Source organism: Chionomys nivalis, chromosome 3, assembly GCF_950005125.1.
Source record: "Chionomys nivalis chromosome 3, mChiNiv1.1, whole genome shotgun sequence".
In the NCBI taxonomy this organism is placed as follows: domain Eukaryota; kingdom Metazoa; phylum Chordata; class Mammalia; order Rodentia; family Cricetidae; genus Chionomys; species Chionomys nivalis.
Genome location: NC_080088.1, coordinates 79,788,491 through 79,860,579, shown reverse-complemented (window position 1 = coordinate 79,860,579; position 72,089 = coordinate 79,788,491). Strand labels below are relative to the sequence as shown.

The following is a 72,089-nucleotide window of genomic DNA, read 5'->3' as shown; positions in this document are numbered from 1 at the left end:
TTGTGGAAGAATACCCTTGCACACTGTAAAGATTTGTCACTCATATTGGTTTAATAAAATGCTGATTGGTCAGTAGCCAGGCAGGAAGTATAGGTAGGGCAACCAGACTAGGAGAATTCTGGAAAGAGAAAAGGCAGAGTCAGTCACCAACCAGATGCAAAGGAAGCAAGATGCGAATGTCTAACTGAGAAAGGTAGAAAGCCATGTGACTAAAGAAAGACAATAATTATAGGTTAATTTAAGTTGTAGGAGCTAGTTAATAATAAGCCTGAGTTAATAGATGGTTTATAATCAATATAAGCCTCTGTGTATTTCTTTGGAACCGAACAGTTGTGGGAGTAGGTGGGACAGAAACTTCCATCTACATTATAAAATTAACAAATGCTTTTCATTTCATCAGATATAACTTACCAAAAGGAAACCTTCCCAAAATTAGGGTTAGGGAAGGGTTTTGTTACTGTCTTTTCAGAAGAATTAAGGCATCCAGCTAAGGAATCCAAAGACCACTGGGCAAATGAGACAGCTGAAGATAAAATACAAATCATCCAGAAAAAATGTCCCAAGAAGAAGAATAAAGAAATTGTATTGGTATATTACATTACATAAAATTTCATAAGTCTTCCCAAATATTTGTTTCTGTTGTTCTCTACACACATATAATGCAAATGTTTTTTGTAGTCCCACTTCAATTGAAAATTTAAACTGGCTTTGGAGTTGGAGTATGACTTTCTCCTTCTCTAAACCCAAGCATGCTTATTTAAGTAAAATCCAAAATCTTTGTCTCATGTCAGAAAAGCCACCTGATATGGGACAGAAGAAAAACCAAAATTAAGGGACTATCTTATTGCCACTAATTTCACAATCCTTTGGTTTTATTTAGGTTCTTTAACAGCTTTTCATAAAGTAAAATATTATCTCAAAATTTATAAGATTAATACATACATATCTTTTAAAGTTTTTGTCATATTAATAGTCATATAGAGTAGTAACTAATTCTAGAAAAAGGCTTCATTTACCTTCCTGTACATGATTTCAGGCTTGAGTCTCTATCAGTTTCTGTAGTGAACCATGACCATGCCTAACAGTGACCTATAAAGTCTCCAAAGGGAGGATGGGACCCCACAATGACAATTCCTCTGGGCCTATAATAACACCACTAAGCTGAAAAACACCACCTGAAGATTGGCTTTGGAATACAAACTGCTCCAGAAAATTTTGAAGTGGTTAGCTGAAATGAGTCATGTTGAAGGAGCTGCGGGCCGCGTTCCTGCCACATGGCTCCTGCCCACCAGCTAGTTTATGCCCCGAAATAATTACACAGAAACTGTATTCTTTTGAACACTGCCTGGCCCATTAGTTGCAGCCTCTTATTGGCTAGCTCTTACATATTGATCTAACCCATTTCTAATATTCTGTGTAGCACCATGAGCTGGCTTACCAGGAAAGATCTTAACCTGCGTCTGTCTAGAGTGGGAGAATCATGGCAACTCACTGACTTGGCTTCTTTCTCCCAGCATTCTGTCTGTCTACTCCACCTACCTAATTTTCTGCCCTATTAAAGGGCCAAGGTAGTTTCTTTATTTAACCAATGAAATCAACACAAAACAGAAGACTCCCCCCATGAGAGTCAGCCTTACAGATTATTCTAGCCAGGACTTGAGACAAGTCCTGCATTTTCCCATTATGAAAAGACTGGAGAACAAATAAGACTATCTCTCCCAGGACTTGACAATTAAACCATTTTTTTTTCTTTTCAGGATCCCTTAAAGGTGCCCTCATACTCAGACAGCAGGGAAGTAAATTTAAGAATATGATGGCTACATTCCCAAAAGGTGAGTTGGGTGGTTTTTGGGTTATTCAATGGATTATGGATATTTGTCATTGATTTTGGAGATTGGTTACAAGTTGTTATAAACAATGGTCAAAAAAAAAAAAGCTAAACAAAGGGAATTAGATTCAGGGTTCTTTTTTTTTTTACTGTGCTCTTCATTTAATATGCACACATTTCATTTTATATCTATGGATTTCTGGATAAATATTTTCATCAAAAATTTACAAATCATTCTAAATTTGGGTTATAGACATCAATCAGGTGAAGTCTTTATCTTTTGAGAAAACTTTGATTTTCTTGGTACATAAAGATGTTCTGGACTCATTGAACGGTTTTCAGTCCATCCCTGGAATTCTCCCACTCACCCAGAATTCTTCATCCTTGTTTTGGAGGTGATGTTTGGAAACTAAGGCCTAGGTGTCAGGGGTGGTTCTTACTTCTTCCATAGACTGAAGTTATGCAAGCACTTGTTTTTCAAGTGGTTGGTCATTAAAGCATTCTTTAATCAGCAACAGCCTACTTTCTTTCTTCCATTGTATAATTTTAGCTCCTTTGTTGAAAATCAGATATTCATAGGTTTGTGGATTAATATCCGGTTCTTCGATTTGATTCCATTGGTCAGTGTCTCTATTTTTATGCCAATACCAAGCTGTTTTCATTACTGTAGCTCTGTAATAGAGTTCAAAGTCAGGGATGGTAATACCTCCAGAAGTACTTTTATTGTATAGGATTGTTTTGGCTATTCTGGGTTTTTTGTTTTTCCGTATAAAGTTGATTATTGTTCTCTCAGGTCTGTGAAGAATTTTGTTGGGATTCTGATGGGGATTGCATTGAATCTATAGATTGCATTTGATAGAACTGCCATTTTTACTATGTTGATCCTACCAATTCAAGAGCATGGGATATATTTCCAATTTCTGGTATCCTCTTCAATTTCTTTCTTCAAAGACTTAAAGTTTTTGTCAAATCGGTCTTTCACTTCTTTGGTTAGTGTAACCCCAAGATACTTCAGCTATTTGTGGCTATCATGAAAGGTGATGTTTCTCTGATTTCCCTCTCAGCTTCTTTATCCTTTGTGTATAGGAGGGCAACTGATTTTTTTGAGTTGATCTTGTATCCTGCCACTTCACTGAAGGTATTTATCAGCTGTAGAATTTCTCTGGTAAAGTTTTTGGGGTCACTTATGTACACTATCATCATCTGCAAATAACGAAAGTTTGACTTCTTCCTTTCCAATTTGAATCCCCTTGATCTTCTTGTGTTGTCTTATTGCTATTGTTAGAACTTCAAGCACTATGTTGAAGAGATACAGAGAGAGTGGACAGCCTTGTCTTGTTCCTGATTTTAGTGGAATCGCTTTGAGTTTCTCTCCATTTAATTTGATGTTGGCTGTCAGCTTGCTGTATATTGCTTTTATTATATTTAAATATGATTCTTGTATGCCCAATCTCTCCAATACCTTTATCATAAAGGGGTGTTGAATTTTGTCAAATGCTTTTTCAGCATCTAATGAAATGATCATACGGTTTTTTCTTTCAGTTTATTTATATGATGGATTACATTGATACATTTTTGTATGTTGAACTAGCCATGCATCTCTGGGAAGAAGCCTACTTGATCATAATGGATGATTTTTTTTCTCATTTTTTTATTCTTTTTTAATTAAAATTTCCAACTGCTCCCCGTTTCCCATTTCCCTCCCCCTCCTCCCACATATTGCCCCCTCCCCCCGCTCCCCTCCCCCTATCCCCACTCCTCTTCTCCTTCCCCCAGTCCATTCCCCCTCCCTCTCGATACTGAAGAGCAGTCCAAATTCCCTGCCCTACAGGAAGACCAAGGTCCTCCCACTTCTATCTAGGTCCAGGAAGGTGAGCATCCAAACAGGCTAAGCTCCCACAAAGCCAGTTCATGTATTAGGATCGAAACCTAGTGCCATTGTCCTTGGCTTCTCATCAGCCTTCATTGTCCGCCATGTTCAGAGAGTCCAGTTTCAACCCATGCTTATTCAGTCCCAGTCCAGCTGGCCTTGGAGAGCTCCCAATAGATCAGTTCCACTGTCACAGTGGGTGGGTGCACGCCTCGTGGTCCTGATTTCCTTGCTCATGTTCTCCCTCCTTCTGCTCCTCATTTGGACCTTAAGAGCTCAGACGGTTGCTCCAAATTGGGTCTCTGTCTCTCTCTCGATCCATCGCCAGATGAAAGTTCCTGCGCCATTCTCCTTGGCCTCTCGTCAGCTCTCATTGTCCGCCACATTCAGAGAGTCCGGTTTTATCCCATGTTTTTTCCAGTAGCAGTCCAGCTGGCCTTGGTGAGCTCCCAATAGATCGGTCCCCCTGTCTCAGTGGTTGGGTGCACCCCTCATGGTCCTGACTTCCTTGTTCATGTTCTCTCTCCTTCTGCTCCTCATTATACCTTGGGAGCTCAGTCCGGTGCTCCAGTGTGGGTCTCTGTCTCTATCTCTATCCATCGCTAGATGAAGGTTCTATGGCGATATGCAAGATATTCATCAGTATGATTATAGGAAAGGTTCATTTCAGGTTCCCTATCCTCAGGGGCCCCAATGAACTAACTGGGGACATTGCCCTGGGCATCTGGTAGCCATTCCAGGTTCAAGTCTCTTGCCAACCCTTAGGTGGCTCCCTTAACTAAGGTATGAGTTTCCCTGCTCCCCAATCCAACCTTCCTTTGACCCCAATCACCCCGATTCCCCCAGTTCCCCTCATCCTCTCCTTCACACTTTTCTCTCCCCATCACTCCTCATCCCCATCCCACCCCACCCCCCAAGATTCCAATTTTTTGCCCATCAAACTTGTCTATTTCCCATAGCTGGGAGGATATCTATATGTTTTTCCTTGGGTTTACCCTCTTGTTTAGCTTCTTTAGGATCACAAATTATAGACTCAGTGGCCCCTATCCATGTCTAGAAACCAATTATGAGTGAGTACATCCCATGATCTTCTTTTTGGGTCTGGGTTACCTCACTCAGGATCGTATTTTCTATTTCCATCCATTTGCATGCAAAATTCGAGAAGTCATTGTTTTTTACCGCAGAGTAGTACTCTAATGTGTATATATTCCACAGTTTCTTCATCCATTCTTCCATTGAAGGGCATCTAGGTTGCTTCCAAGTTCTGGCTATTACAAATAATGCTGCTATGAACATAGTTGGACAAATGCTTTTGTCATATGATAGGGCATCTCTTGGGTATATTCCCAAGAGTGGTATTGCTGGGTCCAGGGGTAGGTTGATCCCAATTTTTCTGAGAAACCGCCACACTGATTTCCAAAGTGGTTGCACAAGTTTGCAGTCCCACCAGCAATGGATGAGGGTACCCCTTTCTCCACAACCTCTCCAGCAAAGGCTATCCTTGGTGTTTTTGATTTTAGCCATTCTGACAGGTGTAAGATGATATCTCAAAGTTGTTTTGATTTGCATTTCTCTGATCGCTAAGGAGGTTGAGCATGACCTTAAGTATCTTTTGGCCATTTTAACTTCTTCTGATGAGAATTCTCTGTTCAGTTCAGTGCCCCATTTTTTAATTGGGTTAATTATCCTTTTAAAGTCTAGTTTCTTGAGTTCTTTATATATTTTGGAGATCAGACCTTTGTCTGTAGCGGGGTTGGTGAAGATCTTCTCCCAGTCAGTAGGCTGCCTTTTTGTCTTAATGACAGTGTCCTTTGCTTTACAGAAGCTTCTCAGTTTCAGGAGGTCCCATTTATTCAATGTTGCCCTTAATGTCTGTGCTGCTGGGGTTATACATAGGAAGCGATCTCCTGTGCCCATATGTTGTAGGGTACTTCCCATTTTCTCTTCTATCAGGTTCAGTGTGTTCAGATTGATATTGAGGTCTTTGATCCATTTGGACTTGAGTTTTGTGCATGGTGATAGATATGGGTCTATTTTCATTCTTCTACAGGTTGACATCCAATTGTGCCAGCACCATTTGTTGAAGATGCTTTCTTTCTTCCATTGTATACTTTTAGCTCCTTTATCGAAAATTAGTTGTTCATAGGTTTGTGGGTTAAAATCTGGGTCTTCTATACGATTCCATTGGTCGACTGCTCTGTTTTTATGCCAGTACCACGCTGTTTTCATTACTGTAGCTCTGTAATAGAGTTTGAAGTCAGGGATGGTAATGCCTCCAGAAGTTCCTTTATTGTATAAGATTGTTTTGGCTATCCTGGGTTTTTTGTTTCTCCGTATAAAGTTGATTATTGTCCTTTCAAGATCTGTGAAGAATTTTGATGGGACCTTGATGGGGATTGCATTGAATCTATAAATTGCCCTTGGTAGAATTGCCATTTTTACTATGTTGATCCTCCCAATCCAGGAGCAAGGGAGATCCTTCCATTTTCTGGTATCCTCTTCAATGCCTTAAAGTTCTTGCCAAATAGTTCTTTCACTTCCTTGGTTAGAGTTACCCCAAGATATTTTATGCTTTTTGTGGCTATCGTGAAAGGTGATGATTCTCTTATTTCCCTCTCTGCTTCCATATCCTTTGTGTATAAGAGGGCGACTGATTTTTTGGAGTTGATCTTGTATCCTGCCACATTACTAAAGGCGTTTGTCAGCTGTAGGAGTTCTTTGGTGGAGTTTTTGGGGTCGCTCATGTACACTATCATATCATCTGCAAATAATGCAAGTTTAACTTCTTCCTTTCCAATTTGAATCCCTTTTATCCCCTTATGTTGTCTTATTGCTATTGTTAAAACTTCGAGAACTGTATTGAAGAGGTATGGAGAGTGGACAGCCTTGGCGTGTTCCTGATTTTAGTGGAATAGCTTTGAGTTTCTCTCCATTTAAATTGATGTTAGCTGACGGCTTGCTGTAGATAGCTTTAATTAAATTTAGGTATGACCCTTGTATCCCTAATCTCTCCAAGACTTTTATCATAAAGGGATGTTGAATTTTGTCAAATGCTTTTTCAGCGTCTAATGAAACGATCATATGGTTTTTTTCTTTCAGTTTATTTATATGATGGATTACATTGATAGATTTGCGTATGTTAAACCAGCCCTGCATCTCTGGTATGAAGCCTACTTGATCATAATGGATAATTTTTCTAATGTGTTCTTGGATTCGGTTTGCCAGAATTTTGTTGAGGATTTTTGTGTCGATGTTCATGAGTGAGATTGGCCTGTAATTTTCTTTCTTGGTTGGGTCTTTGTGTGGATTTGGTATCAGAGTTATTGTAGCTTCATAAAAGGAATTTGGCAATGACTCTTCTGTTTCTATATTGTGAAATACCTTAAGGAGTATAGGTATTAGGTCTTCTTGGAAGTTCTGGTAGAATTCCGCATTGAAACCATCTGGTCCTGGACTTTTTTTGGTGGGGAGGTTTTTGATAACTGCTTCTAATTCTTCACGACTAACAGGTCTATTTAGGTTGTTCACCTGGTCCTTGTTTAACTTTGGTATATGGTATTTATCTAAAAAAGTGTCCATTTCTTTTACATTTTCCAGTTTTGTGGCATACAGGCTTTTGTAGTAAGATCTAATGATTCTCTGAATTTCCTCTGTATCTGTGGTTATGTCTCCCTTTTCATTTCTGATCTTATTAATTTGCAACTTCTCTCTCTGCCGTTTGATTAGTTTGGATAGGGGTTTATCAATCTTGTTGGTTTTCTCCAGGAACCAGCTTTTTGATTTATTGATTCTTTCAATTGTTTTCTGTGTTTCTATTTTGTTGATTTCAGCCCTCAGTTTGATTATTTCCAGTCTTCTACCCCTTCTAGGTGAGTCTGCTTCTTTTTTTTCTAGAGCTTTCAGGTGGGCTGTTAAGTCTCCAATGTGTGCTTTCTCTGTTTTCTTTAAGTGGGCAGTTAGTGCTATGAACTTTCCTCTCAGGACTGCTTTCATAGTGTCCCATAGGTTTGAGTATGTTGTTTCTTTATTTTCATTGTCTTCAAGGAAGACTTTAATTTCTTCCTTTATTTCTTCCTTAATCCAGGTATGGTTCAGTAGTTGACTATTCAGTTTCCATGAGTTTGTAGGCTTTCTGGGGGTAGCATTGTTGCTGAATTCTAGCTTTAATCCATGGTGATCTGATAAGATACAGGTGGTTATTAATATTTTTTTGTAACTGTGAATGTTTGCTTTGTTACCGAGTATGTGGTTGATTTTTGAGAAGGTTCCATGAGCTGCAGAGAAGAAGGTATATTCTTTCCTATTTGGGTGGAATATTCTATAGATGTCTGTTAAGTCCATTTGATTCATTACCTCCATTAATTCTCTTATTTCTCTGTTAGGTTTCTGTCTAATTGACCTGTCCATTGGTGAGAGAGGAGTATTAAAGTCTCCTACTATTAATGTGTGCGGTTTGATGGCTGCCTTGAGTTTTAACAATGTTTCTTTTACGTACGTGGGTGCTTTTATATTAGGGGCATAGATATTCAGGATTGAGATTTCATCCTGATGAATTATTCCTGTTATGAGTAGAAAATGTCCCTCTCCATCTCTTCTGATTGATTTAAGTTTGAAGTCAACTTTGTTAGAAATTAGTATGGCCACACCTGCTTGTTTCCTAGGTCCATTTACTTGATAAGCCTTATCCCAGCCCTTTACTCTGAGTAGGTGCCTGTCTTTGTGGTTGAGGTGTGTTTCTTGTAAATAGCAGAATGTTGGATCCTGTTTTCGTATCCAATCTCTTAGTCTGTGCCTTTTTATAGGTGAGTTGAGTCCATTGACATTAAGTGATATTAATGACCAGTGGTTGTTAACTCTGGTCACTTTTTTAGTAGTAGATTTTGTATGTTTCCCTCTTTGAGTTGCACTGGTAAAGGGTCTCTAGATGTCTGAGTTATTGTGGTCATTGTTGGACTCCTTGATTAGTGATTTTCCTTCTATTATTTTCTGTAAGGCTGGATTTGTGGCTACGTATTGTTTAAATTTGTTTTTATCCTGGAAAATTTTGTTTTCTCCATTTATAGTGAACGAAAGCTTGGCTGGGTATAGTAGTCTGGGCTTGCATCCATGGTCTCTTAGTTTCTGCAGTACATCTATCCAGGACCTTCTGGATTTCATGGTTTCCATAGAGAAGTCAGGTGTAAGTCTGATAGGTTTACCTTTATAAGTAACTTGGCATTTTTCCTTTGCTGCTCTTAGTATTCTTTCTTTATTCTGTATGCTTTGTGTTTTGATTATTATATGGCGAGAGAATGTTTTTTTTTTTTTTTGATCCAGCCTATTCGGTGTTCTGTATGCTTCTTGAACCTTCATAGGTATATCTTTCTTTAGGTTGGGAAAGTTTTCTTCCTTAATTTTATTAAATATATTTTCTGGACCGTTGAGCTGCGCTTCTTCTCCTTCTTCTATTCCTATTATTCTTAGGTTTGGTCTTTTTATTGTGTCCCATATTTCCTGAATGTTTTGTGATGAGAATTTGTTGGCCTTGCTGTTTTCTTTGATCAGCGTGTTTATTTTCTCTATGGTATCTTCAGAATCTGAGATTCTTTCTTCTATCTCTTGTATTCTGTTGGTTATGCTTGCTTCTGTAGTCTCTATTCGTTTACCTAGATTTTCCCTGTCCAGCTGGCCTTCTGTTTGTGTTTTCTTCTTTGCCTCCATTTCAGTTTTTAAGTCTTGAACTGTTTCCATTATCTGTTTGATTGTTTTTCCTTGGTTTCCTAGGGTATCATTCACTGATTTACTCAATTCTTCAAACTTTCTGTTATACTTCTCATCCATTTCTATAAGGGCATTTTTTACATGCTGTTTAAGGGTGTCCATCACTTTCATAAAGTCAATTTTATCTACTTCTTCATGATTAAGGTGTTCATGTCCTCCTGTTGTGAGGTCGCTGGGTTCTGGTGGTTTCATATAGTTTTTCAGATTGTTGGGTGAATTCTTGCATTGGCGCCTGCCCATCTCTTTCTCCGAATGCTCCCCTATGGATCTTCTTTTACCGGATCAGGTCTCCTTGCCTACTGATGTACCTTCCCAGTGATGGCACTCTGCAGTGATAGCTCTCCTGGTGCTCCAGAGATGTCTCTCCTGGTACCAATATCAGATCTCCGTGCCCAAAGACGGCTCTCCTGGTACCGAGATTCGCTCTCCCACTGATGGCTCTCCTGGTGCCAAGATCAAATCTCCCTGCAGGTTGGGTAGTTCATAAACAAAGCCCCTACCTTGCTTGTTGCAGGCAGGCCAGTGAAACAAAGGAAGTCTCGTCTGCCTACTTGCCCTGAGGATTTGCCCCCAGCACCAGACAGACTGAGCTGGATGGTGTTATGTGCCCAAAGAGGAAAGGGGGCAGAAGGAAGAAGGGTTCTGGATGCAAGCTGGGTGGGACAAGAGGAGAGAGGCAGTATGCGGGGTGTAGAGCCCCTGTAGGGAGCCCAGGGAGTATAGGGTGGGGGATGAGGAACTTCAGAATTCCCCGTCCAGGGCTGCTTCCGCCGCCGGTCACAAACTCACCCCACTGCTGTCTCTCCTGGTGCCGAGATCAGATCTCCGTGCAGGTTGGGTAGTTCGTAAACAAAGCACCTACCTTGCTTGGTGCAGGCAGGACAGTGAAACAAAGGAAGTCTCGCCTGCCTAATTGCCCTGAGGATTTGCCCCCAGCACCAGACAGACTGAGCTGGATGGTGTTATGTGCCCAAAGAGGAAAGGGGGCAGAAGGAAGAAGGGTTCTGGATGCAAGCTGGGTGGGACAAGAAGAGAGAGGCAGTATGCGGGGTATAGAGCCCCTGTAGGGAGCCCAGGGAGTATAGGGTGGGGATGATGAACTTCAGAGTTCCCTGTCCAGGGCTGCTTCCGCCGCTGGTCACAAACTCACCCCACTGCTGTCTCTCCTGTTGCCGAGATCAGATCTCCGTGCAGGTTGGGTAGTTCGTAAACAAAGCGCCTACCTTGCTTGGTGCAGGCAGGCCAGTGAAACAAAGGAAGTCTCGCCTGCCTACTTGCCCTGAGGATTTGCCCCCAGCACCAGACAGACTGAGCTGGATGGTGTTATGTGCCCAAAGAGGAAAGGGGGCAGAAAGGAGAAGGGTTCTGGATGCAAGCTGGGTGGGACAAGAAGAGAGAGGCAGTATGCGGGGTGTAGAGCCCCTGCAGGGAGCCCAGGGAGTATAGGGTGGGGGATGATGAACTTCAGAGTTCCCTGTCCAGGGCTGCTTCCGCCGCAGGTCACAAACTCACCCCACTGCTCTGGATGATTTTTTTTTTTTGATGTGTTCTTGGATTCGGTTTGCCAGTGTTTTATTGAGAATTTTTGCATCCATATTCATGGGTGAGATTGGTGTATAATTGTCTTTCTTGGTTGAGTGTTTGTGTGATTTTGGTAACAGGGTAACTGTAGCTTCATAAAAAGAATTTGGCAATGATTCTCCTGTTTCTATTATGTGAAACACATTAAGGAGTATAGGTATTAGCTCTTCTTGGAAGCTCTGGTAGAATTCTGCACTAAAACCATCTGGTCCTGGGCCTTATTTGGTTGTAAGGTTTTTTACAACAGCTTCTATTTCCTCATGACTTATAGGTCTATTTAAATTGTTCACCTGGTCTTGGTTTAATTTTGGTATATGGTATTTATCTTTAAAAAAAAGTCCATTTCTTTTATATTTTCCAATTTTGTGGCTCACAGCCTTTTGTAGTAAGTCCTAATGATTCTCTGAATTTCCTCAGTGTGTGTTGTTATGTCCCTCTTTTCATTTCTGACCTTGTTAATTTGAGTGTTCTCTCTCTGCCTTTTGATTAGTTTGGATAGGGGTTTATCAATCTTGTTGATTTTCTCAAAGAACAAGCTCTTTGTTTCATTGAATCTTTGAATTGTTTTCTGTGTTTCTATTTGTTAATTTCAGCCCTCAGTTTTGTTGATGGGAGCTGCGGGCTGCGTTCCTGCCACCCAGCTCCCAGTTGCCTGGCTAGCTTATGCCCTGCAATAACAACACACAAACTGTATTCTTTTAAGCACTGCCTGGCCCCTTTCTATTAATGTGTGTAGCACCTTGAGGTGTGCTTACCAGGAAGATTCTAGCCTACATCCATCCTGGGTTGGAGCTTTACCCTCTGCTCTGGAGAGGAGAGCGGCCTGGCATCTGTCTGAGGCGTCTTACCTCACTTCCTCTTTCTCCCAGCATTCTGTTCTGTTTACTCCATCCACCTATGTTCTAACCTATCAGGGCCAAGCAGTTTCTTTATTAATTAACCAATGATCTTCCTCCATCACAGTTTGATTATTTCCAGTGTTCTACTCCTTCTGGGTGAGTCTGTTTCTTTTTTTCTAGAGCTTTCAGGTGTGCTGTTAAGTCTCTAATGTGAGCTTTCTCTGTTTTCTTTATGTGGGCACTTAGTGCTAAGAATTTTTCTCTTAGCACTGCTTTCATAGTGTCCCATAGGTTTGGGTATGTTGTGTCTTTATTTTTGTTGAATTCAAGGAAGGCTTTAATTTCTTTCTTTATTTCTTCCTTGACCCAGGGGACATTCAGTAGTTGACTGTTCAGTTTCTATGAGTTTGTAGGCTTTCTGGGGGTAGAATTGTTGTTAAATTCTAGCTTTACTCCATGGTGATCCGATAAGACACAGGTAGTTGGTTATTCCAATTTCTTTTTGTATCTGTGGATGTTTGCTTTGTAACCAAGTATGTGATCAATTTTTGAGAAGGTTCCACGAGGTGCTGAGAAGAAGGTATATTCTTGCCTGTTTGGGTGGAATGTTCTATAGATGTCTGTTAAGTCAATCTGATTCATTACATCTGTTAGTTCTCTTATTTCTCTGTTAAGTTTCTGTCTGGTTGACCTGTCCATTGGTGAGAGAGGAGTGTTGAAGTCTCCTACTATTAGCATGTGGGGTTTGATGTGTGCTTTGAGTTCTAGTAATGTTTCTTTTACATATGTGTTTGCTTTTATTTTAATGGCATAGATATTCATGATTGAGATTTCATCCTGATGAATTATTCCTGTTATGAGTATAAAGTGTCCTTCTCTGTGTCTTCTGATTGATTTTTTTAAATTAATTTTGTTAGAAATTAGTATAACCACACCTGCTTGTTTCTTAGGTCCATTTGTTTGAAAAACCTTTTCCCAATTCTTTACTCTGAGGTAGTGTCTGTCTTTGAGGTTGAGGTGTGTTTCTTATAAACAGCAGAATGTTGAATCCTGTTTTTGTATCCATTCTCTCTTTTTTTTATCTTTATTTATTGCATATACAGTGTTCTGCTTGCATGTATACTTGCAGGCCAGAAGAGGGCACTAGATCTCATTACAGATGGTTGTGAGCCACCATGTGGTTGCTTGGAATTGAACTCAGGACCTCTGGAAGAGCAGCCAGTGCTCTCAACCTCTGAGCCATCTCTCCAGCTCTGTATCTGTTCTCTTAACCTGTGACTTTTGTATAGGTAAATTGAGTCCATTGATATTAAGTGATAATAATGACCAGTGGTTGTTGACTCTGGTTATTATTTTTGCTGGTAGTATTTGTGTGTTTCCCTTCTTTGAGTTGTGCTGGTGTAGGGTTGTCAGATGTTTGTGTTATTATGGGTGTTGTTGGATTTCTTGTGTTGTGGTTTTCCTTCTAGTACTTTCTGTAAGCCTGGGTTTGTGGATACGTATTGTTTAAATCTGTTTTTGTCCTGGAATATCTTGTTTTCTCCATCAATGGTGAAAGAAAGCTTTGCTGGGCTTCATCCATGGTCTCTTAGTGTCTGTAGCATATCTATCCAAGACCTTCTGGCTTTTATGGTTTCCACTGAGAAGTCAGTTGTGATTCTGATAGGTTTACCTTTATGTTACTTGACCTTCTTCCTTTGCTGCTCTTAATATTCTTTCTTTATTCTGTATGTTTTGTGTTTTGATTATTATATGGCGAGGGGATGTTTTGGTTTTTTTTGATCCAATCTATTTTGTGTTCTGTATACTTCTTGTACCTTCATAATAATATCCTTCTTTAGATTGGGGAAGTTTTTTTTCTATAATTGTTGAATTTTCTTGGCCTTTGAGCTGGAATTCTTCTCTTTCTTCTATCCCTATTCTTCTTAGGTTTGGTCTTTACATGGTGTCCCAGATTTCCTGGATGTTTTATGTCAAGAATTTGTTGGATTTTATGTTTTCTTTGATCAATAAGTTTATTTCCTCTATAGTATCTTCAGCACCTGAGATTCTTTCTTCTATGTCTTGTATTCTGTTGGTTATACTTGTCTGTAGTTCCTGTTCATTTACCCAGATTTTCCATATCCAGCCATCCTTTGGTTTGTGTTTTCTTTATTACCTCCATTTCAGTCTTCAAGTCTTGAACATTTCCTTTACCTGTTTGCTTGCTTTTTCTTAGTTTTCTTGGGTATCTTTGAGGGATTTATTAATTTCTTCTAACTTTTTGTTTGTCTTCTTTTCCATTTCTTTTTTTAATTTATTTATTAAAGATTTCTGCCTCCTCCCCACCACCGCCTCCCATTTCCCTCCCCATCCACCAATCAAGTCCCCCTCCCTCATCAGCCCAAAGAGCAGTCAGGGTTCCCTGCCCTGTGGGAAGTCCAAGGACCTCCCACCTCCTTCCAGGTCTAGTAAGGTGAGCATCCAAACTGCCTAGGCTCCCACAAAGCCAGTACGTGCAGTAGGATCAAAACCCAGTGCCATTGTTCTTGACTTCTCAGCAGTCCTCATTGTCTGCTATGTTCAGCGAGTCTGGTTTTATCCCATGCTTATTCAGACCCAGGCCAACTGGCCTTGGTAAGTTCCTGATAGATCATCCACATTGTCTCAGTTTGTGGGTGCACCCCTCACGGTCCTGAGTTCCTTGCTCGTGCTCTCTCTCCTTCTGCTCCTGATTTGGACCTTGAGATTTCAGTCTGGTGCTCCAATGTGGGTCTCTGTCTCTGTCTCCTTTTCCTTTCATTGCCTGATGAAGATAATATCCAGGAGGATGACTATATGTTTTTCTTTGGGTTCACCTTCTTATTTAGGTTCTCTAGGATCACGAATTATAGGTTCGGTGTCCTTTATTTATGGCTAGAAACCAATTATGAGTGAGTACATCCCATGTTCCTCTTTTGGGGTCTGGCTTACCTCACTCAGGATAGTGTTTTCTATTTCAGTCCATTTGCATGCAAAATCCAAGAAGTCATTGTTTTTTACTGCTGAGTAGTACTCTAATATGTATATATTCCATACTTTCTTCATCCATTCTTTCATTGAAGGGCATCTAGGTTGTTTCCAGGTTCTGGCTATTACAAACAATGCTGCTATGAACATAGTTGAGCATATACTTTTGTTGTATGATAGGGCATCTCTTGGGTATATTCCCAAGAGTGGTACTGCTGGGTCCAGGGGTAGATTGATCCTGAATTTCCTGAGAAACCATCTTTTCCAATTCTTTTTTTTTCTTATGCACATAAATAATTCTTTATTTTCAGTTGTGAATGAAATGTGATCATGGTAAAAAGAGGATTGTCATCAGATATCCACTTGAGGAGACATAATTTTGCTTCATTGTTGTTGTTTTGTTTGCTTGCTTTCCTGCCAGCTCCTTATTAGATTTTCCAATCTGGCAGTATTTCTTCATTATTATTGTTTTCTTATTTTTTTGCTGCCATTGCTGTTTTTGTTAGGCATGCTCATCTTGTAATAGCTCTGCTTAAAGGAATCAAAATTGGGAATGAGAAAACACGTCACCATAGCAAGAGAAGCCACTGCCCCTGGTGGAGGGTGTGGCCATCTTGAACTATCATGGGGACCTTGGTTCTACTATGAACACAGCACTCTTAAGACTGGTAGCATTGAAGGTGAAATTGGACAGCAATTCCTCCAGAAGGAGACTAGCTGCAAAGCCCAAAGCAACAGTTGTTGATTATTAGGATACTTAGAACCATTGGTATATTTGAAACAACTGAATTTCTTTTTTTTAACATTTTTTTATTGAAAACAAATTTCCGCTTCCTCCCCGCCTCCCATTTCCCTCCCCCTCCTCCCGCCCCTCTCCCCCTCCCCCCCACTCCTCTTCTCCTCCCTCTCCAGTCCCAAGGGCAGTCAGGGTTCCCTGCCCTGTGGAAAGTCCAAGGTCCTCCCCCCTCCATCCAGGTCTAGGAAGGTGAACATCCAAACTGTCTAGGCTCCCACAAAGCCAGAACATGAAGTAGGATCAAAACCCTGTGCCATTGTCCTTGGCCTCTCGTCAGCTCTCATTGTCCGCCATGTTCAGAGAGTCCGGTTTTATCCCATGCTTTTTCAGTCCCAGTCCAGCTGGCCTTGGTGAGCTCCCAATAGATCGGCTCCACTGTCTCAGTGGGTGGGTGCACCCCTCGTGGTCCTGACTTCCTTGTTCATGTTCTCTCTCCTTCTGCTCCTCATTACAACCTTGGGAGCTCAGTCTGGTGCTCCAGTGTGGGTCTCTGTCTCTATCTCCATCCATTGCTAGATGAAGGTTCTATGGTGATATGCAAGATATTCATCAGTATGGCTATAGGATAGGTTCATTTCAGGTTCCCTATCTTCAGGTGCCCAAGGAACTAACTGGGAACATTGCCCTTGGCACCTGGTAGCCACTCCAAGTTCAAGTCTCTTGCCAACCCTTAGGTGGCTCCCTTAACTAAGATATGAGTTTCCCTGCTCCCCTATCCAACCTTCCTTTATCCCCAATCATCCCATTTTCCCCAGTTCCCCTCATCCTCTCCTTCACACTTTTCTCTCCCCATCTCCCCTCATCCCCATCCCACCCCACCCCCAAGATTCCAATTTTTTGCCCATCAATCTTGTCTATTTCCCATAGCCAGGAGGATAACTATATGTTTTTCCTTGGGTTTACCCTCTTGTTTAGCTTCTTTAGGATCACAAATTATAGACTCAGTGGCCCCTATCCATGGCTAGAAACCAATTATGAGTGAGTACATTCCATGATCTTCTTTTTGGGTCTGGGTTACCTCACTCAGGATAGTATTTTCTATTTCCATCCATTTGCATGCAAAATTCGAGAAGTCATTGTCTTTACCGCAGAGTAGTACTCTAATGTGTATATATTCCACACTTTCTTCATCCATTCTTCCATTGAAGGACATCTAGGTTGCTTCCAAGTTCTGGCTATTACAAATAATGCTGCTATGAACATAGTTGAACAAATGCTTTTGTCATATGATAGGGCATCTCTTGGGTATATTCCCAAGAGTGGTATTGCTGGGTCCAGGGGTAGATTGATCCTGAATTTCCTGAGAAACCATCTTTTCCAATTCTTTAAGGGAGTTTTCACTTCCTATTTAAGGGTCTCAGTCATTTTCATAAGGTTACGTTTAAAGTTCATTTCTTCTACTTCTTCTGGATCAGGGTATTCAAGTCTTCCTATTGCATGTTCTCTGGATTCTGGTGTTATCATGTTGTTTTTCAGGTTGTTGTTGTAATTCTTGCATTGGCGCCTGCCCATCTCTTCCTTCAATGAGGCCAGCAGAGTCTTGGCGTCTTGGTCCAATCTTTGTTGTGGCTGAATGTGTACTTTTTAGTTTTTCTTGTTCTTCCCTCTTCTAGGTCCCCTCATCACTGGAGCTGGCTCTCCAGACCCCTCAGCCCTCAAGCAGGCTGTGTTGGGGGATCCAAGTGCCTTACAGATGAAAAGGCTGGCTTGGGGGTAGGGTGGAATAAGGTAAAAAAAAAAAAAAGCCAGCAGCAGGGAATACACCTGGCTGGATGGCCAGAAAAGCTAAGGGAATTGGAGGGGGCCTGGATTCAGTCTCCTGGAACTGTCCAGCCATGTGGCCACTTACTCACCTCTCTGGATCCTCTCAGCATGAGAGAGTTCTTGTTTTGAAAAGAAAAAAAGGGATGCATATATGATAAATAAAAGGGTAGATTATTGAATCTGCTCTGAAATGAAAAAAGGGTGATATAGATATGATATAAAAAGGTAGATTATTGAATATACTTTTAAAAAGCAACTACTACTTTTAAATATTTTACATAGGATTGGGTTTTTGTATATTGTACACACATTTTATTTATTGAAACAAATTTGAGATTAATTTTGTTAGAACATACTGTATATACATTTCTACTCTTGTTCAAGGTATTATGCCTATATGGCTCAATTAACAATGTAACACAAATTTCTAGTCCTTGACAGTTATTGTTAATACTCTTTAGGATAATAAGAAAATATAGTTTAGTAATTAGTCACCTATTATAATTAAACTTATAGTCATATTAGGTATGTTATCAAAGTCAAACAGAGATGTATTTTATATAGACAGGTCATCTTCAAGCACCTCAAAGATCTGCAGAATATGGCATTTAAGATGTTTTAACAGCATAGTTTTTTTTTATGGCAATGAGACATGTTTACTCCCGGCATCATCAATCTATTTCAGAGATGATGGGCATTTAAGAAACTCCTCATGGAGTCGACTTTCTTTCTTTCTTTCTTTCTTTCTTTCTTTCTTTCTTTCTTTCAAAATAAATATATTTATGTATTTATTATGTATACAATATTCTGTCTGTGTGTATGCTTGCAGGCCAGGAGAGGGCACCAGACCCCATTACAGATGGTTGTGAGCCACCATGTGGTTGCTGGGAATTGAACTCAGGACCTTTGGAAGAGCAGGCAATGCTCTTAACCTCTGAGCCATCTCTCCAGCCCCCTGGAGTCGACTTTCTTTGTGACGAAAGTAAGTCACTGGGCAAGAAATCACACTTTCTTCAACTCCTGACTGTATGCTGTTCTAATTGGACAAGCAGGACAGAAATAAAAGTGACTGCAGCACTTTGTCAAGACAAGGTGGGAAAGTACTTCAAATATCCTGCTTCACAGATAAGTCTGTTGAATATTCTATGCCTGTAGGCAGAAGATGGATGTCCCAATGTTGGAGAGGAACCTTGGTTGACTGTCCAGACAGACAGCTGTTTCTATCATTTCTCACATTTTTTTGAAGTTGCTTACTTGCATTTCCTGCTTACTCAGTTAATATTCTCTCCTTCTTGGGTCTCTGAGGGATTAAAAAACTAGATAGTTATATAGTTATAGTTGCAGTTTTCCTTTTTTATCAGACTCAGGACAGACACTTATTAAAGAGGTATAAAGAATAAAAGGCTAAGAGATAGTTTTTGAATTAGGTGCAAGACTTTGTACTCACCAAGATGAAACAGATAGTGGAATATTTTCTTTGAATTTGTAAATGCAAATGGACTTAGACATTGTTGATATATTTATTGCTTTATATACTGTATATTGCTATTGTACTTATTTTATATGTTTTTCTTATATTAGTTATAGCCTTCTTTTTTATTTTGGACAAAAAAGGGAAAATGCAGCGATATTTTGTTTGTAATCTAACAAATAAAGCTTGCCTGAAAACCAGAGTGCAGAGTTAAACCACTAGTTAGCAATAGAGGCCAGGCAGTGGTGGCACACATCTTTAATTCCAGCACTCAGGACACAGAGGCAGATGGATCTCTGTGAGTTCAAGGTCACCTTGGGCTACACAAAACTGATCCAGTTTAAAAGAGAAACAGAGCCAGGTGGTGGTGGCTCACACCTTTAATCCCAGTACTTGGGAGTCACATGCCTTTAATTGCAGCACTAGGGAGGTAAGAGATGGGAAGGGATATTGCTGGGCAGAAAGAAGAACATAAGGTGGGAAGAGACAGGAGCTCAGACACAGTCTGAGGATTCAGTCAGAGATACAGATTGAGGTTTTGTAGAGATAGTATTCAGTCTGAGGACTTGTAGAGACAGGATACTCCAATCCATCTATGGATTTTGTAGAGGAAAGAACTAGTGGCTGACCGTTCTGCTTCTCTGATTTTTTTCAGCTTTCATCCCTTAATATCTGACATAGTGTTTAACATAGTGATCAGGTGAGAAATGTGTGCAGAGCTCAGCCCTCTAGTTTCACTTCTATTACTATGATAAAACATCTCAACCAGAAACAAAACAGGGAGGAAAGGACTTATTTGTCTTATAATTCCAGGGTGTGGTTCATCATTGCAGGAGAGTCACAGAGACAGGAACCTAAGGCAACTTATCACTTTATATCCTTAGCCAAGGGTAGGGAGGAATGAATCCACCTATGGTATCCAACTGCTATCACCTACCTTCTTTCATTCTCTCTAGTAGGCTAATTTGCATTATTTCTATAGATTATGGGATCTATTGCTCTACACAATGAACTGGGTCTTCCTATTTCAATTAATAACCACAAAGATATGTTATGTTCATAGGCCAACCTGATTTAGACAATTCTCTAATTTAAACTTTTTCCCCAAGTGATTCTAAGTTGTGTCAAGCTGACCACTAAAACTAACTAGCAGATTGTTTGTATTCCATCAAATTACATAATTATGTTTTTGTTGCCCAGATTATGCTTTTATTGACAAAGGTAACTGCTGTCAAACACCTTCTCTCTATGACTGTTTCTCATTATTTCTTACATTTCTTTTGATGGATTACCTGTGTTATCATTGGTTGTCTTGCCTCCTCCAAGCAGAAGAAATGAACTTTTTAAAATTTTATTTATTTAAAATTTCCACCTCCTCCCATTTCTCTCCCACTCCCCACTCCCCCTCTTTCTCAAGACATAAGAGAAGTCAGGGTGCCCTGCCTTTTGGGAAGTCCAAGCCCCACCTCCATCCAGGTGGTGTCCCATATTTTCAGGGTGTTTTGTGTTAAGAATTTGTTGTATTAATGTTTTCTTTGACCAATGAATCTATTTTCTCTATAGTATCTTTAACACCCGAGATTCTCTCTTCTACCTCTTGTATTCTGTTGGTTATGCTTGCCTCTGTAGTTCCCATTCATTTACCCAGATTTTCCTTATCCAGAATTCCCTCAGTTCGTGTATTCTTTATTGCCTCTATTTCAGTCTTCAAGTCTGAGCTGTTTGCTTCACCAACTTGATGGGTTTTACTTGTTTTTGGGGGGGCGGTTTCTTTGAGAAATTTATTGATTTTTTTCCAATTTTTTTTGTTTGTCATTTTCTTGATTTCTTTTTTTATTATTTTTTAAAAGAAAACAAACTATCTTTTTTTTAAAAATTTTACATACCAATCCCAGTTCACACTTCCTTCCCTCCTCCTGTCTGATCCACCTAGCCCTACCCCATCCACTCCTCAGAGAGGTTGAGAGGCACATTGCTTTTGGGAAGGTCCAAGGCCTTCCCTACTATATCTAGGCTGAGCAAGGTATCCATCCAAAGCAGTAAGGATAAATCCTGGTGCCACTGCCAGTGGCTCTGCAGTCTACCCCAGCCATACAACTGTTACCTATATTCAGAGGGACTAGTTTGGACCTATATATGCTGTTTCCTACCCTGTCTGACTGGAGTTGGTGAGTTCCCATTAGCTCAGGTAAACTGTTTCAGTGGATGAACCCTTCATGGTCATGAACTCTTTGCTCATATTCTCACTCCTCTCACTCTTCAGCTGGACTTTGGGAGCTCAGTCCAGTGCTCCATTGTAGGTCTCTGCCTCTGTTTCCAGCAGTTGCTGGATGAAAGTTCTATGGTGATATTTTAGATATTCCTCAGTATGACTACAAGGCAAGGCAAGTTTTGGAACTCTCTCCTCTATTGTTTAGGGTCTTAACTGGGGTCATCCTTGTAGATTCCTGGGAATTTCTCTAGAGTCAGGTTTCTTGCTAGCCCCTTAAGGGCTCCCTCAATCAAAATATCTCTTTCCTTGCTCTCATCTCTATCCTTTCTCCATCTCAACTATTTCATTCCCTCAAGTTCTCCTTTCCCTCCCCTTCTCCCTTTGTCTTCTCCTTCAGCCCTCCCTACTCCTCCCACCCCTGTGCTCCCAATTTTGTCAGGTGATCTTATCTATTTTCCCTTTCCAGGTGGATCTATGTATGTTTTTCTTATGGTTCACCTTGTTACTTAGCTTCTCTATAATCATGAACTATGGGCTCAATATCCTTTGCTTTGCAGCTAATATCCACTCACAAGTGAGTACATACTATGTTAATCTTTCTGGGTCTGGGTTACATCACTCAGGATGTTTTTTTTTCTAGTTCCATCCATTTGCATGAATTTAAAGATGTCATTGGTTTTTGCCACTGAGTAGTATTCTAATGTGTAAACGTGCCACATTTTCTTCATCTGTTCTTCGGTTAAGGGACATCTAGGTTGTTTCCAAGTTCTGGCTATTACAAATAATGCTGCTATGAACATAGTTGAACAAATGTCCTTGCGACATGATTGAACATCTTTTGGGTATATGCCCAGGAGAGGTATTGCTAGGTCCTGCAGTAGGTTGATTCCCAATTTTCTGAGAAACTGGTAAGTGATCTCCAAAGTGGTTGTACAAATTTGCATTCCCATCAGCAATGGTTTTCTCCATTTCTTTAAGGGAATTTTTTATTTCTTCTTTAAAGGTCTCCATCGTCCTCATAAAGTTACGAGTTACGTTTAAAATCACTTTCTTCTTCTTCTTCTTCTTCTTCTTCTTCTTCTTCTTCTTCTTCTTCTTCTTCTTCTTCTTCTTCTTCTCCTCCTCCTCCTCCTCCTCCTCCTCCTCCTCCTCCTCCTCCTCCTCCTCCTCCTCCTCCTCCTCCTCCTCTTCTTCTTCTTCTTCTTCTTCTTCTTCTTCTTCTTCTTCTTCTTCTTCTTCTTCTTCTTCTGTTTCTGGATGATCAAGTCTTCCTATTGTATGACCAATGGGTTTTGGTGTTACCATGTTGCTCTTTAGGTAGTTGGATGAATTCTTGCATTGATGCCTACCCATCTCTTTCTTCAATTGCTGCAGGCAATGTTTGCCTCTTGATCCAATCCTTTTCTGTTGCTGTCTGTGTCTTTGGGAACTGTTCTTGGTCTGCTCTGTACTGTCACTGTCTATGTCTCAGGGAGCCACTGAGGTCTCTCCTGGCCTGCTCTCTTGGTCCTCTTTCTTTGTTCTCTCTGTGTAGTTGCAGCTTGTGTTTCAGTATTCCTCTTTTTGTCCTCTCTCTTGATCTTCTCTGTGTAGTAGCCAGCTGTGTTTCAGAGTTCCACTGAGGTTATGTGTGTGTGTGTGTGTGTGTGTGTGTGTGTGTGTGTGTGAATATGAGGGTTTAGGGGCAGAGTGGGACTTGTAACTTTCAGGGTCTAATGGATGGGATGAGGGTGTTGATGTTTTTCAAAACAACGAAATCCACATAGGGTGTTCTATTGAATATCTGGTTTAATGTTACCCTCTTCATAGTCAACATAGAACACATAGTGTCAACATAGAACACTGAGTTACTTTAGTTGATTTTTTTTAAATTTAACTTCTAAAAAATTTTACATACTATCCCCAGTTCCTCATTCCTCCCTTTCTTTAGCCTCCCCAATTCCCCCATCTACAACTTAGAGGAGGTAAGGCCTCCCTTGTAGAATCAACAAAATCTAGTTTACCAAGTTGGAGCAGGACAAAGCCCCTTCTCCACATCAAGGCTGAGCAAGGTATACTACCATAAGCAATGGGCTCCAAAAAGCCAGTTCATGAACCCAGGATAAGTCCTGGTCCCACTGCAAGCTCCCCCAACAGTTCAAACCATATAACTGTCACCCAAATTCAGAGGGCTTAATTTGGTTCCATGCAGGATTCCCAGTCCAGGGTCTGTGGACTCCCACTAGCTCAGGTTAGCTGTCACTGTCATTTTCCCAATCATAGTCTGGATCCCCCTTGCTCATATGATCCCTCCTCCCTCTGTTCAGCTTATCTCCAGGAGCTCAGCCCAGTGCTTGGCTGTGAATCACTGCATCTATTTTCCATCAGTTACTGGATGTAGGTTCTATGATGACAGTCTGCCCCAACTGTCAACCCTCTTCAAAGGGGCTTGGTTATTCCCATGCTCATTCACTCCCATTCCAGTTGGAGTTGGTGAGCTACCATTAGCTCAAGCAAATTGTCTCAGTGGATGAACCCCTCATGGTCATGAATACCTTGCTCATACTCTCACTCCTTCCACTCTTCAACTGGATCTTGCGAGATCAGCCCAGTGCCATGATGTGGTCTGAACTGGTTTGAATCGGTCTGAACCAGTTTGAGCCAGTCTCAACCGGCTCGAACTGGTCTGGACTGGCTTGAGCTGGTCGGAACCGGTTTGAGCCACTCTGGATTGGTCTGAACCAGTTTGAACTGGTCTGGACCGGTCTGAACTGGTCTGAAACGGCTTGATCCGGTCTGAACCGGTTTGAACCGGCTGGCCAGTTCAGACCGGTTCAAGCGGGTTCTGACCCGTCAAGACCGGTTCAGACCAGTTCAAGCCATGAGAGGTCATCAATGATGCAGACACAAAGCCAGGAAGCAACAGAAACACCAGGTGATTCCCACACTCATTTGATTGTCATTCCCTGGCCACTTCTCATGTCCCAGCTCAGAAGCCATGATTCACTCCTCCCACCCAGCCTCAACCTCTCATGGTAAGGATCTGATCCCAACAGCAAAACAAACTTTACTTCCTCCTGGGCCACCAATGGGCTCATCAAGCTCACTCACAAAGCACAGGTGTGATGGAGGTGGGTCATCTTTCTATCTGTTGTTTCATTGGTTAAGTAATAAAGAAACTGCCTTGGCCCCTTTAATAGGACAGAAAATTAGGTAGGCGGAGTAGACAGACAGGATGCTGGGAGAAAGAAGCCGAGTCAGGAGTCGCCATGATTCTCCCACTCCAGATAGACGCAGGTTAAGATCTTTCCTGGTAAGCCAGCTCGTGGTACTACACAGAATATTAGAAATGGGTTAGATCAATATGTAGGAGCTAGCCAATAAGAGGCTGTAGCTAATGGGCCTGGCAGTGTTCAAAAGAATACAGTTTCCGTGTAATTATTTCAGGGCATAAGCTAGCCATGCGGGCGGCCGGGTGCCGGAGACGCAGCCCTGCCGCTCTTATTACAACACAGGTGGACCAGGGTTTGCAAGTAAGAACGTGGCTGACCCCAAAGAAGCTACACTAGACGGTTGGCACCCAGCATGGGGAAGGCTTCCCTTAACCACATAGATGGAGCCTCTTTCCCATAGTCTTCCAATACGACCATATACACTGCCCCTTCCTGAGATGAGACCCACGCAGCTAGGGCAGAATTCATACAACTGGCTGGGAGCAATGGCTGGATACTAAGAGAAGGATCCAGTGACCCTCCCTGCCCCTCCTTGTAGGAGGGGATGCCAACAGTCAACAGCCCTATGTGATGCTCTTTGGCAAGTAGCCCCAGTTGCTTTTGGGATGAGCATGGATGCTGTGCTCGGAGGATAGTGCTAAACCTTCCCCATCCCACGTCCCTGGGACCCATGAGCCTCCAGAGCAAGCGAGGTGAAGGACGGAAAATTGTGAGCCCACAGATGGGGATAATGGCTAAGCGTTGCTGTGGTCCACGTCTCGAGAGTCCAGGGCAAGTGACTGGAAACCTCATCTCTCTTACTGCATGGCATTCTCCCGTCTTATCACCAAGCCGAGAAATCAAACCCACCCCACAGTTAGGTACTTGAGATAATGAACTTTTCTGAGATGCAGTGATAATGAAAGAAGAATAGACCGGCTGGTTCTAGATAACATCCTGACAAGAAGCCACAAGTCCCCACGCAGGTGATCTATCAGTCACATTGCTGGCCCCATTCCGAAGCCCCTGCACTAACCACATCTCCCCCGTCACTCAACACAGCACTCTTCTGATTTTTGTCAAGATTACAGTGCTTCTCTGTCCCCCTGCATGGGGTGGTGCGTCCCATCCCATGTAGTCACCGAATAGTGATGTGTGGTGCCGACTAGAAGAGAAATGCCCCAGGTGAACAAGCTGCTTTCCGACTTCCAGGATTCCTCACATCCCAAAGTCAGCGTGGTCACTGGTGTTGTACCAGGAAAACAGAAAGCTTACCTGCCAATCACTTCGTCGCTTACAGCCTCCCTTTCACTGCGCTGAAGTCAGGCATAGCCCTGAGCAAAGTAGGCAGCAGGCCCTCAGAAAACGGCCACTGCAGTTACCTAACCCAGTGCTTAGTTCCGTCTGAACCTTTTTCTGTTCTCCATCCCACTGCCTCCCCTCCCGGTCAGCCTCTGTGCCTGGCACACGGTGGATGCTTGAGGGTGCGCTGGTTGGAGAAACACTCTCCCTGCTGGGCTCAGGCTGTGCTATCTCAAACACCACCCTACTCCACAGCCAACCCCTCCTCTGCCCAGAGTGCAGAAGTCACATTCTGACCTCTGAGTCTCAGTCTGACTCCTCTGCATCCTGCAGAGGGCCCTGCTGTGCTGCTGACTGCCACCTAGGCTTCTACCCATGACTTAGCTCCTTCTCCCCTCTGACTTCCCTGATCTGACTGCCTTGTCTATTTATCTGGATATGCCAGGCTAACTGGGCAAGGGGCTCCAACCAACACACATCTGGACTTTACCCGGGGCTCTAACTGCAGTTGGGCCTCTCATCTGCCTCCACCTTACCTCTATGCCCCAGGTTCTTTCCTCCCAAGAGAAGGCAAAGGAGGAAGAGAGACAGGCTCAGGACTCGCCAGCACTTGAGCCTCCTGACTCCCTAGGTTTTCTGGTCTGCTTCCACAGCACTAGCACTTGTAGCACGTCTGTCTTGTCTCTTGAGAAGGCTTCTCTTGTGCCTGGATCTTTCTTTGACAGATTTCTAAAATTCCTGTCATTGCCAATATCCTGAACTGCCCATTATGAATAAATTCTGACCTGAAGTTTGTTCGAAGACTCTGGGTAGACGTTCTCGCTCTGCCATACACTGTCTGGCCTCAGATGCTTTTGTACACACACTTGGTGTAAGTCTCCATTGTTGCATAACTACGGCATTCTACATGACCTTAAAAACAGCACCATGTAGATGATTCTGTGTCCCCTCAATCTGGGGGTGAGAGGGTAGTAGAAAGGAGGAGATAGGAGTGAGAACATGGAGAAATGGGATAGTTAAGGGAGGAGAGGGATGAAGTGGGAGAGCAATGAAAGGGAGATCTTGATAGAGCCACTATGGGGTTAGAAAGAAACCTGGTGCTAGGGAAATTCCCCAAATTCCACAACAATGACCCCAAATAAGAGTCCTATCTATAGTGGGCTGGGTGCCTGAACTGAACTTCCCCTCTAATCAGATTAGTGAATATCACAACTAACATAGAGCCTTCACCCAGCAACTAACAGAACGAGGTGCAGAGATCCACAACCAACCACCACGCCAAGCTCCAGAAATCCCATTGAAGAGAGGGAGGAGGTAATACATGAGCAAGGGAGGTAAAGATCATGAGGAAGTGTTGGGAGTTGTGAACCCCCAGATCCTGAAACAACTTGTTTTCCCCTGATCTGAGTGCCTACAGCTGCTCTGAGCAGGAGACCTCAGGAGTTCCTGATTGCAGGAGAGTGGTTTCTGGTGGGTTTGGCTGGGGCGTGGCTGTCCCTATATAAGCTGCCCCTGAACACAATAAAGGGGGCATTCTTGGGGCATTCCAGCATCAAGGATGACCTGTCTCTCTCTGTCTGTGCGTCTTTGTGTGTTTCAATCTCCAGCCCCTTGCCCAGTTCATGAACTGTACAGTGGTGCCTAGAGCACAGACGGGTGTGGTACGCCACAAGGGAGAAATCTACAGAGACAGCTGAACCAAGCTCACAGGAACTCACAAACCCTAGACTGACAGCTGTGCAAACTGCATGGGATCGGACCTGGTCCTCAATATGTGGGAGAGAGTGGTGAAACTTGCACTATGTGCTTATTGGAACCCATTCCCTATGGTGGCAGGCCGTGCTCAGCCTTAATGTGGGGGATGGGGGTTGGTCCTGCCACAACTTAACGAGTCAGACTTTGTTGACTTCACATGGGAGCCCTTACCAATTGAGAGAAGTGGATGGGGGTGGGCTGGAGGGGAGGCAGAAGTGGGCAGGAGGAGGAGGAGCAGAGAACCGTGATGAAAAGTAAAAATAAAATTAAAATATAAATTAAAATATAAAGATAAAGTGGTGCCTGTGGCAGATTGGCCTATGCCCACCCTGGTGCAAGCATTTCCCATGGGCAACTGAATCTCATGGACCTGCTCATGGGAGTGCTTCCAGGTCGCTCTGCGTGCCTGACTGTTTTTGCTCAGCTTGCTCCCCAGTCAGGTTCTGCTCTACCCCCACACTGGCTCTAACTAATCAGATTTGTTAGGTCTAGTTACTTTCAGATCTGCTAGGTCTCATAGTCATTCAGGTCCTGCACCTGACATCAAGCTCTATTACAGAGCTACAATAATGAAAACAGCTTGGTATTGTCATAAAAACAGAGATGTTGACCAATGGAATTGAATTGAAGAACCAGATATTAATCCACACACTTATGAACACATGATTTTTGACACAGAAGCAAAAAAGAAACAATGGAAAAAAGAAAGCATCTTCAACAAATGGTGCTGGCATAACTGGATGTCAACCTGTAGAAGAATGAAAATAGATCCATGTCTGTTGCCGGCAGAATAGTGGAAGGTTGGAATTTTAAACAGAGATAGAGGAGAAAAGAAGGTGGAATCAGAGAGGTGCCATGTAGCTGCCACAGGAGACAGATGCCGGAAACTTGTCAGTAGGCCACGATCTTCTGGTGATGCACAGATTATTAAAGATTGGTTGATTTAATATGTAAGAGTTAGCTAGAAATATGCACAAGCTAATATACCAAGCAGTACTGTAATTAATATATTTTCTGAGTTATTATTTCAGGTTTGGGTGGCTGAGAAATGAACAAGCAGCCTCCGCCTACAATGATCCCCAAGAAAATCTTGCAGGTTCTTTTATACACAACTAAGGAATTCTAAAAGCACTTGATCATTCTATCTAGGATTACTTTATGCAAGTGACAATCATATTTGTACCTTTCATATTGGATATGGCTAGCATGAGTGGGCTCAGGCCTTTCCATTCATGGCCAAGTATGGGCAAGTTCCAGGTTTTGTCCTTATCTGGTTATTGCCTTGAGGTACCTGTGGGGGAGAAAAGTTGGCCCTGACCTAGTACTGCAATTGCTCTTTTCCTTATTGTTGAGGGTATTGGTAACTGATTGCCCTTTGTTTGTGATTTTCTTGGAAACTGACTTGTTTAGTTTCTGGAGGCTGGAGCAGAGATGCAGTTCTTTTTTCTTTTTTATTTAGCTATAATTTTTTTCTCTTCTGCTTCCTTTCTCCCCTTTCCTCTTCCACTCTCCCCACTGCTCCCACATGCTCACATTTACTGAGAAAATCTTCTTTTCTCCTCCTAGGTGGATCCATGTACATATTTTTTTGTGTCCTCTTTGCTGTCTAGGTTCTCTGGGGTTGTGGAGTGTAGACTAGTTATCCTTTATGTCTATTATCCAATTATGATTGAGTATGTATGATATTGGTCTTTCTGGGTCTAGGTTATCTCACTCAGTATGTTTTTTTTCAGTTCCATTCATTCGCCTACAAATTTCAAGATGTCATCATTTTTCACTGCTGAGTAGTACTCCATTGTGTAAATGCACCATATGTTTCTTATCCATTCTTCAGTTGATGGGCATCTAGGTTGTTTCCAGGCTGTAGCTCTTATGAATGATGCTGCTATGAATATAGTTGAGCAAATGTCCTTGCAGTATGATTGAGAATCCTTTACGTATATGCCCAAGTGGTATTGCTGGGTGAAGGTTTTTGCCAACTGTAGGCATTTCCTGGTGAGGTTTTTGGGTTCACTTATACATACTATCTTATGATCCACAAATATGAAAGCTTTACTTCTCGTTTTTGTTGTCTTGTTGCTCTAGTGAGATCTTCTAGTACTATATTGAATAGATATAGAGAGATTGGACAGCCTTGTCTTGTTCCTGATTTGTGAAATCACTTTGAGCTTCTTGCCATTAGCTTGATGTTGGCTGTTGGCCTGCTGTATATTGCAGGTATGTTCCTTGTATACCTGATCTCCCCAAGACTTTTTTTTTCATGAAGAAAGGTGTGTTGAATTTTGTCAAAGGTTTTTTTCAGCATCTAATGAGATGATCATGTGGGTTTTTTCTTCAGTTCATTTACATGGTGGATTACATTGACAGATTTGTGTATGTTGAATCATCCCTGGCATCTCTGGAATAAAACCAACTTGATCATGGTGGATGTCTTTTTTTTTTTTTTTTTTTGATGTTTTCTTGGATTTGGTTTGCCAGTATTTTATTGAGTATTTTTGCATCTATGTTCACGAGGGAGATTGTAATTCTCTTTCTTAGTTGTGTCTTTGTGCAGATTGGGTATCTGGGTAATTGTAATCTCATAAAAAGAGTTTGGCAATGTTCCTTCTGTTTCTATTGTGTGGAACAATTTGAGAAGTATTGGTATTACCTCTTCTTTGAAATTCTTGTAGAATTCTGTACTGAAACCATCTGGCCCTGGGCTTTTTTGGTTTGGAGATTTTTGATGACTATTTCCTTAGGGGTTATAGGTCTTTTTAAATTGTTTATCTTGTCTTGATTTAATTTTTGGTATGTGGTGTCTATTCAGGAAGTTGTCCATTTCTTTTAGATTTTCCATTTTTGTGGAGTACAGGTTTTCAAAGTATGACCTAATGATTCTCTGGATTTCCTCAGTGTCTGTTGTTATATCCCCCTTTTTATTTCTGATTTTATTAATTTTGGATAATCTTTCTTTCTGCCTTTTGGTTAACTTGGATAAAGGTTTGCCTATCTTTTTGATTTTCTCAAAGAACCAAATCTTTGTTTTCTTTTCTCTTTGTTTCTGTGTTATTAATTTCAGCCCTCAGATTATTTCCTGTCATCTACTCCTCCTGAGTGAGTTTGCTTTTCTTCCAGTACTTTCAGGTGTGCTGTTAACTCACTAGTATGAGATTTCTCCAACTTCTGTATGTAAACATTTAGGGCTATGAACTTTCTTCTTAGCACTGATTTCATAGTGTCCTCTAAGTTTGGGTGTTGTGCTTTCATTTTCATTGAATTTTATGAAGTCTTGAATTTTTTTCTTTATTTCTCTTTGACCAAGTGAGGATTCAGTTGAACATTGTTCATTTTGCATGAATTTATAGGCTTTCTGCAATTAATGTTTTGTTGAATTCTAACTTTTAGCCAGGGTGATCTAATAAGATATAGGGGGTTATTCCAATTTTTTGTATCTGTTGAGGTTTTCTTTATGACCAAATATGTGGTCAATTTTAGAGACAGTTCCAAGAGGTGCTGAGAAGGTATACTCTTTTGTGTTTGGGTGGAGTGTTATCTGTTAAATCCATTTGAGTCATAACATATCTTTGTTCCCTTATTTCTCTGCTAAGTTTTGTCTGACTGACTGTCCATTGGTGAGAGTGGGGTATTGAAGTCTCCCTCTACTAATATGGGGGGTTTGATGTGTGATTTAAGCTTCAGCAATGTTTCTTTTATAAATGTGGGTGCTTTTGTATTTGGGACATAGATGTTCAGAATTGACACTCCATCTTCATTGATTTTTCCTGTGATGAATATGTAAGGCCCATCTCTTTTGATTAATTTTAGTTTGAAGTTTTTTTTGTTTGATATTAGGATAACTATACCAGTTTGTTTCTTAGGTCATTTGCTTGGAAAATATTTGAAAATATTTTCCCAACCCCTTTCTCTGAGGTAATGTCTGTCTTTGAGGTTGAGGTATGTTTCTTGTATGCAGCAGAAGGATAGGTCCTATTTTTGTACCTGACAAGCCCCTCTTCCTCCATGATGGAACATTAATGGACCCAATCTTGTATAGATAGTCACATGCTGGCTGATCAGATTTCAAGGGGGAAAAGGCTGTTATGGGCAGAGAACAACATCCCACAATAGAAGCTAGAAGTCCAATTAGAGTGTCTGATGAGGGTCTTGCAAGGCTCTATAACATTAAAGAAAAGCAGATGTGTTTAAAGACATAACACAAGTTTTTTTTTAAATGGTAGTTGCCCCATAATGAGTTCAGTCTCTCAAAACAGAGAACTTATACCCAAGAAAATCAACTCATTTCTTCAATGGTGCCATTTATCCAAGCAAAGAGAAGCTTAAATAACTCCTCTGGATTCAACTCACTTCACCTGATTGTACTTCATTTCATTTCAATAATTTTTATTGTGTTTTTCTGTGTGTATGCATGCATGTTCGCACATGTGCCACAGAAGATGTGTGTAGGTCAGAGGACAGCTTTAAGGAGTTCGCTCTTTCCTTCTCTCATGTGGCTCCTCCAAGAGACCAAACTTAGACAGTCAGGTTTAGCTGCAGGCTCCTTTAACTGCTGAACTCCCCCACATCTCTGTCTCTTCCTCCCTCCCTTTCTCTCCATATATATATACATATATAGATATGTATCAGTCTATATAGAAATGTATGCTTATATACAACATATATTTAGTATATAGAAAATTATAGGTATATTTATTATATTAATATATAGAGAAACATGTTTATTGTGTATATACACATGTGTGCAGGTGTGTGTATACACATGTTCCTATGGAGGCCAGAGATGGGTTTGAGGTATGTAGCTCAGTAATTTTCTACCTTATGCTTTTGGAACAGGATCTTTCGCTAGACCTGGTGCTCTGCAGTCCAGCTAGACTGATTAGCTCCAGAGCTGTCCATCTCCCTCAGTCCTATAATTTGGATTTTAGATTGTACTGTCATGCCCAGCTTTTATGTGGGTGCTGATGGTGTAAACACAGATACACGGGCTCTTTCAACAAGCACTTTATTAAGTGAGACAGCTCCCCTGGCACACTTCACCTTATGCTAGCTACTTGTTTCTTCTTGACTTTGAAAACCACTGCTTTTAGAGCTAGAGGTAATACTTTTGTCTCTTGGATCAGGATGACAAACATTGATAAAAGTTGGTTATACTTTTACTGGATACTATTACTTCTCAACCTCTAATCATATTGCTCTACATCTCAGAATACAAGCACCAAAAAGTCCATCTTCAGGGCAGTAGATTGGAGATAGGAGATTTTCACATTTCCATACCTGGATATTTTATGAATAAGCTCTTTGACTTTTTATTGCTTGAAAATTTCATATAATTTTAAAAATTAAGTCTACCACACTTTCTTCTCTTCAATTCCTTTCCTGTTTTCCAAACATTTCCCTCTCAAGTTCATGTGCTCTTCATTTAAACCCACTGAGCACAGTTAGTGCTATCAGTACATGCACAGTTATAGGACTATCTACTTGAGTTGGAGATTATCAGGGATCTCATCTGAAAACAAAGGGATGTAATTTTATTTTTAACACACACATATATGTTAAAAATAAAATATATAATATACATATATTAAATGGGAAGAATGAGAGATGGCATCCATCAATTGCTAACAGTTCCTCAGCTATAGTGGAACTTCATGAGCCCCTCCCTAGTCTGTGGTGAGATTTTGTCTGGTTTGATCTTGTGTGGGTCTTATGCAGGTAGTCACAACCATTATGATTACTTATGTGTAACAGTCCTATAATGTCTAGAAAATATTCTGGTTGTTTTAATATTTCTGTCCCCTCTTGTATGTCTCCTCTTCCATGAGAATCCCTGAGTCTTGGGGGGAGGGGATGCGATATAGATGTCCCCTTTAGAATTGATCAGTTTGCAGTCTCTTATTCTGTGCACATTTACCAGTTGTGTAAACTCTTCATATATGTATATACTTACATATATATGTTAAAATAAAATTACTTTCCTTCCACACTTTACTCCCTTCAGTCCTTCCTGAGTACCCTTCCTCCAACTCCTCCCATGCTCCCCTACTCTCAAATAAATCCATAGCCTCTTTTTCTTTGATTATTATTGTTACATACATAGATATGTATAAATGCACAAATATATAAATGTAACCTTATGAGTACATTTTTTGTTACATGTATGTGGTTTAAGGGCTGACCACTCTGCTTTGAACAATCAAGAAAGGGGGATCAATCTATAGCTAGGCAGGAGAGGGGAGGCTGGACTTCCAGGGAGAGATAGAAACTAGGGGCAAGTCATGGGAAATTTGCCAGTTAGATGCAGAGTAAGTTAGATGCATGGTACTGAGGGGAGGTAACCAGCCATGGAGTAGAATGTAAATTAATATAAATGGGTTAATTTTAGTTTTAAGAGCTGCTTGAGAACAAACCCAAGCTAAGGACAAGCTTTCATAATTAATAAAAAGTCTCTGTGGCATTATTCAGGAGCTGGTGGTTCAAAGAAAGAACCCCATTCTTTCTGCTACAGGCCCCATTATATTTTTTTTCAGGCTGCTGATGAAACTCATGTGTGGTGGTTAGTCCTGGTTGTAAACTTGATCACATCTGGGAACAACTAAGAGGCATGTCTCTGGGTGAGTCTGTGGGGGTTGCTCTCTGGAAGGATTACTTGGTGGGGGCAGACCCTGCCTCAGAGTGAGTGGCAGTCTTGATAAAAGAAGTAACAAGTGTGTAAGCTGTAGCTTTTGCCTGCTTGCCCATGCTGATTAGCTTTAACTGCCAAGATGACACAACATAGAATCAGCTGGGAAGAATTTCCAAGAAGAATTGCTGAGATCAGGTTGGCCTGTGAACATTCTGTGAGGATTTGTGTGTATGTGTGTATGTGTGTGTGTGTTGACTAATAAGAGAAGGCCCAGACATATGGGTAATATCATTCCCTATGCAGAAGAGTGAAGGGCAAGTGAGAAAAGCAGGGAGAATGAAAGCATTTGTGGTTTTGGTATCAGAGTTACTGTAGCTTCATCAAAGGAATTTGGCAATGACTCTTCTGTTTCTATATTGTGAAATACATTAACGAGTATAGGTATTAGGTCTTCTTGGAAGGTCTGTTAGAATTCTGCTGGAGAGATTGTGGAGAAAGGGGCACACTCATTCATTGCTGGTGGGAATGCAAACTTGTGCAACCACTTTGGAAATCAGCGTGGCGATTTCTCAGGAAATTTGGGATCAACCTACCCCAAGATCCAGTAATACCACTATTGGGAATATACCCAAGAGATGCCCCATCAAATGACAAAAGTATCTGTTCAACTATGTTCATAGCAGCATTGTTTGTAATAGCCAAAACCTGGAAACAACCTAGATGCCCTTCAATGGAGGAATGGATGAAGAAAGTGTGGAATATATACATATTAGAGTACTACTCAGCGGTAAAAAACAATGACTTCTCGAATTTTGCGTGCAAATGGATGGAAATAGAAAACACTATCCTGAGTGAGGTATCCCAGACCCAAAAAGAGGAACATGGGATGTACTCACTCATAATCGGTTTCTAGCCATAAATAAAGGACATTGAACATATAATTTGTGATCCTAGAGAAGCTAAATAAGAAAGTGAACCCAAAGAAAATCGTATAGTCATCCGCCTGGAGAGGGGAAGTAGACAAGATTGCAGGGCAAAAACTGGGACCAGATGGTTTCAATGCGGAATTCTAACAGACCTTCCAAGAAGACCTAATACCTATACTCCTTAATGTATTTCACAATTTGAAACAGAAGAGTCATTGCCAAATTCCTTTGATGAAGCTACAGTAACTCTGATACCAAAACCACACAAAGACTCAACCAAGAAAGAGAATTACAGGCTAATCTCACTCATGAACATCGACGCAAAAATCCTCAACAAAATACTGGCAAACCGAATCCAAGAACACATTAGAAAAATTATCCATTATGATCAAGTAGGCTTCATTCCAGAGATGCAAGGCTGGTTCAACATACGCAAATCTATCAATGTAATCCACCATATAAATAAACTGAAAGAAAAAAACCATATGATCATTTCATTAGATGCTGAAAAAGCATTTGACAAAATTCAACATCCCTTTATGATAAAAGTCTTGGAGAGATTAGGGATACAAGGGTCATACCTAAATATAATCAAAGCTATTTACAGCAAGCCGACATCTAACATCAAATTAAATGGAGAGAAACTTAAAGCCATCCCACTAAAATCAGGAACACGCCAAGGCTGTCCACTCTCTCCATACATTCAATGTAGTGCTTGAAGTTTTAGCAATAGCAATAAGACAACATAAGGGAATCAAGGGGATTCAAATTGGAAAGGAAGAAGTTAAACTTGGGTTATTTGCAGATGATATGATAGTGTACATGAGCGACCCCAAAAACTCCACCAAAGAACTCCTACAGCTGATAAACACCTTTAGTAATGTGGCAGGATACAAGATCAACTCCAAAAAATCAGTCGCCCTGTTATACACAAAGGATATGGAAGCAGAGAGGGAAATAAGAGAATCATCACCTTTCACAATAGCCACAAAGAGCATAAAATATCTTGGGGCAACTCTAACCAAGGAAGTGAAAGATCTATTTGACAAGAACTTTAAGGCATTGAAGAAAGAAATTGAAGAGGATACCAGAAAATGGAAGGATCTCCCTTGCTCTTGGATTGGGAGGATCAACATAGTAAAAATGGCAATTCTACCAAAGACAATTTATAGATTCAATGCAATCCCCATCAAGGTCCCATCAAAATTCTTCACAGATCTTGAGAGGACAATAATCAACTTCATATGGAAAAACAAAAAAAACCCAGGATAGCCAAAACAATCTTATACAATAAAGGATAGTCTGGAGGCATTACCATCCATGACTTCAAACTCTATTACAGAGCTACAGTAATGAAAACAGCGTGGTACTGGCATAAAAACAGACAAGTTGACCAATGGAATCGTATAGAAGACCCGGATTTTAACCCACAAACATATGATCACCTCATTTTCGATAAAGGAGCTAAAAGTATACAATGGAAGAAAGAAAGCATCTTCAACAAATGGTGCTGGCACAACTCGATGTCAGCCTGTAGAAGAATGAAAATAGACCCATATCTATCACCATGCACAAAACTCAAGTCCAAATGGATTAAAGACCTCAATATCAATCTGAACACACTGAACCTGATAGAAGAGAAAATGGGAAATACCCTACAACATATGGGCACAGGAGATCGCTTCCTATGTATAACTCCAGCAGCACAGACATTAAGGGCAACATTGAATAAATGGGACCTCCTGAAACTGAGAAGCTTCTGTAAAGCAAAGGAGACTGTCACTAAGACAAAAAGGCAACCTACTGACTGGGAGAAGATCTTCACCAACCCTGCAACAGACAAAGGTCTGATCTCCAAAATATATAAAGAACTCAAGAAACTAGACATTAAAATGCTAATTAAACCAATTAAAAAATGGGGTACTGAACTGAACAGCGAATTTTCAACAGAAGAAGTTCAAATGGCCAAAAGATACTTAAGGTCATGCTCAACCTCCTTAGTGATCAGAGAAATGCAAATCAAAACAACTTTGAGATATCATCTTACACCTGTCAGAATGGCTAAAATCAAAAACACCTAGGATAGCCTTTGCTGGAGAGGTTGTGGAGAAAGGGGTACCCTCATCCATTGCTGGTGGGGATGCAAACTTTGCAACCACTTTGGAAATCAGTGTGGCGATTTCTCAGGAAATTTGGGATCAACCTACCCCTGGATGCAGCAATACCACTCTTGGGAATATACCCAAGAGATGCCCTATCATATGACAAAAGCATTTGTTCAACTATGTTCATAACAGCATTATTTGTAATAGCCAGAACCTGGAAGCAACCTAGATGTCCTTCAATGGAAGAATGGATGAAGAAAGTATGGAATATATACACATTAGAGTACTACTCTGCGGTAAAAAACAATGACTTCTCGAATTTTGCATGCAAATGGATGGAAATAGAAAACACTATCCTGAGTGAGGTAACCCAGACCCAAAAAGAGGAACATGGGATGTACTCACTCATATTTGGTTTCTAGCCATAAATAAAGGACATTGAGCCTATAATTCGTGATCCTAGAGAAGCTAAATAAGAAGGTGAACCAAAGAAAAACATATAGGCATCCTCCTGAATATTAAACTTCATCAGGCGATGAAAGGAGACAGAGACAGAGACCCACATTGGAGCACTGGACTGAAATCTCAAGGTCCAAATCAGGAGCAGAAGGAGAGAGAGCACGAGCAAGAAACTCAGGACCGCGAGGGGTGCACCCACACACTGAGACATTGGGGATGTTCTATTGGAAACTCACCAAGGCCAGCTGGCCTAGGTCTGAAAAAGTGTGGGATAAAACCGGTCTCGCTGAACATAGCGGACAATGAGGACTACTGTGAACTCAAGAACAATGGCAATGGGTTTTTGATCCTACTGCACGTACTGGCTTTGTGGGAGCCTAGGCAGTTTGGATGCTCACCTCACTAGACCTGGATGGAGGTGGGTGGTCCTTGGACTTCCCACAGGACAGGGAACCCTGATTGCTCTTCAGGCTGATGAGGGAGGGGGACTTAATTGGGGAAGGGGGAGGGAAATGGGAGGTGGTGGTGGGGAGGAGGCAGAAATCTTTAATAAATAAATTAATTAATTAAAAAAGCAAAAAAAAAAGCAAATAAAACCTCATGTCCCAAAGAGACAGTCTTAGGGAACTAAGATATGGGATCTTAAGAGGAGGAAAGGAAATTCAGGGCTTAAAAGCCGAATGTGTATCACACACACACACATCCTTTGTGCATAAAGGCAGGATGGCTATCCCACGCAAATCCTTTGCATCTGTTACTTTTCTCTTCTGCTAACCATGATAATAAACAAATTTCACCTTCTATGTCTACCCTTGTGATAATTCAAACTCAGTATCCCCTTTCAATCAACCATTATTCCTCTTCTATTTTTATTTTGTGTGTACATGTGCATTTGTGCTGGTTTGTGTGGGGGCCCACGCGGGTCCAGGTGTGCACATTCATGTGGTGATCAGAAGATAACCTGAAGTGTCTGTCCTCAGTTGCCCTTAGCCTTTCATTTGAGACAAGGTCTCTCATTGATTGACCCTGAGCTTTGCCTTTAAGGTCAGACTAGCTAGCCAGTGAGCTTCCAGGAAACCTCTTGTCTTTGTGTCCCATCTCATTATCACAGGAATTATAGGCACTTTACTCTGTTTTTCATATGGGTTCTAGGGAGCCAAACTCAGGTCCTCACATTGGGAAGCACTATAGCAAACAAGCCATCTCCCAAACTTGTGTCATTGCTGTGACATATTAGCTTGACAAAGGCAAATTACAGAAAGGCTTAGCCATTTCCTGTTTTGACAGAACAAGGTTAATAAGTCTTACATTACTTAAAGACATTCACATAGACTGTCACAAAAAGACAGTCATGTAAATGGGGGATTTTTTATTCCACCCACAGTTACTTTTAAAATAATCTCTCAGAAACTTAATTATAAACTGTTTGGTCTTACAGTTCAGGCTTATTTTTAACTAACTCTTACATCTAAATGAACCCATTTCTATTAATCTATGTATTGTCATGTGGACTGTGGTGTTACTGTCTGCTGGTATCTTGCTTCTTGGGTGGTTGACTGGCATCTCCCCAAACTCCACTTTCCTTCCTCCTGTATCTCTGCTTGAATTTCCCACCTGGCTCTATCTTATCTTGCCATAGGACAAAGAAGCTTCTTTATTAACCAGTGGTAATAAAACATATTCATATTCTTTCTTTTTAAATATTTTTTGGAAGTTGCTTACTTGCCCTTCCTGCTTACTCAGGTAATATTACTTCTCAGATCTTTGATGGGGTTAAAGTTGAGATAGTTATATTTACAATCCTTTTGATTCTTAGCTAAGTGCATATTAGGTACAAGACTTAGAATCTTCGGGGAAGGACAGCTATTGAAGTGGTCTCTGTAATTTGCCAATTACCTATGATCTGGTTATCTAAAATGTGTTTTTTTGTTTGATATTTTGTAGTTACATTTTTGTTTATGTTATCACATGTTTTTTAACTTCTGGAGAATACTTGACAATTGTTCTTACTGAATATAATTTTATGTTAGGATTAGAACCTTCTTAATTAGGTAAATAGGAGGAAATGTTGTAAGAATCTGGCCATTTGGTATAATGATCAATGGAATGAAGTAGCTCAGCCCAATGGACATGGTCTTCTCTGGGGAATATGTGACCCTGTAAGAAGTGAGGGAGGAGGGCCTCATAGTTCCTCTCTCTTGGACATGGAAGGCTTCCTGATGCCATGGCTCATTGACCTAGTCCAGAGCTTTCCCCATCCTTCTCTTGTGGATGAAGAGGCAGTTGTACCACTTTATTTGTATATATGAGTGTGCTATTTCATCCCTTAATAAATAAATCCTAATCCAAGACTTCCACAGATTGTCATTTTATGGCCACATATATACTGTCATGTATAGTACTTCATATATAGATCATCACATACTTTGAGCTCAGACCACATTAGCACCAATGTTGTTATCTGAAGACCACATGTTTTGAGCTCTGTAATCTAGTGAAGCTGATAAAACATCACGGGGCCAGTCTTATCCATTTCCCTTTTCCTGATATATTAACAACAGTATGTCGTCATTCAAAGTGGTTTGCATTCAAATCTACAATGCTGCCAAAGAAAAGAAAACTTTACAAAAGACAATTTTTTAAAGCAGAACTGTCCTAGAATGGATGGGTGGGTCATGTTGGGAATGCCACACCATTATCCACATTACAGTGAGACAGGCACAAGATAGATACTACTACTCCAAAATGGAGAAAGGTGGTTGCAGATCTGGCTCTTGACGTAAGAGTGCTTGCTAGCTCACTAGTGACTCCTGTAACTCCAACTCCTGGAGATTACATGCCATCTTCTGGTTTTCACTGGCATGTACTCATACACACAAACCCTTGCACACATATATGTTATTTAAAATAATGATGAAAATGTTAAGAATATATTGCAAACATGTATGAAGTTTTCAAAGATTATTTTTTTTTCCAAAATTCACAGCCTGAAAGAAAGTCCAAAAGGCAAGAGGTCAGAGTTAATTACAGTTATGTATTACCTTCAGGACCAGATCCGCAGAGTTAAGATTCTGTTACAGTCATGTACTACATCTGGGACACTTAGGCAATTAGACATATCTCCTATTTCTGTTGAACAGTCTGTGATAATTTGTCTAGGCTTGAGATCATCCCATGAAGTCAGTTATGGCTACTCTCAGACTTGAGAGCTATTCTTATCAGTCTTTCCATTTGTGTTTCCATATTGTGATGTTAAAAATGTATATATTCTTTGTCTAGGGTTGAGGCACCCTGGGATTTCTCCCTTTCGTTTTAGTATATCTATTGGTTTCATCCTTTTTCATGTCTTGACTAGACAAAGAACTACAGGCGACTAAAGAATGCTGAGAGTGGGTGAGATGATTTTTCCCAGGGAAAAATTCCAAATTGGTTACCCAGAGTGGTTATTCTTGGAAACACATACAAATAAATTCTTATGGACTGAATAAATTGTACACACATACAAATTATATACATATGTATGTATACATGATGTGGGAGTTTCCTCTGTATGCTTTGAATATCATTGGTTAATAAAAAACTGCTTTGGGCCTATAGCAAACCTATAGGGGAGCAGATTTAGGTGTGGAAAACTAAATAGAATGCTGGGAGAAAGAGGGTAGAGTCAGAGAGACACCATGGAGTTGCCACCAGAGACAGACATGCTGAAACTTTGTCAGTAAGCCACTGCCATGTGATGATACACACATTAATGGAGATGGGTTAAATTAAGATGAAAGAATTAGTTAATAAGAAGTTAAAGCTAATGGGCCAAGCAGTGATTTAATTAATACAGTTTCTGTGTGATTATTTTGGGAGTCTGGGAAGCTGGGAAACAAACAAGCAGCCTTCCTCATATACACACACACACACACACAAATGCACACATATTCACACACCACACGCACACACTATACAGACACATATTTAACAACAACCAAGGAATTAGATTCTATGATTTTAAGGCACAGTATGAGTCTCAAAGGGCATGAATACATGGGAAAGTTGAGTGGGAAAACAGAAGATAAAATCAAAGATAAAAAGTGTTTTTGAAATACACATATTGGGACTGAAGACATGGCTCAGTAGTTAAGAGCTCTCATTACTCTTACAGAGGACCTTAACTCTGTTCCCAGCACTCACTTTAAGCACCTCATAGCAATATGTAACTATAGCTCCAGGATTTCCTCTTCTGGTACTTGCATACACATGCAAACACACACACACACACACACACACACACACACTAGTTTTATTTTAACTTTAAAAGTTCATGTATTTGACCTTTGGTGGGTAATATTTTTTATTAGTCACCATATATATATCACGAACTCTTTCATTCTATTTGAATTTATGATAATAAAGTATGTTAGTCAGATAATCAGATTTTTCTTGCCCCTGTGAACAATACCTAAGAGAACAACTTAAAAGGAGGAAGTGTTTATTTTCCCTCATTGTTTCAGATGGGTCAGTACAAAGACACTTGGATCTGTGCCTCTGGGCCAATAGTAAATCATAGTATCATGGTGTCTAAAGCAAAACAGGAAATTACTGCTCATTTAATGATAGGCAGAAGTCAGACAGCAAAGACAGAACTGAGTGGGAATTGGACAGAACCTTCAAAGGTATTTTCCTACTTAATTTTATTGCCTAATTATACTTCACATCTTACTTTCTAGAATCTTCTAAAGTACTGCCACTGTCTAGAGACCAACTATGTAACACATGAATGTAACAAGTCTTTTTGTCAACCAGATCCGAATAATGAAATGGAGATGGAGAGTTTTTATTAATTATGAAAGCATAGCCTTAGCTTAGGCTTGTTTCTAATTAGGTTTTATAACTTAAATTATCCCATTTCTTTTAATCTACATGCTGCTACATAGTTCATGAAATTTGCCTCTCCCCCTGTTTGTCCTGCTTCCTCTCCATCTCCTCTGGCATCTCCCCCACCCAGATTCATCTCCTCTTCTTGTCTCTCTTTCTGGAAATCCCACCTAACCTCTTCTTGCTTAGCTATTGGCCATTCATCTCTTTATTAATCCAGTCATAGGGCACATCTTCACGGTGCACAAAAAGGTTATTTCACAATATTTCCTCCTTTTGTCTAAATAAAAAAGAAAGATTTTAACTCTAACACAGTAAAAACTATATATAATAAAAACAATTATCAGATAACAATCACATTCATAATGTCCATTCCATTTGCATTTGACAAATTCAGAGAAAATACTTCATTTTCTATCCTATTTATTCTATCTAGGCATCCAGATGTCTCTGTTATTTCTTAGTTTTTGAAGATGCTTGTTCTGCACTTCCTGTTTCATCAGGCACTATTATAGCCTTCTCAGGCCTTTGATGGAGTTGAAGATTAGATAGTTATAGCTTCAGGTTTTCTTGCTACCAAATTCAAAAAAGAAACCCAAAGAAGAGTTATAAAATGTCTAAAATTCTGTACCTAGTCCACTTTCTATCCTAACTTGTATTACCAACTCAAAACTATTTTTAAACCTTAAAACATTTTTAAATAAATAACTTAAGTTTTTGTGTCTCTAAGCCTTATACACTTTACACTTCTTTTGTGTATCCTAGCCCTTCGAAGATGATTTCTGTATTATGTTTGAGCAGGTAAAATATACATCACCTGTCTTGTAGTCTTTCTAGGGTTATTTCTTTATGTCTGTAGCCAGGGTTTTCAGGGGGTCTCCCAAACCCGATCTCTGTCAACCTTCAATGAATCCAACAGCCTTTTGTTTTCTGTGGAAACAAAAACAAAACCTCTCCCCCAACAAAATACTTTTTCTGACTTCCATTTTAACGTTAAGGCATTCCTAAAGGAACTAGGCTCAGTTCCGCCAAATGTCTTATAGTCATTTTGTAATGCAAAATATATTTAATGTCCACCAAGAGTTCATACTTTTCAAAGGTCAAAATTCAAAGTCTCTCTAGACTCAAGGAAATCTTTTAGCATGTGTAAAACAAAACCTAAAAGTTTGCAAACTCTACAGATAAATGTCACAGAATTGGCAATCTCACCCAAAACAGAGGAATCTTTTCATGAGATGACTTGGTGGAGAAAGGCACTCATCACTAAACCTGATGACTGCTTTTAATCCCTGGGGCTCATATGGTAGAGGGAGAGACCGACTCCAGTAAGTTGTTCTCTGACCTCTGTACAGATGTTGTGATGCACAAACCCACATACAAATAAATAGATTTAATACAAGTTTAAAATTTCTTACCAGTATATATATATCATACGTTGAGTGTATCCCACCTACCCCGTTTCTCCCATCCTACCCTCTCCCACTCTTTTTTTTTTTTTTTACTTATTTATTTTTATTCTTTTTTAATTAAAATTTCCACCTGCTCCCCATTTCCCATTTCCCTCCCCTCCTCCCAAATATTGCCCTCCCCCCACTTCCCTCCCCCTATCCCCACTCCTCTTCTCCTCCCCCCACTCCATTCCCCCTCCCTCTCGATACTGAAGAGCAGTCCAAATTCCCTGCCCTGCGGGAAGACCAAGGTCCTTCTATCTACGTCCAGAAAGGTGAGCGTCCAAACAGGCTAAGCTCCCACAAAGCCAGTTCATGTATTAGGATTGAAACCTAGTGCCATTGTCCTTGGCTTCTCATCAGTCTTCATTGACCGCCATGCTCAGAGAGTCCGGAATCAACCCATGCTTATTCAGTCCCAGACCAGCTGGCCTTGGTGGGCTCCCAATAAATCAGTTCCACTGTCACAGTGGGTGGGTGCATCCCTCGTGGTCCTGATTTTTTGCTCATGTTCTCCCTCCTTCTGCTCCTCATTTGGACCTTAAGAGCTCAGACCGTTGCTCCAAATTGAGACTCTACCTCGATCCATCGCCAGATGAAGGTTCTAAGGTGATATGCAAGATATTCATCAGTATAGGATAGGGTCATTTCAGGTTCCCTCTCCTTAGTTGCCCAAGGTACCAGCTGGGGACATATTCCTGGACACCTGCGAACCCCTCAAGAGTCAAGTCTCTTGCCAACCCTAAGATGGCTCCCTTAGATAGGATATATACTTCGCTGCTCCCGTATCCATCCTTCCTATATCCCAACCATCCCAATCCTCCGAGCTCCTCCCATCCTCCCCTTCTCATATTTCTCATCCCATTTCCCCTTTGCCCCATGCCACCTCACCCGCAAGTTCCCAGTTTTTGCCCTGGAATCTTGTCTACTTCCCCCTCTCCATGCGGATGACTATATGATTTTCTTTGGGTTCAATTTCTTATTTTGCTTCTATAGGATCACACATTATATGCTTAATGTCTTTTATTTTATGGCTAGAAACCGATTATGAGTGAGTACATCCCATGTTCCTCTTTTTGAGTCTGGGATACCTCACTCAGGATAGTGTTTTCTATTTCCATCCATTTGCACGCAAAATTCGAGAAGTCATTGTTTTTTACTGCTGAGTAGTACTCTAATATGTATATATTCCACACTTTCTTCATCCATTCCTCCATTGAAGGGCATCTAGGTTGTTTCCAGGTTTTGGCTATTACAAACAATGCTGCTATGAACATAGTTGAACAGATACTTTTGTCATTTGATGTGGCATCTCTTGGATATATTCCCAATAGTGGTATTACTGGATCTTGGGGTAGGTTGATCCCAAATTTCCTGAGAAATCGCCACACTGATTTCCAAAGTGGTTGCACAAGTTTGCATTCCCACCAGCAATGAATGAGTGTGCCTCTTTCTCCACAACCTCTCCAGCAAAGGCTATCATTGGTGTTCTTGATTTTAGCCATTCTGACAGGTGTAAGATGGTATCTCAAAGTTGTTTTAATTTGCATTTCCCTTATCGCTAAGGAGGTTGAGCATGACCTTAGGTGTCTTTTGGCCATTTGAATTTCTTCTGTTGAGAATTCTCTGTTCAGATCAGTGCCCCATTTTTTTATTGGGTTCATTAGCATTTTAAAGTTTAGTTTCTTGAGTTCTTTATATATTTTGGTGATCAGACCTTTGTCTGTTGCAGGGTTGGTGAAGATCTTCTCCCAGTCAGTGGGTTGCCTTTTTGTCTTAGTGACAGTGTCCTTTGCTTTACAGAAGCTACTCAGTTTCAGGAGGTCCCATTTATTCAATGTTGCCCTTAATGTCTGTGCTGCTGGGGATAAACGTAGGAAGTGATCTCCTGTACCCATATGTTGTAGAGTACTTCCAACTTTTTCTTCTATCAGGTTCAGTGTGTTCAGACTAATATTGAGGTCTTTAATCCATTTGGACTTGAGTTTTGTGCATGGTGATAGATATGGATCTATTTTCATTCTTCTACAGGTTGACAACCAGTTCTGCCAGCACCATTTGTTGAAGATGCTCTCTTTTTTCCATTGAATACTTTTAGCTCCTTTATCAAAAATTAGGTGTTCATAAGTTTGTGGGTTAAAATCAGGGTCTTCTACTCGGTTCCATTGGTCGACTTCTCTGTTTTTATGCCAATACCAAACTGTTTTCAATACTGAGGCTCTGTAATAGAGTTTGAGGTCATGGATGGTAATGCCTCCAGACGATCCTTTATTATATAAGATTGTTTTGGCTATCCTGGGTTTTTTGTTTCTCCATATAAAGTTGATTATTGTCCTCTCAAGATCTGTGAAGAATTTTGATGGGATTTTAATGGGGATTGTATTGAATCTATAAATTGCCCTTGGTAGAATTGCCATTTTTACTATGTTGATCCTCCCTATCCAAGAGCAAGGGAGATCCTTCCATTTTCTGGTATCCTCCTCAATTTCTTTCTTCATTGACTTAAAGTTCTTGTCAAATAGATCCTTTACTTCCTTGGTTAGGGTTACCCCAAGATATTTTATGCTATTTGTGGCTATCGTGAAGGGTGATGCTTCTCTGATTTCCATCTCTGCTTCCTTATCCTTTGTGTATAGGAGGGCAACTGATTTTTTGGAATTGATCTTGTATCCTGCAACGCTACTAAAGGTGTTTATCAGCTGAAGGAGTTCTTTGCTGGAGTTTTGGGGTCGCTTATGTACACTATCATATCGTCTGCAAATAATGAAAGTTTAACTTCTTCCTTTCCGATTTGAATCCCTTTGATCCCCTTATGTTGTCTTATTGCTATTGCTAGAATTTCAAGCACTATATTAAAGAGGTATGGAGAGAGTGGACAACCTTGTCGTGTTCCTGATTTTAGTGGAATAGCTTTGAGTTTCTCTCCATTTAATTTGATGTTAGCTGACGGCTTGCTATAAATAGCTTTTATTATAGTTAGGAATGACCCTTGTATTCCTAATCTCTCTAAGACCTTTATCATAAAGGGATGTTGAATTTTGTCAAATGCTTTTTCAGCATCTAATGAAATGATCATATGGTTTTTTTCTTTCAGTTTATTTATATGATGGATTACATTGATAGATTTTCGTATGTTGAACCAGCCCTGCATCTCTGGGATGAAGCCTACTTGATCATAATGGATAATTTTTCTGATGTGTTCTTGGATTCGGTTTGCCAGTATTTTATTGAGTATTTTTGCGTCGATGTTCATGAGTGAGATTGGCCTGTAGTTCTCTTTCTTGGTTGTGTCTTTGTGTGGTTTTGGTATCAGAGTAACTTCAGCTTCATAAAAGGAATTTGGCAATGACTTCTCTGTTTCAATATTGTGAAATACATTAAGGAGTATAGGTATTAGGTCTTCTTGGAAGTTCTGGTAGAATTCTGCATTGAAGCCATCTGGACCTGGGCTTTTTTTGGTGGGGAGGTTTTTTATAACAACTTCTAATTCTTCGCGACTAACAGGTCTATTTAGATTGTTCACCTGGTCCTGGTTTAACTTTGGTATATGGTACTTATCTAAAAAAGTGTCCATTTCTGTAACATTTTCCAATTTTGTGGCATACAGATTTTTGTAGTAAGATCTAATGATTCTCTGAATTTCCTCTGAGTCTGTGGTTATGTCTCCCTTTTCGTTTCTGATTTTGTTAATTTGCGTATTCTCTCTCCGCCGTTTGATTAGTTTGGATAGGGGTTTATCAATCTTATTGATTTTCTCCATGAACCAGCTTTTTGTTTCATTGATTCTTTGGATTGTTTTCTGTGTTTCTATTTTGTTGATTTCAGCCCTCAATTTGATTATTTCCAGTCTTCTACTTCTCCTAGGTGAGTCTGCTTCTTTTTTTTCTAAAGCTTTCAGGTGGGCTATTAAGTCTCCAATGTGTGCTTTCTCCGTTTTCTTTAAGTGGGCACTTAATGCTATGAATTTTCCTCTTAGCACTGCTTTCATAGTGTCCCATAGGTTTGAGTATGTTGAGTCTTCGTTTTCATTGAATTCAAGAAAGACTTTAATTTCTTTCTTTATTTCTTCCTTGATCCAGGTGAGGTTCAGTAGTTGACTGTCCAGTTTCCATGAGTTCATAGGCTTTCTGGGGATAGCATTGTTGTTGAATTCTAACTTTAATCCATGGTGATCTGATAAGACACAGGTGGTTACCGATATTTTTTTGTAACTGTGTAAGTTTGCTTTGTTACCGAGTATGTGGTCTATTTTCGAGAAGGTTCCATGAGCTGCAGAGAAGAAGGTATATTCTTTCCTATTTGGGTGGAATGTTCTATAGATGTCTGTTAAGTCCATTTGATTCATTACCTCCCTTAATCCTCTTATTTCTCTGTTAGGTTTCTGTTTGATTGACCTGTCCATTGGTGAGAGAGGAGTGTTGAAATCTCCTACTATTAGTGTGTGTGGTTTGATGACTGCCTTGAGTTTTAGTAACGTTTCTTTTACATAAGTGGGTGCTTTTATATTAGGGGCATATATATTCAGGATTGAGATTTCATCCTGGTGAATTGTTCCTGTTATGAGTAAAAAATGTCCATCTCCATCTCTTTTGATTGATTTTAGTTTGAAGTCAACTTTCTTAGAAATTAGTATGGCCACACCTGCTTGTTTCTTAGGTCCGTTTGCTTGATAAACCTTTTCCCAGCCCTTTACTCTGAGTAGATGTCTGTCTTTGTGGTTGAGGTGTGTTTCTTGTAAGCAGCAGAATGTTGGATCCTGTTTTCGTATCCACTCTCTTAGCCTGTGCCTCTTTATAGGTGAGTTGAGTCCATTGATATTAAGTGATATTAATGACCAGTGGTTGTTAACTCCGGTCATTTTTCCTTTCTTTCTTTCTTTCCTTTGGTAGTAGAGTTTGTGTGTTTCCCTTCTTCAAGTTGTGCTGGTGAAGGGTCTTTAGATGTCTGAGTTATTGTGGGCATTGTTGGACTCCTTGGCTTGTGATTTTCCTTCAATTACTTTCTGAAGGGCTGGATTTGTGGCTACGTATTGTTTAAATTTGTTTTTATCCTGGAAAACTTTGTTTTCTCCATTTATAGTGAACGAAAGCTTGGCTGGGTATAGTAGTCTGGGCTTGCATCCATGGTCTCGTAGTTTCTGCAGTATATCTATCCAGGACCTTCTGGCTTTCATGGTTTCCATAGAGAAATCAGGTGTAAGTCTGATAGGTTTACCTTTATAGGTAACTTGACCTTTTTCCTTTGCAGCTCTTAATATTCTTTCTTTATTCTGTATGTTTTGTGTTTTGATTATTATATGACGAGGAGATGTTTTTTTTTGATCCAGTCGATTTGGTGTTCTGTATGCTTCTTGGACCTTCAAAGGAATATCTTTCTTAAGGTTGGGAAAGTTTTCTTCTATAATTTTATTAAATATATTTTCTGGACCATTGAGCTGTACTTCTTCTCCTTCTTCTATCCCTATTATTCTTAGGTTTGGTCTTTTTATTGTGTCCCAGATTTCCTGAATGTTTTGTGATGAGAATTTGTTGGTTATGCTGTTTTCTTTGATGAGAGTGTTTATTTTCTCTATGGTATCTTCAGTGTCTGAGATTCTTTCTTCTATCTCTTGTAATCTGTTGGTGGTACTTGTCTCTGTAGTTCCTGTTCGTTTATTCAAATTTTCCATCTCCATCCTTCCCTCGGTTTGTGTTTTCTTTATTACTTCCACTTCGTTCTTCAAGTCTTGAACCGTTTCCCTTACCTGTTTGATTACTTTTTCTTGTTTCTCTTGGTTTTCTTGGGTATCTTTGAGATATTTATTCATTTCCTCTACCTTTTTGTTTGTAATCTCTAATTGGTTGTGGCAGTTTTTCACCTCCTGTTTAAGGTCCTCTATTATTTTCATAAAATTCACTTTTGAGTCGAATTCTTCTAATTCTTCTGTATTAGGGTTTAGACTTCTCATTTCGGGATTCCTGGATCCTGGTGATGTCACGTTGCCTTTCAAGTTGTTGGGGGAATTCTTGCATTGGCGCCTGCCCATCTTTTCCTTCAAATGGAGCCAGGAGAGGCCTGATGTCTTGGACCAGTCTTTGCTGTGACTAACTCTCTAGGTGTATCTCCTCAGTGTAGGGGCAGGAACCATTCCCTTCCAGGTGAACTCCTCAACACCAAAACATTGATGCGTGGTATTCCAATGACCCGCGTAAAGAAGGCCGAATGCAAGGGGTCGGGCGGGGTCCAGTAGAACACAGGCGACACTGCAGTACAAGCTGGAGGTGCCTGCGCTCCCTTTCGGGGGGTTGCTGAGGCCTGCCCGCTGCTCTGGTTGGGTAGCCTTAGTGTAGGGGCGTTTGTGCTCTCTACCGGGACCGTCCGCCCCAGGATAGTACACACTCACCCGTCCCGATGAAACTTCTTGGCACCTACACAGGAACTCCTGGATGCCCCAATGAGCCAGGGACTAATGGAAGTAGGGCGCAGGCAGAGCAGGTCCAGCAGATCACAGCAGAGACTGCAGCCCCAGCAGCAGGGGCCCGCTTTCCCTGGCGGGGACCTTGAGGCCTGCCCTCTAGTCAGGGACTCACTGCTCTGGGTTGGTAGCCTTAGTGAAATGGCAGGAAACTGTTCCACAGCTAAGGACCTTGCAGACAAGGCAGGTTTGGGGGTGGGGGTGGGGGCGGGTGTGTAGGAGAGCAAGCCCTGCAGCAGGAGCTGGGGGAGGGGTGTTTGTGCTCTCTACCTGGACAGTCCGCCCCAGGATAGCACACACTCACCCGTCCCGATGAAACTTCTCGGCACCTACACAGGAACTCCTGGATGCCCCAATGAGCCAGGGACTAAGGGAAGTAGGGCGCAGGCAGAGCAGGTCCAGCAGATCACAGCAGAGACTGCAGCCCCAGCAGCAAGGGCCCGCTTTCCCTGGCGGGGACCTTGAGGCCTGCCCTCTGGTCAGGGACTCAGTGCTCTGGGTTGGTAGCCTTAGTGAAATGGCAGGAAACTGTTCCACAGCTAAGGACCTTGCAGACAAGGCAGGTTTGGGGGTGGGGGTGGGGGCGGGTGTGTAGGAGAGCAAGCCCTGCAGCAGGAGCTGGGGGAGGGGTGTTTGTGCTCTCTACCGGGACAGTCCGCCCCAGGATAGCACACACTCACCCGTCCCGATGAAACTTCTCGGCACCTCCCCTCTCCCACTCTTTCTCCCTTTGTTCCCCTAGACAACTTTATTTCCACTTTTATTTAAAATATGCATACATGATTTATGTGACTATATAGGAACTATGAATGGGATAGCATACATGGCATTTATCTTTCTGAGACTGGTTGGAATCATTTAATGTGATTATCTCTAGTTGCATCCATTTTCCTTCAAATTATGTTGACTTTTGATGGAGAAAAATGCTATTCTGTTGTTTGGGCCAGTTTTTATGTCAACTTGACATAAGCTAGGGTAATTTGAGAAAGAAAAGAATCTTAATTGAGAAAATACTTCCATAGGATTGGCCTGCATTCAAGTCTGTAGGGCATTTTCTTTATTGGTGGTGATATGGGAAGGGCACTATGGGTGGTGCTATACTTGGGCAGGCAGTCTTGGGATACATAAGAAATCAGAGTGAGTAAGCCATGGGGAGTGAGTTTTTGCCCTTCCTTTGAAGCTGTAAGATAAAATAAACCCTGACCTCCGCAAGTTACCTTTGGTCATGGTGTTTATCACAGCAACAGAAAACTTTCTTTATTCCTCCATTATTGGCCACAGTGTGGATTCCATAATTTAATTTTTATGAATAGTAGGGGCAATAAACTTGTGTAAGTATTTCTGTGATGGCAACATGTCCTTCTTTGAAGAGAGATGTGGGAGACACATCTGCCACACCACCACTGATGGAAGCAAAAGTTGATTCCTAAAGCATCATTTGATTGGTGGATTAATTCCCTGGTGCTATCAGGCTGCCATCAGAGCTGAAGTAATTGGGAACAATCACCAGTAAATGTTTACAGGGGAGAGAGATGGAAGACAAATGAATGAAAGGAAAAGATATAAGGATGGGGGATAGTGTAGAGCCTTTGGTACTGTGGAGATAAACATAGCAATGCAGATCATCTAATCCAGCAAGGAAGACAGCATTTTAAAGATAACCACATAGCCCCTGAGGATATCCCACACTTAGTCATTGTATTAAATTGTAAGCAAAGGCCAGAATAGTAACCACTAAGTCAAGAAGGGTCTGGATATATCTGAGGGAAGACAGCAGTGGACTAGTCCCCCAGGGGATGAGGGACCTGATAGAAGATAACAGCAGAGCTATTGCTAAGAGCTCCTTGCCTGAAAACAAGGAGAAGGAATTGGCCTAAGTGTGGATGAAGTTTGGTCATCTGTCAGGGAGATTGGAGCTGTGAGGGCTGATGGGAGAACCTGGACATCATTTGTTGGGGCAGGATGCTGGAGACTTCTCGCATATCCATAATTTCTCATTTTTGCAGTTGTCTTCATTCCAGCCATAATCTGTAAGTTCTGCGCAGTCAGTCTCTGAATGGTCTTCACTTTTCCATAAGGTCCAATATTTTTTAAAGCTGCAAAACCCATGCACACTGTGAACATGTGTCCCTCCCCTCATCCATAAACCAAATTTGAAGCTCTTGGAAACTAGATGTCTTCATAATTTCCCTGAACTTGAGCATGAATTCCCCCTTTCCACTTAGTAAGTGACAACTTTTTTTATGTCTAGGGGATAAAAACCCCAGGCACGGATATTAGCATTTCAGACACCAGCCCATTCACCCCAATTTTGCCCTTGTTTTTTGATCTACCTTGGTGACAAAAGTGAATCATCCACCCATTGCCATGAGCCTTCTTGTTTCATGTCTGACAACCCAATCCAGAAATTGCCTCTAATCTTAAACATCTTCTGTAGAAAGTCCTGGAAAGGGAGAGAAGTAGTTGAGATACAGTTGAGCATTTAATTTTCCATCCAGTGTCCTTGTAAAGTCTAGATAGAAAGTCCTATTTACAGTTAATCCTTCTAGGGAACTACGCCATGCACCCTAACAAGTGTTCAGAAGATCTGAGTCCTCCCATTCCTGTGCCCTATAAGGAAATGACTTGCACAGAGAAGTGCACAGATGGCCTCTTGTTGCATACACTTCTTTTCACTGCATGTTTCTCTGGCTTGTGAGTTCTGAGTGGTCCTGTAGAAGGAGTGGTGGGCCGCTTCCTGCCACCCAGCTCCCAGCCGCCTGGCTAGCTAACCAGGCGGCCGGGAGCCAGGTGGCAAAAATGTAGCCTGCTGCTCCCTACTACATGGTACCACTTGGATTTACTCATGCCTAGTAATGAATGTGTGAGCCATGTTCTAGCAATTGATCAATGACACACAGACGAGTTTTCCCTCTAGAAAGTGAGTTATTATAGACCAACCAATCTATCACTAGGCATTTTTATATATTTCCAAGTCTTCCCCCAAATCTTACACACATGGTCAAAACTTGTTTGGTGTGTGTGTGTGTGTGTGTGTGTGTAAGGCATTTGTGATGCCCCAATTCTTAGCTCTCTTCTCTTTCATTCTGCCTTGAAAATCTATATGGTTATCCACCTTCAACTGCTTATTAGGTAGTGAAATGCATACTTCCATCTGTATCATGTCACTTCCCTCAGATGAAATGGACAGGGCAATTGCACACATGAACTCACAGTAGTTGCACAAGATCAAGTAAGCAGGAGGGGGCTCATAGAGTTCCAACCTTGACTGAAGTATTATTAACAATTGAAGGTGTTTAAGGAAAGAAAGTCAGGTTGTTTTTAAGATGCGTAGCTCCTGAGAGGCTACCCATGCCCTAGTATATAGCCTTATACCTATGTACATGTAGGCGGCAATAGGGGGACTCTATGAGTTTAGAAAGATAAAGTACATGGATTTGGAAGGGGAAATTATTTGGGGCAAGAAAAGAATTGAGGGGAGATGTTAGGGGTAGTTTTAGTCAAGAGACACAATATGATGAGTGAAATCCATAACAACGAAAAGATGCATGTCCTACTCCATAATTAAGCATACCTGTTCCTCATAACTTTCAATGATGACTAGTTGGGCCCCCACTTCTTGGCAAGCCCTGAGGGAATCACTCCAGTTACGTTTAGTTATGGAGAAAAAGTAACAATTTCCATTGAAGAACATCCAGTCCCAGGAGCAGGGACGGCACAGGGAGTCTGTTGGAAGAGGCTAGTTAGAATAAACTCATACTTGGTGGTCTGTATTCTCCTGTCTGCTCAGCCTTCCAGCCCTCCAGAGTCAGGAACCTCCAAGCATCACTTTGGGAAGATGTTACCCTCTCGACTTCCCAAGTTCTTCCTCATCCTAAAAGAATTCCGGAATCCTGGCCCCATCTCATTCACAGTGGGAGAAGCAGGAGCTAAGATCTCAGAACAGACTCCAGGAAACTGTCATAATTGAATCCTTATTATATATACTTTCTTGTGAATTCTAAAAAACCTGTTTTGGTATTATTCTGTGTTTCCAATTGACAAGGGAGAGCCTTAAGGCTTAAAAGGGTCAAACTCAACCGAAGTGTCCCCACATGAATACCCATTTAGACCCTTGGACAGCCAGCTTCTGATTACACACCGACTTTAGGCTTCAGCTGCATGAGCTCCTGGTAGATCTCCTGATCCTGGGTGCAGGGAACCTTTGGAACTGTGTCAAGACAAAAAAAAAGGAACTACAACTATTAAATACCTACATGTGCCATGGTCTACACTGCCTATATAGGAACATAGTATCTGAGAGCCAACTATTGCTATACAACACTTGAGGAATGATGGGCTGAAGAGATGGGTTAGTTGGTAACGTCTTGCCTTGTAAACACAAGAACCTGAGTTCAATCCCCAAGAACCCACATTCTGAAAACCAGGCATGTTGGTGTACATTGGTAATTCAGTTCTGGAAATTCAAGAACAGGTGGATCCCTTGGGTTCTCTGACCAGCCAGACTCACTTATTTGATATCTTAGGGCTAATAAGAAACCATTTTCCAAAAAAACAAGGTGGGCAGAATCTGAGGAATTACCACTGAGGCTGTCCCTCGGGAACTACATACATGCACACACAAAGTGTATGCTCACCCCTGGAGGTGAAGTGCATATAAGCACACACACACACACCACAGAGAGAGGAGTATCTCACCACCCAGAAAAGACTAAATTACAGGGACAAGTGTAACAAGGACCCTCTCCTGTTCCTCCTCCATTTCCCCTGCTGTATAGGCTGCAGGAGTTCTGAGATATGCTTAGAAGTCGTGGAAGGACCAGGTTCCAACTTTGGTCTTGTCTCCCTCCTAGATCTGGATACATCAGCCAAGAGACCAGCATTAAGAGCCAAAGTACTCAGAGCATCTGACCTTGGAGAAGAAATGCCACAAGGACCCCAGAGAAGAGAATGAGGAAAAGCAGCTGCAGCACCAAGGGGACCAGGTCATGTCTCACACACCCTGTGGAAGAGAAGGATGGGGTTTCAGCACACATGTGGCCTGTGTCACCTGGTCCCGGAGTCACACGGGCCACCAGCTAATGCCTGCTCAGACACATGACTTTAGGACCCAAGCTTCTAGGTTCCCATAGCCACGAGTCTAGGTCTTGATCTCCCATGACCCATGAGTACAGAATTCCATCTTCCACTTCACAGGAACAAATATCTAGGAAGCATCCACTCCTCCTCAGCCTCTCTCTGTGCAGTGACTATAAAACTGTTTGATCCAGAAGCTATTTGGAACCCAGAGGCTTGACACTAGTCACCAGCTTCTTATCTGTTCAAATCAGAGGAGAAAAAAAATAAGAACCTGGCCAGACTGCTAGTAATAGCCCACTAGAAACTGATGGTGAGATCAATTGCTGAAGAGATCACACAGTTTAACCACAGGATACAGAAAATTCAAATTGAGGGTGCTTTCGAAACCTCCTCCCTGCTTACAAGTTTTCACAGTCCTGGAAGGTGCTGTGCAGACTTCTGGGGGTAGAAAAGCCACCAAAAGTCTCACCCATCTATGAACACTGAGAACTACAGTGATGACCAGTGTGGAAAGATATGGCCACCAATGCAATTCAGGGAACCAACCACTTTCTGATTAAATTTAAAGCCTGTGCCACAAAATGGAGCTCATGCCCACAATGAAAATCTAACCAAGAATGTATACACCTCAATAGTCTGAGGTCCTAGGGGTTACCTAATAATTGTTTGTACATGTGGACATGGTATGAAACTACTTTCTAAATGCTCTATATTTAGTGGATTAGTATATCTCTCAGTCCTCAATCAGAGAAATTTCTTTGGGTGGTGGATGATGGTTAATACAGAGACTCATGACCAGTTAAAGTGCAGAAAGTAAGTTTCGGTGGAGTGCTCAGCTATGTCACAATCCTCCCCACAAAGCAGAGAGAGTGGGAGGACCGAGTGAAATAGCATCTTCTGGACATGACAGGACCCCTGCACTCATGAACTCCTAGAAGCCGCAGCTTCCTTCACATCTGTCAATTCAAAGTTTAACAGATCAGGAACAAATCCAAACTCTGTCCCCATATTGTAGAACACAGTCCTCTGAGCAAAACAGCTACCATGCTAGTCCCAGCACTCAGGAGGCAGAGGCAAGTAGATCTCCATGAGTTCAAGGCCAACGTGGTCTGCATAGTGAGTTCCAGAATTACCAGGACAACATGGAGAGACCTTGCTAAAAAGCAAATCAAATAAAACACACACCCACAAAAAACAAAAACAAAAAACAACTGTCACCATCTCCATCAGATCAGTTGTACCTACTTAGAAGATTCTATCAAGATGGAACTTTCTGACCATTGACATTCTCTCATCAGAGATAAGAAAGGTCATTGGATCCTCACCCAAGATTCCAGCAGGTCCTTCCAGATAATCATGGAATTCTAGCCTAACTACACATAGCCTTTGGGGGTCTCAGTGAGGTTAATTGAGTAGGGCTACATCCATGGTACTATGAAAAAGGCTGCCAACGAGGCTGCTGAAGACTTTCAGTGTATTTGGCTCAGATCACCCATGTTTCTGTAAGTAATCACTCACCTGTGCTCTGTAAACCCATAAACCTATTAGATCCAAAGTGTAAATTTTTGTGGAACTGTTCTTTGTGTTTTGTTGTGACCTTATGAGGAAGGAGTTTATGTCTCTCTTGGGAAGGAGTTCTCACAACACCCTAGGATCTATCTCCTTTTTATCTGGACACATAAATGGAAACCCAGAGATATAACCAGGGCCTTGGGTAATCTTCCTGAAGCTCACTGATCCTTTGCGCTGTTTCTTCCTTGTATTCTGTTTCTGAAGAATTTCTTTTTTTCTTTTTACTACATTTTGCATGCAGTTCTTCAATAGTTTGAACAAGATGCCAAGAACCTATGCTAGTTCTATTCAAAGCCCAGCAGCGGTGGTGCATGCCTTTAATCCTAGCACTAAGACTGAGGGAGGTGGGTCCCTGTGGGTTTAAGGCCAGCCTGGTCTAAGAGTGAGCTCCAGGATAGCCAAGGTCTTATAAAGAAACTCTGTGTTCAAGGCCAGCCTGGTCTAAGGGTGAGCTACAGGAAGCCAGAGCTACATAAAAAACTCTGTCTTGAAAAACAAGACAAAACAATGAAAAAGAAAGAAAGAAAGAAAGAAAGAAAGAAAGAAAGAAAGAAAGAAAGAAAGAAAGAAAGAAAGACAAAAGAAAGGGGAAAAGAATCAGTCTAGATAATAGGTCACACAAGTAAGTACTGGACAAAAGTTACAAAAGAACCCTTGAAACTTTTATCCAGTGCTTGTTACCTACTGCCTCGACTGGTTCTTTTCTTTTCTTTCTTTCCTTCCTTTCTCTTCCTTTCTTTTTTTGTTGTTTTGTTTTGTTTGTCATAGCCAGAACCTGGAAACAACCTAAATGCCCCTTGACTGAAGAATGGATAAGGAAAATGTGGTAAATTTACACAATGGAATACTATACAGCAGAAAAAAATAACGACATCTTGAAATTTGCAGGCAAATGGATGGATCTAGAAAACATCATATTGGGTGAGGTAATGCAGACCCAGAAAGACAAATATCATATCTACTCACTCATAAGTGGCTTTTAGACATAAAGCAAAGAAAACCAGCCTACAAATCACAATCCCAGAGAACCTAGACAACAATGAGGACCCTAAGATCTAATCTACATGGGAAGTAGAAAAAGACAAGATTTCCTGAGTAAATTGGGAGCATGAGGACCATGGGAGAGGGTTGAATGGGCAGGCAGAGGAAGGAGTGGAACAGAGAAAAATATATAGCTCAATAAAATCAATTTAAAAAGTGAAAGAAAAGAAATACATATTTTTTAAAAAGAAAGTTACAAAAGAAATCAAAATAATATATAGAAAGTCATGAACTAGATGTTTGGGAATTTCTAGTGAGATATTTTGAGATATTTAAATATAAATTTTGGTTGGTATTTAAAAGAATGGACAAAAAATTGGCATATATGCACACTGAGGCTTTATTCAGCCATGCAGAAGAATAAATATATGTCACTTTCAGGGAAATGGGTGGAATTGGAAATGGTCATACTAAGCAAATAAGTGAGAAGCAAATATTACAGGTTTTCTCTCATACATACAACACCTCTATCTATCCATCTATGTGCTATCTATCTGTCTGTCTGTCTATGTAATCTATCATCTGTCTATATATTATCTATATATCTGAAAATAAAAATGATAGTATGAGTGGAAATCATATACAAAATAAAGGGAAAGAGCCGGATGATGGTGGCATATGCCTAGTATCCCAACATCTAGAAGGTAGAGGCAGTTGGATCTCTGAGTCCAAGCCTATTCTGGTCTCCAGAACAAGTTTCAGGACAATCAGAGATACACAGAGAAATCCTAGGAGAAGAGGATGATAAGAAGGATGATGGGAACAGCAGCAACAGCAGCAACAACAACAAACTGCAAGAAAGGAAGCTATCATGATACATTCTTCTACTTAGAATACATATATGTATATAACATAAAACATAAATGAAGCTATTGTGGGGTATACACTCTGAAATATGTAGGGAAACAGAGAGACAAGAGGTTGAGTATTAGAAAATCCAATACTAAACTTGTAGACAATGTCACAAAGAAGCTTACACTGTATTGTACCTTTTCTAAAGCAACTTATAAAAAATAAAAAGAACTCCAGAGTTAAAACACTCCCTTGACAAAACATATAAAAAGCCCCACTTCCACCAGCTGCTTCCAACTTCCAGAAGACTACAAAAATCTTAGCCCCATGAGGAAAGTAAGTACTTTATAAGTCTGAAGAAATCCAGAAGATTGTATGGATACCTATGAACAACATGTGTTACCTCATGTCTCTGCTTCACAGATGAAACAGGTAAAGCACACTGGAGGCCAGAGACGCAAGCCACTACACCACAGAGGCATCTGCATTAGAGGCTAGGGACAGTGTCTAACAGAACAGAGACATCTGCAGGCACTTGGGAAGTTGGTTTTTGGTCACTCACCGATTTCAGCTTTTACCTCTGTTATTTCATTATAGTTCAGCTGCTCACCCGTGGAACAGGACATCTCCACAACTGTGACAAGAAACAAAGATGTTAATGTTCATCTCTGGTGAACTGGTAATGAAAATATGATACCTACGCAGTGGAATTTTATTCAGTTGTAAAGAAAGGTGAAGTTTGTAATAAATGAATGAATCTGGAAACTATAATATTTAATGAGGTAATCCAGACTCAGAAAGACAAACCCTGCATGTGTGGATCCTAGCTTGTAATAATATGGCAATGATAGGAAAGAAGAAAGAAGATAGAAAGGGAGGTTGCAAGAGAGAGTGTGGGGCAGAGAGAATGGAGCCAGGGAGAGTGGGGGCAGGGAGAGCAAGGACAGGGAGAGCAGGGCCAGGGAGAGCAGGGCCAGGGAGAGCAGGGGCCAGGGAAAGCAGGGTCAGGGAGAGTAGGGTCAGGGAGAGCAGGGTAATGGAGAGTTATCCAGGGAGAGCTGGGCCAGGGAGAGTTGGGTAGGGAGAGTGGAGCCAGGGAGAGTTGGGTAGGGAGAGTGTGGCCAGGGAGAGTGGGGACAGGGAGAGCAGGGACAGGGAACATAGGATCAGGGAAACAATGAAAGAGTAGGATCTAGCTCAGGTAGACTGCTTCAGCGGGTCATGGTCTTGACTTCCTTGCTCACATTCTCATTCCTCCCACTCTTCAACTCAACTTTGGGAGCTCAATCCAGTGCTCTGATGTGGGTTTCCGCCTCTGTTCCCATCAATTTCTGGATGAAGGTTCTATGGTGATGTTTAAGATAATCATCAGTCTGACTACAGGGCAAGTCAAGATCGGGCCCCCTCTCCTCCACTGCTTAGGGTCTTAGCTTGGGTCATCCTTGTGGGTTCCTGGGAATTTCTCTAGAGCCAGGTTTCTGCTAACTCTATAATGGCTCCCTCAATCAAGATATCTCTTTCCTTGCTCTCATCTCTGTCCTTCCTTCATCTGGACTATCCCATTCTCTCAAGTTCTCCTCAACCCTCTCCTTCTCCCCTCCCCTTCCCCTTCTACCCTTCTTTCTCCCACACCACCCTCATGCTCCCAATTTTGTCAGTCGATTTTGTCCGTTTCCAATTTCCAGGTGAATCTATAAATGTTTTTCTTTGGGTTCACAACTCCAGCTGGACTGGGAAGGAACAAGCATAGGACCAAACTAATCCCTCTGGTTGTGGTTTACAGTTGAATTGCTGGGGCAGACTGAGGGGCCACTGGCAGTGGCAACAGGATTTATCCCTACTGCATGTACTGACTTTTTGGAATCCTATTATCTTTGGATATATACCTTACTCGGCCTAGATGTAATAGGGAGGGCGTTGGACCTTCCACAAAGCAATGTACCTTACCCTCTCTGAGGACTGAATGGGGTGGGGTGGGAGGATTTGTGAAGGGGATGGGAGCAGAGGCGGGAGTGGGAACTTGGATTGATGTTTTTAAAAAATCTAATAAATTACAAAAAAAGAGTGGGGTCTATTACATGGTGTGGAGATAGGCTTTAACTGCCAACTTGAAACAACTAGAATTACCCGGGAAAAGAGTCTCAACAAGGAATTATCTAGATTGGGTTGGCCTATGACCAACAGGGATCAATATAATTGTTAAATGAGCAGGGAGGACCCAGCATACAGAGGGATGAGCAATTCCATGGGCTGGGCTGTGGGCGTGTTAAGAGTGAAGAAAGTTATCTGAGCATTAGCCGGACAGCAGCATGGGAATATTCATTTCTCTCTGTCCTTGACCAGCCATTTCAAGCTCTTGCCTTTATGACCTCTATGCGGCAGTGGACTGTAACCTGGATTAAGCCTTTCCTGCCTCAGGTGCTTTCTGTCTGAGTAGTTATCACAGACACAGAAATTATGCAAGAGCACAGTTTGTTAAAAAAAAATGCCATAATGGTATCCAATACCTTGTACATTGATATTAAAGAAGTTATCATTATGAAACACCTAGTGAGTACCATATCTGTACTGAGATCCCAAGAACCTGACTTCTCAGACAACATCCTGTTTAATACCATTTAAACAGGAGAAACCCTAATTTAAAAAAAAAAAAGCTTTAACGTGGGTTGCATCAAGTTCTCACTCTATATTTCTGCTTTTTCCTCTGGTCTTCTACATCAGTGGTGTTAGAGGCCATGATTAACCCCTAACATCTACTTTAAGACTAAATTCCGGTTTTGGGTCCACCTTCCTTCTGAACTGGTTGCTCCAGATTAGAAACCAGCCCTGTAGTGGGTCAACTCTGACCTTAAAGAAGGAAGTCCAACAACAACCCAGCAAACAGAGAAAAGGAGAGCGACTGCAGAACACATAGCTTTTAGGAGAGAATTAGGCATTCTAGTTCACCCGAGTCACTGCCTCTGCGTAGCTGAGGGATGACCTGGTCACCCAGCTTCTCCTCAAGGATGCACAAAATGCTAGGTCAGGGGGAAGCTTCAGTAGGTAAAGCATTTGCTGAGAAAGCATTGAGGCTTGGGTTTGGATCTCTAGAACCCATGTCAATCCCTAAAGAGTGATGTATATCTGTAATGCAAGTGCTTCTTGAGTGAGGGAGACACTAAAACCAAGAGAATCCTTGAGAGCTGTGTGGCCAGTAGAATGTCATGTGCAGCAGCGAATGAGATCCTGTCTGAAGGTGAAGGGGAGCATTGACAAACAGCGTTATCCTGTGACTGCCACAACTGCACTACATCTTGTTTGTACCTGCACCTGCACAAACACACCACAACATTCATGAGTATGTGCGCATGTACACACACACGCACACACATTTTTAAGTGAATAAAATTCAAAAGCCAACCCCTTCCATCCATCAACTTTTTTTACCCTGAAGTCAATCTCAGTCCAGTGGTGTAAGACTTCACCATCCAGGCCATTGAAGCCCAGAGTCCTAAATGCTACCTCCCTAGACCCAGGGATTTAGAGGAACAACCTCCATAAGAACTGCAACAGAAAACAGGCATGTGGGAGAAACTGCCCACCCCTCAGCCTCTTATCCCTGCTGTACCTGGAAAGCTATAAAGTCCAGAAGCTGGAGCTCAGAGCCTTTAGAGGAAGATCTGATGCCGTTGGTCTTCAGTCCCAGCTCTGATTGAGAAAAGTGTCAATAAGAGGCAAGATGAGCCTGAACTGGCCCCAGGGGAGCTCCCATTAGTTCAGTGGGCCCTGCTCTCTCACCCTGACTGCCTTGAAGTTTCTCATGGTCACTGCTGTACCCTGTGTACAGGACTCCTGGACAACAGCTCTCAATTGCCACACCCTGTTGCTCAGTCCCAAGATCTACCCTCAGGAAAACAAATAAGGAAGTGGCTTCTACACGGAAAGAGATAGAGTGGAGGTTGAGCTTCTCATGTGGCATGGTACTTACAGAATATTTTAGAAAATTGGTTTGCAAAAATTTGACATCTCTAAGAGAAAGAACTATTCCACTTACGGTGTGACCAAGCTGAGAGTTTCCTTGAATATTTTCAATGACTTCTGAAATAAGAATCTTTGTTGGAGGGAGTCAATTTTCTGAGTTTTTCATTAATGCCATCTAGTCCAACCCATGCTTTGTTTCATTGTTTTGCTATTGTCCTCATTCATGGTAGTGTCTACTTGCTGAGCCACTGTTGCTGAGAGTTATTTAGTGGCCGCTGTCTTCAGCCATGTTAATAGATGATTTCCTCAACTTGTTCATTTAACACCCCCCCCCATTGATAGTTAATCCACTGTCTACTTAACAGATAAGGAAAACCAAAGCATGACAAGTTAGGGTTCAGGCTCTCAGCTATACAGCTCCTTCATGAGAAATCAAGAATTTGCTTTCTCCCTTTAAGAAAAGGAAAACTTTTATTCATTCTTTGACTGTTCCATATATGTATATAATGTATCTTTATCATATCTTTTCCAATTTTCCCTTTTACTTTTGTAGGATAAACCCACAATGCGCCTCCCTCCAACTTTCATGTGTTCTTCCTTTTTTGTAACATATAGAGTCCAATTAATGCTGCCACCTCCTGAAGTGACTGGTCCTGCTGGTCTGAGCTTGTCGAAGACTTGGGTGAGTAACTATGGATGCTGTGATGAGCACCATGGCCATGTTGTGTCCAGAAGACAGCACTTCACAGCCCCTCCTTAGACTCTGGCTCTTACATTTGCTCCTCCCCCTCTTCCTTATATGATGGTTTCGAGCCTTGGGATAATTGATACAGAAGTCCTGGGGCGTGGATGAGTATATGTGGAGATATTTGAGTTGAGTCCTTAGTATCCCTAGTGCTGTTCTTTTGGAGACAAGGCCACGCATGCGCAGAAAATACAGTCTCCAAGTGGACTACAAATCCCAGTGGTACAATGAAAAGCCACGCATGCCCAGGACATTTTCTCCCAGACACACCTGAGCTCCCCCTTAAAACGGAGGGACACCTTAACCCGCCCCTTTTTCCCTCTCTTTTCCCTTCCGTCTCTTCACTCCCGCTCCTTGTATGTTACCCTCCCCCATTAAAGTTTACCCACGTGGGACCCCGCGTGTCTCGTCTCTCCTTCCCAACCCCGCGTGTCTCGTCTCTCCCTCCCGAACAACAACCCCACATAAAAAATAATAACACCTAGGATTTTAAAAAATTCTTTACAGAGGAACTTATAATTTGTATTAACAGTGAAGAAATAGCTATAATGACTGAAAAGATCTTCAAAAAGAATAAAGTCTCCTATTCCAAGCTCTGGTCTTTCCCCTGCCTTCGAAAACAGAAGTGTATCATCTAGAGAATATTTTATTTATAGTTTATTATATGAATAATTGAATGCAGGGCATGTTTCTGTGTTTAGTGAGACAATATTAGCAGGTTTGTATAGGGTTTGTTCCCTCCCCTCCTCCTGTACTATGTAATCTCAGTGTTTATATGAATATGAACTTGATTTGCTCCTTCAGAATAAAGAAGTTATTAAGTGAATAAAATGAGTAGAAAGAACATGAAATTAGATGGTAGATGAGGAAGATCTGGGAAGTCTTGGGGGAGGAGAAAGAATACAATCAATTGTTAAATAATAATAAAATGTAATAAAAATTTTAAAAATTCAAGACTAATAAAAGACAGAGGAATGGAAAAATCATTAAAAATAATCCACCACATTAATATACTCATGGATAGATACCACATGATCACCTTATTAGATATAGAAAAAGCCTTTGATAAAAGTCAGCATCCTTCTGATTTAAAAAAAACTCCAGAGAGACTGGGGATGGACGCCATATACCTCAACATAATAAAGGCAGTATAAAACAAACCCACAGCCAACATAATCCTAAATGGATAAAAGCTTGAAACATTTCCACTAAAATCAGAAACAGGACAATAATACCACCCACTCTACTCCTGTTCAAGATAGTAACCAGACCCCTCCCCTAAGAACCTCTAATTGCCAGATTCCACCCACTGTTAAGGAAGTTAGAGTATTCTTTAGAGAGTACTTCAAGTTTTTATCCATTTAGGATTATTCTTTAAAGAATTCTTTAACTGCCCTAACTATTGAACCCTGCCCCTTACCCTAAAGATAAAAAAACCCGTTTCTGGATATGAATCCCACCAATCTCCACCTAGGAAAGCTCCACCCTGAAAAGTTCCACCCTCTTTCCAAGAATAAACCTTGTATCCTGTTCAGTTTGCTGCTGTTTCTCGTCTGAGTGGAGGCAGCCACCTTCTTGGGTTTTTTTTTTTTCCCCTCCGAATAAATCTCTTGTGTGAGGTTTGCTGTTCAGTGTGACTTTTTGGTATTTCTTGGCTCTCAGCTGCCAGGATATCTTTCCATCAGTGCTGTAATGCTTACAGTTACAAATCCCCCAGAACTGGATGATAAGACCCTATTGTTGAAGAGACCACATCTGTGAGACAGAACTTGGAGAAAACAAGCTGATACTCACCTGGAAGCTTCACCTCTAGGGACATGTTTGCCGATACTGGAAGATGCTTTGATGTTACCGGGGGAGAAAAGTAGCCTTCAATCTCACCCAGCTGTGAATTCTGGGAGCTTCAGTTATGGCTGGCCTCAAAAGACATACCTACTGTCATAATAAAAACAGGAATGACATAGGTATAACTAGCCTCTTTCTGATTAGATTTCAGGCCTACTCCACAAGAGGGCACCATTATTGGGACCAAGAACCTGTGACTAGGTAGGTCACAGACTTACGAAAGAACCTAATACTATCTTTCTGCTTAATAAACACAGTATTAACCTGCCACCTAAGCCCTTACCTGTATAAATTAGTGCATCTTTCAACACTTATCAAAGAAGCTTCTCTCATGGGTGTTAGTTAATACAGAGAAACACAACAGTAAACATGCAGAGTAAGAGTCTGTTGTTTTTAGGTCTAAATGGAACATCTATTTCATACCGCTACATACAGCTCAGAGATCATCATCAAGGAAAGGGCAGAAAGATTGTGACAGTCACAGTCTTCAGCAAAACATCATTTGCTCAACATGCCAGAACTGCTACACATATGAACTCAAGCAACTGTGACTGCATGCATGCAAGAATGGAGCCAGCCAAAATCCAGTCTTGGACAAGGGAGGGGATCATGAAGTCCCAAGGCTATCTGAGAATGTGTGGGGAATTGAAGGCTGCTGGAGGAGGAAATGTCTTTTTTTTATTCAGGGACATGGTCTCTGAGAAGCTACCCATGCTCTCTGCAATAGATGGCCCTAAATGCATGCACATACAGCCAAGCACTAAGTGGAACCAGTGAGTTTTAAACAGCAAAGAGAACAAATAAAGCAGGAAGGGGAAAAGGGTGTGAGGGATAGAGGGGAGCTGAAGGGAAAGTAATGGGTAGATTTGAGTAAATTGCAGTATAAGTATGTGCTTAATTAAAAGATGAAGAAGAGGATAAAGAGTAGAAATAAAGGAAGATGAAAAGAAGAAAGAGGAAAAGACAAGAGGAAACAGTGACAAGAAATAACTTCTATGTATGTGCCCAATGACCCTCTTTCTCTAACTAGGCCCCATCTCATAACTTCTCATCAGCAATAAATTTATCAACCCTCTAATACATTTATCAATTTTAAGTTCTTATTGTTAGATCACCTCTTAAAGAAACACCTCTGATCACTGCTGTTTTGAGTACCAGCCTTAAATATATACTTCTTTGGAGGGATTTTTTTAAAATTGATTTTATTGAGCTATACATTTTTCTCTGCTTCCCTCCCTTCCTCTCTCCTTTGATTCAACCCTCTCCCAAGGTCCCCATGCTCCCAATTTACTCAGGAGATCTTGTCTTTTACTACTTTCTATGTAGATTAGATCCATGTATGTCTCTCTTAGGGTCCTCGTTTCCTTAAATATCTTTCAGCTATTTTAGATTTCTCTGTTGAGAGTTCTCTGTTTAGGTCTGTACTCCTCTTTTTATTGGGTTATTTGTCCTTTTGATGACCAATTTTTTGAGTTCTTTGTACATTTTGGAGATCAGTCCTCTGTTTGATTTGGAGTTGGTGAAGATCTTTTCCCATTCTGTCGGTTGCTGTTTTGTCTTGTTGACTGTGTCCTTTGCTTTACAGAAGCTTTTCAGTTTCAGGAGGTACCATTTATTAATTTTTTTCTCAGTGTCTGTGCTACTGTGGTTATATTTAGGAAGTGGTCTCTTTGAAGGGATTTTTATATCTGAATAATAAAAATCTCCAAATGAAGGCTTTCTAAGGGAACTGAAGTAGACAGAAGAGCTTTAAAGGATGATGTGGAGCTTCAGTGGACAGTGGGTAGGATGGCATTGCTTTGTCATCATTTTCCTATATTAGTTTTTTTTCTACTTTAATATTCTCGGGACAACTTGTCCCAGTTTGGCTTCCTGTCACTGTGATAAAATACTCTCCAACAGTAACTTCCTGGGGGAGGGTGTCTTATTGGATCACAGTTCCACATTATAGTCCACCAGAGCAGAGACATTACAGTGGCCTGAGCTTTCAGAGATTGGTCACATCACATCCATAATCAGGAAGAGAAGAGTGAACACAGTAGTCAGCTTGTTTTCTACTCTTTCACAGTTCAGGATCCTCTGCTTAGGGAATGGTATCACTCAAGTGGGTGGGTCTTCCCACATCAGTTAAGGCAATCAAGACAATCAAGACAGGGACACAGGTCAACCTGATTGAAACACTCTCTCATTGAGACTGGTGATTCTAGATTGTGTCAAGTTAACAATAAAAACTAATGATCACACAATTGATCTTCATCTCCTAGGTCAGTCCCTACAATTCTTCAGACATTTTTATTATTTCTCTGTAAGTTAAACATTATTCCACTCTCTCAGTGTGCGCAGTGCAGAGTATGCACACATGTACCGTGCGTGCTCAGGGTGACAAAAAGAGGATGCCAGGTATCGTGTCCTGTCACATTCCAGATTATTCCCTTGAGACTGGGTCTCTGACTTAACTTAAAGTAGGGTCAGTAAGACAACAAGCTCCAGTCATCTTCCTGTCACCACACGCATGCGTGCATGCACACATGCGTGCACACATACACATACATGCACAGTGCATACACACACACACAGTGCCTGGACTACCCATGTGGCCTCACCCTTTCTTCTTCATGAAACTCAGATCCACTCTTACCCCCTGAAGCAACTCCCCAACTCTTACTACAGAACTTTAAAATATCAAGATTAGCAGGTCACTTGCCTGTTCTCTGATTTTATCTGAAAAGCAGTACAGGTTCTGAGATCTGAAGATCTAGAGAACCATTATGCAAAGCAATCTTGTGACCAGGGCTTATCTATTTCCTTTTCCTGTAATACTCCACACCAGCAGTTAGACTGTCTATCACTCACAGGCAGTTGTCTTTAGAAATTATAATCCTGGTGAAAGAGAGAGACAAGGAATTATTTTAAAAGGTCAATTTGCAAACCAGAAAGGATCTAAAGTAAAATAGTGTAATCCATGATGGCATTGGTATTATCTGAGTTATACAGGTGACAGACACAAGTTGGTTGTCCAGCTATGCTGTGTTACATTTTAGTTTTTTGTCTACTTATATTTTATCATATTTTATTTTATTATTATCCCCTAGAAGCCTGCTTGTTTTCTGATGAGGCAGAAAGGGAGTGAAACAATAAAGGAGAGGAAGTGGGGAGGAACTGGGAGGAGAAGAGGGAACAGAAACCTGTAATCAGAATATATTGTATTGAAAATCCATTTTAAATAAAAGGAAAAAGAGGGGATGTGATGGGCATATCATTAATCCAAGCATTTTGGATGGGGAAGGCCAATCTGTCAGTTAGAGGCTAGTCTAGACTACATAACAAGTTCCAGGACATCCATGGCCACATTGTAAGACTTATTCTCAAAAACAATAAAGAAAGAAGGACAGATTTGGAGGATAGTGAGGTGATAGAGGGACCTATCAGGAGTTAGAATAAGAGTGTCAGCTGGATAGGATCAAAATATATTGTATGAAAGTTTCAAAAAATTATTAATGTATTTTTATTTGACTGTGGGGGGCATGCAAATGAGTGTGCGGATGTGTGCACTACATGTGCACAGGCAGAGGTCAGAAGACCTTATGTTGCCTTCGCTATTGCTTTCTGACTTATGCCTTGAGACAGGGTCTCTCACTGAACTGGAAGGTCACCATTTGAGCTAGTCTACCTAGCCAACAAGCTTTCAGGATTCTTCTGTGTCTACCTCACCCTACAACGTTGCTGTTACAGGCACGTGTAATCATTACTGGCTTTGTATGTGGGTGTTGGGGATTTTAACCCTGGTCCTTATGCTTGGGCACCAAGCACTCTTACATATAAAACTATCTTCCCAACTTGAATAATTTCTACATTGGATAAAATGAGTTATTTCTTTGTTCCCAACAAACAAGAGCCAATTGACTAAATTGTCCTACTGTAAGGGGTGGTTCATATGAAGTTACCCCAAATCTGTAAACATCCTTCCTTGTATCTTTGATTATCTGGTAAAATTCTGTGAGACTGTGGCATGGCTATCTTTTTTTTCAGTTGGAAGGGGCATTTATTTTTACATGACATAGAAGAACAATTTACTTGCAGAATTCAATAGTCAGTATTGTCTGTGGCAAACCAACACTATACTTTCCTCTATATAAAATCTCTGGGAAATATTGTACAAAGGATATTTAAAAAATAATATAATTTGGGAAATTGAAGGTACAGCTATCCAACCTGATGCTTGCCTCAATTAATTACTAAATGTTACATCAAATTATTTGAAAAAGTAATTTAGTAATTATTATTACAGTCTGTTTACTAATATCGAGTTCCTTTTTCACTTATTAATTTTTTAAAAAGAAAATAAACCATCTTTTTCATTTTACATACCAATCTCAGTTCCTACTCCCTCCCCTCCTTCCACTGCCTGCACTTATCCCTACCCCCACCCCCATCCACTCCTCAGAGAGGGTAAGACACATTGATTTGGGGGAAGGTTCAAGGCCCTTCCTACTATATCTAGGCCTAACAAGGTATCTATCCAAAGAAAATAGGTTCCCAAAAGCCTGTACAAACAGTAGGTATAAATCTTGGTACTACTGCCAGTGACCCCACAGTCGGTCCCAGCCATACAACCTTTACCCACATTCAGAGGGACTAGTTTGGACATATGTATGCTGTTTCATTCCATGTCTGGCTAGAGTTGGTGAGCTCCCATTAGCTCAGGTAACTGTTTCAATGGGTGAACCCATCATGGTCTTGACCTCTTCACTCATATTCTTATTCCTTCCACTCTTCAACTGGACTTTGGGAGCTCAGTCCAGTTCTCCATTGCAGGTCTCTGCCTCTATTTCCATTAGTCACTGGATGAAGGTTCTATGGCTATGTTTAAAATATTCTTAAATCTCACTACAGGGCAAGACCAGTTCTTACCCCTTATCAAGGAAAGTTCTCAATGCAATAGACGCTGACCATTAAAAAACTACAATGAACCAAATTGCGTGGTTGTGGAGCCCAGTCCTAAAGGATGCATCTACAGCAAAAAATCTGGACCTAATGCTCAGGGAACATTGTGAAAGAGGGCCATAAATATTATAAGTGGCCAGAGGAACAGGCAGTTTGCTGTGAGGTTATGTCTCCAAGTGATGTCAGGAGTTACACACATAAAGTCTCACAAACACGACCACCTAAACGTGAGCTGAACAGGTACAACAACAGACATGCCAAAGTGGATTTAGGAAAGACCATGAGATCTCAACCCTGAACAAAGTACTGCAGACAACTAACGAATACTGAGAGCAGAAGACATAGTCTCAGTAGAAGAGCTCACCAATTGGTTACCCAAGACCAACTACTCAGCCTTGAAACCATGCATACAGGTAACATCAAACAAACTGAGAAGGTTGTGTTCATGCATTTAGAAATATATGTACATATAGATGATATATTTTTATTTAAAAAACCATTGAAAAATAGAGGGCATGAATTTTAAATTATCTAGGAGAAGTCTACAGGAGGATTTGGAAGGGAAAGAAGGAAATGAGAAATGATGGAATTAGATTATGATTTCAAATTTTAATACTTTAAAAGAGTGTGTTTGAAGGGCAGAAAACTCTGGTTCATCTTCAAAGAGTGATTTCCAGCCCAGCTCTATGAAGTGCATGTACATCAGGGAAGACCAGAAGCAATGGAAGTAGCAGCAGGCCCTGTCTTGTTATCATATCTACCTGACTGTCATGCCAGTGTAGGCAGCAGTTAGCTTAAGGTCAGCAAAGTTCAGCCACTAACAGAAAGAACCAAGAATCATAAAAGAGTAGAAAGGGAAGTCCAAGGCCCTCCCCCACCTCCATCCGAACCTAGGAAGAACTGGAGGGGGAGAGGGAAGTGTGAGTGGGGGAATGGGAGGGAAATGGGAGGAGGGAAGAAGGTGGAAATTTTGTATGGTATTATTTATAAAGCAATAAAAATAAAGAAAGAGTAGAATGGGAAAGGAAGGGAGGAGAGAAAATGTATAGCTCAATAAAAACAATTTTAAAAGGCACAATCATAAGTTAGCTGGCAGAAACTTTATGAAAGAAACTCAAGAATCCTGAAAAGCAATGAAATCAAAAATTTTCCAAAGTTCTACAGACAGTGTTAAGACACTTAGATAAAAATCTTCAAGAAGCTGTTGGGTGTACCTTTTACTTTCCTTGAACACATTTACATTTTTTTTATTTTTGCTACATTCATCCATTCACTTATTTCTTGTGTGTGTACCTCCATACGTGTGAGTGTGCACATGCCATAGTAAGTGTGCGAAGGTCAGGAAAGAACTTGTGGTAGTTCCTTTTCTCCTTCCACCTTGTGAGTCCCAGGATCAATTTGGGGTCAGGTTTGACAACAAGACTCTACTACCCCTTGAGCCATCTTGTCCAACAACCATTCATTTTTAAGGAATTCCAGCTCAGCTGGATACCATCTTGTACTGAAGCCTTTTTTTTGCATCAAAGTCATGGACCTGTTTTCACCTTAGTTGGATCCCTAAAAGATGAAGAGAACCCCTCCAGCTGCTATGGGTGACAACCTGCAGCTATGTCAGTTTCTATATTCTAGGTTATTCTCATTACAAGGACTAAGCAAATCGAAATAGAGACAATTTAGTGCCAGTCACTAGAAATTGCCATGAATAAGGACACTGGCAAAATAAGGCAGCAAATTTGGGGAAAGTTAAGATTGGGTTTCCTGGAAGAGTGTGGAAAAGTGATATTCACTATGGGTCCAGGAGAAACAGCAAAGTTTATTTAGTAAGCTTTAATTTTTTTCATTTCAGTGTGCTGACAAGGAGGGTGTGCCTATGA

At 41.1% G+C, this 72,089-nt stretch overlaps 1 protein-coding gene across 1 annotated transcript; it reads right to left on the bottom strand.

The window, feature by feature from the left end:
- Positions 1 to 52,182: 52,182 nt before the first annotated feature.
- On the bottom strand, positions 52,183 to 65,245 carry LOC130871340 (CD209 antigen-like protein E). The gene is made up of 7 exons (XM_057764687.1): positions 65,221 to 65,245; positions 59,284 to 59,355; positions 55,150 to 55,239; positions 54,379 to 54,447; positions 53,812 to 53,963; positions 52,571 to 52,680; positions 52,183 to 52,333 (listed from the first exon to the last, which is right to left on the bottom strand). Exons 1-7 carry the CDS (start codon positions 65,243 to 65,245, stop codon positions 52,183 to 52,185), a joined length of 669 nt encoding a protein of 222 aa, XP_057620670.1.
- Between the last annotated feature and the right edge of the window lie 6,844 nt (positions 65,246 to 72,089).

Coding starts and splice junctions, on each gene's coding strand:
- LOC130871340 (XM_057764687.1), bottom strand. CDS start 65,245: ATGTCCCTAGAGGTGAAGCTTCCAG. Junction 55,240..59,283: donor AGAGGTAAAAGCTGAAATCG/GTGAGTGACCAA, acceptor TCTCTTCCACAG/GGTGTGTGAGACATGACCTG. Junction 52,334..52,570: donor GATTCACTTTTGTCACCAAG/GTAGATCAAAAA, acceptor TGGGTTTTGCAG/CTTTAAAAAATATTGGACCT.